Consider the following 72,089-nt stretch of genomic DNA (forward strand, 5'->3'; position numbering starts at 1 on the left):
AAAACGCTTTGTTTTCAGCTGAGTCTTCCCAAGAGACAAAATGTTGCGTGTTTTTATCTGTCTTTCTACTTTCTGGTTGGAATTATCCTCTTCTTGGTGCTTTGAAGCAACACATGCTGACACAGACCCCCTCCTCGAACCTCCGTAACGTCCTGTCTTAAAACAAAATGTCATGACAGCAAGCTTAACCAGAAACATTTGGAAACTTTTGCAGGGGGTGAATACTTTTGTAAGGTGCTGTGCCTGTGCCAAACACGAGAACATGTGCTGTGCCTGTGCCAAACACGATGGGAGTCCTAGCACAGTGCAGGCAGATGTTGTCTGGTGCATGTTAGCAATGGTGCTCACATATGCAATAAAACTTATGTTGCCTTCTGAATTAGTCAAGGGAGATAGGATACACAGTTGAAGTGTGCCTCCCACATTGCTTCAGGGCAATGACAAAATCTAGGAAGCATCAGACCCTTCCTAAGAAGGTGGACAGGTGCTGCCCACCCACATAGGCAAATGCCCCTTATAAACACACCAGCAGACTCATACTGTACAGGAGGAAGGAGCTGTGAAAGAAAGGGAGGTGACAGCAGCAGCAAAGCAGAGACTTTGAATAATTCACAAAACAGAGTCCCACTTGGCAGCCAATTCAGTTCCTTTCTTTTTTTCTTTCTTCCCTTTGCATTCTGAGGGGTTGGTTTTAAATAAAACTCAACAAAGCGTGCATGCGACGGTGAATCAGGTTTCTCCCAATTAAATTTAACAAGAGCTTCCCTGTGAATGTTTCATGAGTGCCCTGGAAATCGGAGTGTGTCTTCAGCCTGCAAGGGGCTTTGTCGACGAGCTGCTGCTCGTTTGTAAGCCCATGAATAATTTCTCAGCAGCCTGAGTGGGGATTCAGAGGGCTGTAAGCGAGTGTGTGTTTGTGTGGGTTTGAGGAATTGGGGTGAGGAGTATAAACTGCACCTCATCTCTTAAACACTCTCTTAAAATATTGGCACTCTTTTTCTTCAAGTATAAAAATTGTCTCCAGATTATCTTTGGTGGAAAGAAATAAAAACGTAACCCAAAGTCCAAAATCTACCTTTATCCAGCTTCCAGTTAAGGGTAGATGAAGTTCATTCTTCTTATTAATTCTAATAATATGCACAAGAAGCTGCTGGGTGATTGTACCAGTGAAGGCACTTTCTTAGCAAGGTAATAGCTTGGGGTTTAAAAAGTCAAGTTCTTAACTCTGTTATTACTCTTGCTTAAATCTCCCATTTTAGTTTATGCATTTTCAGCTGCATTTTGAAGCACAGGTTTGAAAAGTGAAAAGTGGAAAACACCTTCCTTTTAAATGGGTACATGAAGTTCTTTCAATGGAAAGACACTCTCCTGTGGTGTCACACACCTGCTCTCACTCATGAGCAACACAGTTTAGACAACACTGTCACCAACTTCAAACCTGATCTCGTCAGAAACTGAAGCTAAGCAAAGCTGGTCTGTTTTGGGAATGGAGATCTCCAAGGGAAAAATAAAACAGGTCAGTGCTATACTGTAAGTGCTATTAGTGGACCAGTAGATGGCAATCTTCCCCCCACACCCAAATTTCAAAGTCAATGCCTCACTTTCGTAAAAGTAAACACCATGAGATAGGAAGTACAGTCCATTGGATTAGACATTGACCAAAAGTCTTGACTACTCAGTCATTAATCAGTCCTGGCACTGTTTGTAAGAATAGGGGTGTCATCCCAGTGACCTAGCAAAATCCCACTCTGACTTTGTCCTTATAATTCCTCCATAATTCAAGGGGTGAAGCAATTTCTCACTTCCTCTCCCGATCAGCTGTGTAGTGGGGCAGTGGGTACATGCTGGGCATCAGGTGCAGGTGCTGTAGGTCCTGCACTTCAGTGGTGGATGAAATGGTCTTTGGGATCCTTGGGGTGAAAAGTGCTACAGTACAATTAATTGTTAATTAATATTATCTATATTATAGTATGTAGATCCTTATTAGAACCTCTATCCTTTTATAACCTGTAGGGCCAATTTTCTTTACATAGCTTTGGCCAGATTAACTGCTGAAATCTTCAATCTCTCATAAACGATATATATATATATTTTTTAGTGTTCATGACAAAAAAAAAATCTATTAAGCCAAACACTTTGTATCACGGTATAACATTTTTCATTAGTAAAACCATAGAATTTAAATTAAGGGATGTAATGTTAAAATTGTATAATAGACTAGTATGGCCTCATTTAAAATTCTATGTTCAATTTTGGCCAAGATGTTACAGAAAAGATATTGCTGCTCTGGAGTCAGGCCAGCAGAGAGCAAGATTTATTATGAGGCTTCAGGGAATGTCCTACACTGTCAATCTGGAGGAACTGAGTCTTTTTAGTCTTGAACAGAGGAGAATATGAGGGGACATCACACAAGTATTCAAAACCCTCAAAGGCACTGACAAAGATTTATTCAGTCTCAACAGTAAAACACAAGCACATGGACACATGTACAGTAAAAACAACACTGAGGTGCATTTAAAACCAAAAACAGGAGGCAATTATTTACTCAGAGCATTATGGGAGTCTGCAACAAGCTACAGTAACTAACTGTTCCATCAGGAAGCAGCTGCATGAGCTCCTTGGATCAATAAGCTTCTAAGTTCCAAATGGTTTAGACAAGCCAGATAGTCTCCTCTCATTTGTAACTGTTCTCAGGTTCTTATATTCTTAAACTAGCCCAGCCAATGTTTCAAAACTAAGTTATGTACAAATGACATATTCCCTCAATTGTAAGTTTTCTTCACACCTTCATATTAATTTGCTGGACTTTTAGGTTGTACAGAAATGTTTCTGAGTTTCCTTAGCATGAACATATTTCAGTAGATTACAAGATAACGCTGTGGCCTTGCAAAGTGACAGCAGTCTCCCTGTCCGACAGGAAGTGAGGTGGCACTAGGAGGGGTTATCTGCAGATAACAGAAGTTTCGCTCATTGAAGAGCAACGTTCGCACATGCCCAGAGGCACGCCCCCCATTCCCCCCCCCACCCAGGATGTGTTGCTAGAGCAACAAAGATTTGATAAAGATAAGAATCTATGTTTGTTTTCAGAAATGCGTTAAACAAGACTTGGAAACCAACCAGAGGTGCACAGCTCTCGCCCTCCTTCAGGGTTCCTGTCCATGTTTACTCAGTAGTAGTAAGCTTTTCCGCCCAGAATGTCTAAAATTTAAGCTGCGATGCAGTCCATCAAGCCAAGACCTCTGTCTAACTGACAGAACTGGAATAGTGAGAGAGTGAATACTTGCAACCAGTCTGTATAGCAGAGCATTTGTGTGAGTGTTGCGCCTTGTGTCGCAACTGTCAATTGACCTCTGTTTCCCTCTCTCACTATCCGCTTTTTCCTCTTCCTCTGGCATTTTCTTTCACCCTTTTCAATTCTTCTTCCTTCCCACTTCCTTCCTCACCCTACATCATCATGGCTCCCTCCTCCACTCCCTCGCGGTTTCGCTCCCCTCTTCCCTCCTTGCTGTGGCCGGACAGCCTGGCCCCTCGCACTCCCTGACTCACCCCCCCAGCGCAAGGTTCATTAGAGTCGCAGCCCAGGTGAAGTTTATCAGTACTGACATGAGGAGCTCTGCAGAGAAATCAGTTTTTATTAGAGCACAATGGGAGTCTGGGGAAATTAGCCCTTAATTGGTGAAGGAGTTAAAGTGCTGGTGCTTTGTGCCTCTGCCAAGTGACAACTCTTTAGGTGTTGCTGCTACAGTGAGCCGAGTTTCTTCCTAGTAGCTCAGCCTCCTTTTCACAGTACCAAAGTGTTTTTGTGCTCTTAAAGGCTTTGTGGTAACTTAGGAACAAAATATTAAATTCCATTACTTAGTGCACAGCTTCTCAAGTTGGTTTTGCAAAAATCCAGAAACGTCTAGAGCCTAATTTAAAATGAGTTAATATTTCATTAATATGCCAACAGCTCCTGTTTGGTTGTGACCAACATATTGAGCTGCGTTCCAAAGCTAGGCAGGACTCTACAAGCCCTCTAAACCATACCATTACACTCTGAAACTCAGAAACAGACAAAGCTGGGCAGAACAGGAGTCATGTTTAAAGAGTATTTAAAATTGCAATTTGGATCGTATGATTAAAACTGACAACCAAAGGTTAGAATAGAGAAGGCAGTACTGAGCTGAATAGCGTCACTGTTTGTACTTCATTGGTTCACTGTGGAAAGTGAGAACTGGAGTCTTAGAGCCTGGGCTAAGTCTAGCTCAAAATATTAAGGCTGAGCTCATATATTATTGTATTTCCTTACACTTACATAACACTATTCTGGACACTCCACTCAAAGAAATTTACAGGTAATGGGGACTCCCCTCCACCACCACCAGTGTGAAGCCCCACCTGGATGATGTAACAATAGCCAAATTGCACCAGTACGCTCACCACACACCAGCTATCAGTGCAGAGGAGAACAGAGTGAATAACTAATTCATTGATGGGAATTATTAGGAAGCCATGATCGGTAAAGGCCAGGGGGGAATTTGGCCAGGATGCCAGAGTAAAACCCCTACTCTTTTTGAGAAACACACTGGGATTATTAATGACCAAAGAGAGTCAGAATCTTGGTTTTACATCTCATCAGCACCTTTTTGCAGTATGGTGTCACCTTCACTATAATGGTGCATTAAGACCCAAAGTGACCCCAGGGTGAGCTCACCCTTCGAGCCCCACTAACACCTCTTCCAGCAGCAACTTAGTTTTTCCCAGGAGGTCTCCCATCCAGGTACTGACCAGACTCACACCTGCTGAGCTTCAGTGGGTTGCTAGTTGTGAGTTGCAGGGTGATATAGCTACTGGCAACACTTGCCATCCACTTCTCCCATTAGCAAAGTGAGGTATCAAAATCAGAACAAAAGAACATAATTAGTTCACTTGAAATTTCAGTTCACCACTTTCTTTTTCAGGTTATGAGTGATGCATAAGAAAGCTAAAAACAAAAGGAGACCATTCAGTGTATTCTTGTGCCCTTAGTACAGTAGGTCAGGAGCTAAATGAATCTAGAATTTCATCCCGGTTTTCTTCTCTTTCTGTGAACTCGGTTTTAATTTGTTTCAAATTCCGCAAAGGGAGAACAAAGGGAGGACGCTTCTTGAAAGAGCTCAGAATCTGGGCTGCCACATTCCAGCTGGGAAGTCTGGACCAAATGCGCACAGAAACTGCGCATGATTCCCCAGCTCTTTTGAGTGAGCTCAGCCCATCAGTGTCCTACTGTGCGTCCACCGCAGTTCGTAACCTACAGAAAGTCTGAGATGTTCTGAAAGAACAGAGGGAGGCACGTTTCTCGTCAGCACAGTAGGAAGAGGGAGGGGGGTGGCAGGCTGCTGCTGAGAGCCATGTCGCCTTCCGGGTGCTACACAGCTTCTCGCCTTCCTGGCTGTTCTCTCGCACAGCTGGATGTCACACGCAGCTGAGGCGCAACATGTTGTGGGGGCACCTAGCTTGTGCAGGTGATGCTGTGCAATGTGCAAAAAGCACCCGAGGAGCCACACATCACAGGACCCCTCCCAGCGCCATTTCCCTTCCTCTCAAACAGGAAAAAGATGTGTCTGCATTTCCACGGCCCTTCCACAGATTGTAGCACGGTGAGCAAGTGTGTTCCATTTGACACAGACTTTATCTGCGCTGTTTGCTGCAGAAGAAAAATTGGTAGCATTTTTCTGGGAGTGAGTGCAAAAAGTTAAGAGCACTTGAGTCTACCAGTTGACCAGAATGAGGCACATCTAAGAGAAATCATTTCTTGTAAGTTTCTGAAAAAATAACTAGCAATTGTACTGGGCAAAAAAATCTGTGAATCTCTTTAGTATACTAAAATGTAGGAAAAACAACAACAATGCATTTCCACCAGCAGATAAACTGCTTCATAAGGTTACAAAGTGCCAGTGTACTGCATTTTTCTCCTGTATTTCATAATGACAAGGCAGCATTTGGGAAAACTAGTGGCATTGGAAAGGACATCCTTTGCATGATCTTCTTAATGATCAAAGAATTCTGAATTTTTAATCCTCTTAAAAAATAATTTTGTGTTCTGAGCACCAGTGTGTGTTTCTTTGAGGGCATGCCATCAGACACACTAAGACTCGGTTAGGCATGCAGACCTTGTCTCTCTAGCCAGTTTTCCAGCCCTGAGACTCCTCAGTGCTACTCCATTCCTCTGGAGTGTTTTAAACTGCAAGCTAGCAAACACAGACCCCAGACCCCTCTGACTGCCCCCCTGACCCCTGAACTCATGAATTCATATCTGGGGAGGGGAAATAGAGTTTTGCTGAGCTTGATGCTCATTGAACCATCCTAAATGCAATGTCTGGAAATGAATGCAGGGGATGAGTGAGGGATTTGGGAGGGGAAGTTAATAAACTTTGAGCAATTAACCACTATATCACTGCCCTTCCTGTATATTTACACACTAGCATTTTTAAATATGGTTGTTTTAGAGTCCCTAGGGTCAGATCGATCAAATGTGATGCAGTGGGCTCTGAACCTTTTATGATTAGTGTAACCATTAATTTGAGATTTTTTAGTCATAAACAGCATATTACTCTTTAGATTATTCCAATTGTTTTTGCATCTTTTTGATTTTTCATTCAACACTAATATAATACTATATTATTAGTAGTATTAGTCTTCATTTCAATGCAGCAGGTATAACAACAGTATAACAATAAAAGTTATAACAGTATAACAATTCAATATTTTTCATTTTTCATCAGTCTGTTCTGTGGAATATTTCACTAGCATTACGATTTTAAAAGAAAGTCTATCTTATTATGTACAGATTGGAGGAATAATTAATAGAAAGTTAAAAATCACCTCTTATTATACCTGACAATGAAATCAATATCACACTTGTAACTAACAATAGGTAACACATCACCAATCTCTACTAACTAGAGACAGAAATGAGAGCTTTTAATTCATTCCCCAGCTGTGGGATTTCCTTTGTCTCAGGAAAAGAACGACTCTATAGTTGTTCTCTAGCTCTATATCTATAGTTTACATTAATTTAGGAAAAAGCAAGGTTGCATTAAACAAATATTAATCCAATATCTTCCAATATCTTTCCTGCACAAGCATATGACAGCCTGGGCCTGCAGAACATTTTTGAAAGGTGATATTATGAAATATTTCTTTTACTTTATGATGGTACTATAGGAAAACATTTGAATATCACAATAACTTAAAACAAGTACATCTCCTACCCACACATAGTGTATATTATTATATGCACTGTATATATCTGCAGTGCATCTGACTAATATATGTAACATACATACAGTAAATCTTGGGCACTTCCTTTAATAGGTGGCACACAGGCTTAGTTTTCAGTCCTGTAGTCTCACAGTTCTGGAGCCCAAATCTAGATTCAGTTCCAGCCTTGGATGAGAGTTTGCACACTCTTTCCCTCTCCTCTCTTTCCCTCCAATCTGTGTGGGGTTCAAGTCAGTGTTCTCAGGCTGCTCTAGGTTCCTCCTGCCTCCCAGGAATGTCCTAGCTTCTCTAAGCTGTCTTTTTCTCCGTGCCATGGACCGGGCCCGTGTGCACTCAGTCCCTGCTTTTAAGTGACTTGCCATAACCTCCCCCAAGATAAGAATCTTTCAATCTTGTCTTAATGTGAAATAGATTCATACAAAAGCCAGCTGTTTCACTGGCAGTTCCTAACTAGGCAAACATAAGAGATGCTGAATTAAAAAGGCACTACATGCCGTTAAGTGCATGAGTTCCAGAGTATTGCCCAGAAATACCCCTGATATTGTATGGTATTTTTTCACTTATGTCTGAAGAAATTTATATCCTCGTTTATTCGAAACTAGAGCTTCAAAGCCTGCTGGTTGTGTTCTTCTAAGACAGTGGATCCCCCCAAAACAGAGAACCTGCGAGAGCTGCGGATTTCATTCTACTGCAGAGTGCATCGGGGAGCGCTGAAAGATAATTGCCGACTAATTGGAGTTTAAGTATTGGGGAATGTGTCTGGAGAAGGGGCTGCTGTGCGTGTGTGTAATAAGGCTGTGCCGGGGGGCTGTGGGAAGCCCCTGTGGAAGTTCGTCAGGCTCGGCGGTGTGAGGCAGCTTTAATTGTGCGCCTCCACTCTCCCCACAGATGACAGGATGCCGCTGTGAACACGAGCTCGCCTCTCCCGGGCCTCTGTTTACTGTGGAAATATGTAAAACTAAAATAAACACCAGGGAGAAAGCAGCGTTGCTTTTCTGCAAGGTAAGCAAAATAATTATACTATTTTTTTTGTACATTTAAAGAGCTTTCTGGGGGGAGGCTGGTGGCTCAGTTCATTTGTCAAGCCCCATGAGGAAGATGAAGCGTGTCTTATCATTTACACTACACATGCAGAAACGCAGGGAATGTGCTCGAAAAACAAAATGAGAGTAGGCTAAAACAGGAAGGCTAGTGGGTACCCCAGCCTGCTCCCCACTTTTTATTTACCTGTTGAAAAGAAAAGAGTCACAAGGTTCTCCTTCTGGAGACTGAAGTCTGTGTTAAGACTGTCAGGACTACTGTAGGCTCACAGAGCACATAAAGGCTCTTGAATGGAAACAGAACATTGTTAGATCCCAGTAAGAAACTGGGTGTTGTTACTCAATATCTGTAGTGAAATCAGGCATGAACAGTTTGGGCTTAACATGCTTGTCTGAGGGCCTCGCACCTGGCTAGAGAACAAGCAAGATCAGACCCCGTGCAGATTGATGAGTTCAGCTGCAAAAGAGGAGATGGCATGGAGGAGGCAATTTAGAAACATAAACGTGAGGAAGAAAGAGGGGGTAAAATCAATCTTTTTTACAAAAAAGTGTCGTCATGGAAGTCACGAGTTTGAGTAGACGAAGTGGCTGACCATGGTTACTCTCATCCCTCCTACGCTTCTGTTAAATATTCCATTCACTTAAAAATGTAATTTGTTTTCTTGTATTCTTATTCTGTGGTGGCTTTGCATGTTTCTACATTTACATTGCTTTAGTGCTTAAATTGGATATTGGCTCAGCTTATTAACCAACAAGCAATGATACCACCAGTGGCTTTACTGAGCCACAGACATCCTATCTGATATAAAATACTTATAAATATGTCTATTGTCATAGACAATAGTGCTGCCTATTACGTTTTTTTCAACTTTAACAAATTAACACTGAAAGACGGACAGGATATACTATTAATAGCAACCTAAATCGATGTCTGCATTATGACATCATAACATAAGAAAGGTTTGAAACAATAGGAGGCTTTTCAGCATGTAATAAACCCATTACTTGTTCCATTACACTTTATATGTTTCTTCCAAAATTTGTCATCTTCCTTTCCCTGCTTCATAGTTATATGTGTACAGTACTCCTCATTAATGGATCCATTACAGAGTCGTTTGTAAGTTGAGACAGGAGCCAAACAAAGGTGTGTCATAGCCCCAACTCTGCTCCATTTAATAACAGACAAGCTCACTGCTGGAGTGCAGCTGACGTACTGAATGACTTGTTACATTATTTAACCCCAACAACTTCTGTCCAGACAGTCATCAAACTCCAGTACACTGATGATGCTGCACTATGTGCTTTGAAATATATGAATCTCTAGGTCATTGTCAGCATCTCTCCTGATGCATAGGAGAAGACACAGACCTAACATTCAGAAAACCAAAATTCTCCATCACTAAGATCCAAAAGCACATACTCCAGAGATTTAGATTAATGATGAGTATCTGGAGAATATAGAGCACCTGCTATACCCACAAACATTTCACAAATAGCTGATATTGAGGAACAAAGCACCTCCTGAAACCTGCAAGTTAAGCCTTTGGTCACCCGAGGAAGCAGATGTTTGAGGATGATAAAAAGTGAACCCAAACTCATGGTCACTATTGGTTCCTATCTTACTGTGCAGGGCTGAAACATGGACTCCTGCAGCAGACACTTAGAAGGGTTTGTCCTGATCTACAAACCCTGTTTGTTGAATGTTTTGTGTATCAAAGGAGAACAGACACAAAAACATCAATGTTCTCTTACAGGCGGCTTTGAAGCCACTATGAACTCTGTAGGATTTGACATGTCACTTGGATTGAATGAATGAAAAGTTGGGTTTCACAGTTTTCTATCACATGCAGCCTTATAACACCATTAACACATTGTTGCAGTGAATCTGCTGTGGTTTATAATAAGGGAAAGAATGTGAAATGTTTGACAGAGAGCAATGCAGGGCAAAAACTTTTTGGCTCCTGTAATAGACACAGTGTTTGTCATGCAAAGCAAGGACTCCTGCTATGGGAGGCCATGACAGTTGTAAATTCTCCAGCTGTCAGTGATGGAAATTTTCATGGGGCTCAGAGATTGTATTTGCAAGCAAGAGGTGTACTGAACCAACATTTATTAATATGTATTAGCAATGCAACTTACACAAAGATGGGAAATGGAATCATTACAGCTTAAGACATGTGACAATATATTTATATATTTCTTAAATGTAGAATCTGCAATTATTTTTTTATACTTACCCAGTTTATAATAGCCATCTGTGTGCTTTTTACATCTCAGTTCATGAATACATGCTTGAACCACACATGACATGGTCGACATTCCACCCCTAGAGGGTGCTCCATTTACTCCTGTCAATAGTTCCCTGTGATCATTTATATGTGCTTGAGGTGTGCCTTGTTGTCTCCCCCATTTATTCTCAGCATCTCCAGGGCCCAGGGCTCAACATTAGGATGTGGATGTCGTGAGGCCAGCCTAGTACCAGGTCTCCCCACCGTGGCCTGAGGGCACAGGCCTCATCCCCGACATTTCCCTCTTCTGAGCCCGAGGTCTGGAGGACCTCACCCCAAAATCCCAGGATTTCCATGTTTGTGTGTTCGTGTTTTCCCCTTCAAAGGGATTTTAAACTTGTTGCATCGCAGGATGCATCTTTCGGAAAATGAATTCATGGAGTGTGCCCTGATCCTGTTTTGGACCTGCTAGGATTTGGATGCCGTTGTTTATTTCCCTCTTCACTGTCTCATGAACTCTCACTGTGAACTTTATTGCACAATTAAATCCCTGTGCGTTTCCCCATACTACGCTTCCTGTCTCTTTCAGCCCTTACCGCTTCGCATAGGGTCTACTACAACACCCAACATGGACTGAAGAACCAGTTTGTGACAACACTTGGGGGAGAACAGGGGAGTGGAGGCACTCTCTTCAGACCCATCCACCTTCAAGACATGACAGGACACTTCAGTTTATTACAAACCCACGGATTCACACAGCTACCTCCTGTACAGCTCATTTCACCCCAACCACACTAAAAACTCTCTTCCTTTTTCACAGTTCCTTAGGTTATGACGACTATGCAGCGACGACATCAACTTCGAAAACCAAGCCCTCGAAATGTACTCATTTTTCATCAACAGAGGATACCCCAGCAGTGTGATTGACAGGGCCCTTGCCCGAGCCAAAAACACCCCCCGGACCATCAACCCGATCAGGAACTCCCGCCGTAACAACCGCATTCCTTTGGTGCTTCCTTACCACCCTAACACACTTCCTATCCCCAGGACCATTAACCAGAACTTTTCCATCCTACAGGATGATCCCTCCGTTGGGGCCCTCTTTACTGATCGCCCTATCATCTCATATCGCCGACCACCTAATCTGCGTAACCTCCTTGTTCACAGCTCCCTTGACCGCCCTCAGCAACCATCCACACCAGGCACTTTCCCTTGCAACAGAGCTCGCTTTATCACCTGCAAGTACACAGCCACCACCACACTCATTCAAGGCCCCTCAGGACAATTCCGGATCACCCAGACAGCATCTTGTACCTCCAGCAACCTTATTTACTGTATCTCTTGCAGTAAATGTCCAGCCATCTACATTGGGGAAACAGGAAGGAGACTCAGAGACCGCTTCAGAGAACACGTCAGGGCTGTGAAGATTAAAGATCTCTCCAAGCCCATTGTTTCTCATTTCACCTCTGACGGCCACGACCACTCTAATCTCTCCGTCTGTGTTCTCAAAGACGGTTTTCCGAACTCATACATCAGAAAGACCACCGAAACTAAAATTATTCTGCAGCTAGGATCACACATTCTCCCTTCCCTTAACGACAGATTACTGTTCTTTTAAATTTTCTCCATTCATTGGAAGTTTCATTTCACACCTCTCTGCACTACCAATGTAAAGTCAATAAATAGGGCATTGAGTCCACTATGTCTAGAGTTCTATGGCAGGGATACCAACCATTCTTCCACAAAAATGTCAGTCCCCTCATACATGGTTGAAGGAGGGGGAAAATGCTGTTTAAAGAGTCATTCCAGAACATCCCATAAATACTCCTTTCAGAAGGGTTCAGCTGGATAACACCATGTTCATCAAACCATTTGTGGATGGGGGGATTGTCATCCTGGATGACACCCCTCCCAGCAGGAAAGAAATGTTGCAACACGGGATGAAGATGATCATCCAGTAACATTAAAATGTGATTAGCATGGACCTTGCCTTCTAAAAGTATAAGTACCCAGAATATTTGGCACCAGAATACATCTTAAACAGAACCCCTCACTGTTAGAACAAGCTCTCGGGGTTGTAGAGCTCTTTAGGCAGACACCACATGTGCACTTGTCTGTCTGTTGAGAACAAGGTGAAGGATCATTCATCTGACCAGATCACATTTCACCACTGCTCGGTAGTCCATTGCCTGTGCTCTTTGCAACACTGGGCAAAGCACTTTGGTTCTTCATTCCTGGTCATCACACATTATTAAACAGCCTTGCTATTTAATTAGCCAACTACCAGTGATTGCTCTTAAAAGAGCTTCATTATCTAGGAGTGTTACAGTACAACCTAACCCTCCCCAACTCTTGACAGATACAGAGATCAGACTTCTTCCAGAGAATTAGAGGCTTCTCAGTAACAAACTTTCTGTGACTGCTTTACATTGCATACCAACAAAGTTACCAATGTTTTGCTACCTATCCTGGTCCTAAAATTCTTATAAGCCACTCTAGGAGTAGGGCAGAGCAGTTGTTGTGCTTGCTATATATAAAATCCTGAAACTAACACTACAAACCTGCTTACAGATCATGGGTATTCCAATGAAGATTTAGGTGGTCTAGAGCTTAAAGAATTTAACAAATTCCTCCCCACACTATAGCACTTTTTAAAAGATTGGTAACATACAGCCAAAATAAGATATTGACAAAATAATTATAAACTGTTCAAATGTCACTATATGAACTACAGATTGATTACTCTGTTTGCAATAGTGCAAAGAAATGGTCAAGAGGAGTGATGAAATCTGTGGATGAATTTTATGAAAGTCTTGCAACTCTTAGAAAACATAATTTCATTGCAAGCAAAAGTCATCATTTTGCAAACAAGTAATCCTTCAAACCAGGGGAACATTGATTTTTTTTATCTTTACTCCGTTTATCTTCAGGATGCTACAAGGCCTTCATTGGAACAATGCTTATGAAACCCATACGCACCCATTTGTCTGTGACTATAACAATGGTAATCTTCCTAAACCACAATGTCAACTCATGAAAGTGCATGGCTGGGCAGCTCTTTCAAAGAATGAAAACCACTCTTTCTGATTTTGGAGTCCAGGCAGTGAAAATTCTTTGCAATACCTCAGGAAAAAAAACATGCAACGTTGTAGGAGGAAGTAAAAAAAGTAAGCAAACATTTTCTGAAGTGTCACAGCAAATGAGCCAAGACAAGTGTTTATTTTTGGATAAGGCAATGTGTCTGCAATGGATATTATGATATCATGGAATGCATTCTGTATAGGGTGTATCCCACCTTGCACCTGTTGCTTTATTGGATAAAGCAGCTAGATAATATCCATGTACTCCACATTGAAAGTGTAGGAGGATGATTAATTAACACAAACATATGCCCCAAAATCCTAAGAATGGTCAAGCCAAAATCAGGTTGATTTCATATGGAATGACCCAAACTTAAGAAGAGATGTAAATTAAACTGCTTTTACAGTATATTCTAGCACTTAGTTTGAACATGGATGTGTATTTACTGCTTAAATGTGTCAAGAAACGTGTGTTAAAAACTAAATTTAATATGAAATAAGTCAGCTAACATGCTGACTTTTATAGTCAGTGCTAAAACTACTGTTAAGAACACAGTATTTGTAAGTGCAGCACAGAATATATAATACGCGAACTGGAAACTGTTTCCTTTTTCCCCATTGGGAATCCATTTGTCCTTCATGTTATGCTAAAAGGAAGAAAATGCCCCCATCCTTTAAATAATAATAACAAGAATCAGATGGATGAATGCAGTAGCACATATTTCTGAATTAACTCTTTGATGAACACATATCAAGTAAGATTGAGCACCATGTTTTAAACCTACTATGGTGGAGACAGCAGTGGTCAGCCTTTATAAGGAGAGAAAGGATTGAGAGCATGTGAAAGCGTGTTTCCTCTTTAAAACTAACCTTTTTGAAACCCTGATGTGTGGCACTCTGTTCATTTCATACATTTGGTTTCCGGAGTGCAAGGACACGATCAATGATTAATGCAGCGGCTGTGTTTTGGGAACGTGTTTGCCACATGAATTTCTCCTGAGTGGGTCCTGCTGTTTGCCACCCTACCCCGCTGCCCGCCATCTATTCTGTTCACTGCCTTAGCTAATGTCCCCACCCTCCACCTTGGGGAGAGGAGACTTCACGCTGCTGAAATATTTAAAACTGAAAAAAAGAAAAGAAAAAAAGAATAACAAATAGAGGACTGTGACAGACCATGTAGAAAATCACAGCGTCATTTTAGCACTAACATGCTCCTACATACAATACAAGTCCCTTACTCCTTATGCAAGAGTGCACAAACATTAACACATACACACCAAATATTTGCTCTACAGTACCTGTGTCTGGTTCCAGGTTACCCAAGCGCTTGATTCTGATGGGCACACTTTTTAAAATAATTATTACAACCTGAATTTAGTCAAAATATCATAGACATTGCACATAGAAACATTAGATGTTTTCTCCAAGTATTGATTCTGAGAGTTCAATTACAATACACGTTGTTTTTTGTGGCACTTTATTTTTTTCTTTATTTGTTTTGGCAACACAAAACCCTGCCTAGATAAGGGTACTGTATTAGTGAAATAATAATCATTACAATCCATCTAACCATTTTCAAAAAGTTATTATTTCATGGTGAGGGCAGTTTCAATCCAGAGTCTATCCTGGAAGCAAAGAATGCCAGTCAATCACAGGACACACACACAAAACTGGAAAATGTTAACTTACAAGGGAACACACAAACTCCACACAGAAGGTGTCTAGTCCAGAATTGAATCCAGGACCCAAGAGCTAGCACTTTTACTTCAATTACTGCTACTACAGCTGTCCATAATAATAGAATAATACAAAACACATAAAGAAATACAAATATATTTGAAAAACATTAGTTGCTTATCCTTTTATATGGGCTTTAACTGTTAAAAAGGAATTTAACTTTATTTTAATTACACACAGTTCATCTACATTGTACCCTCGTAACCCCCATGGGACTAAATGGTCAAGCCAAAGTGCATAATCAGTTTTATTTGTAAAAATTCAAAATTCTTCATACTTGATTTATGGTGTGGCAAAGATATGTCTTTCAGATATTTATTAGCCCATCCTTATCAAAAGCAATCCAAAGACCACATGGTCACTCTTTAATTATATAGTATCTGCTACTTGAAAGAAATGTGTGGATATATCTTTTTTGGTCATGTTTGTACTTTAAAACAATTTAGACTGTAAAATGCTGAAATAGAAAGGGGATCACGGGACGAACAAAAAGAACGGCTGCAGGGAGACACCAAACACATCTTTCAAGAGCAGTGGAATCAGACAAGCATTTCAAATGCAGCAACATTTTATTGAAGCATTTTTCTTGAGGAAAAAAAAAGTTCAAAAACAGTTTAAACATTGTTGCAAACGAAAGCTGCAGTTTGAATTTAGATACGAGTTAGATTACTGAACTCTACCTCTACCACTGGCTGACTGCTTGTCTGCCCTTTTTTTAAAGTTTTATGTTATTTAACCTTTTGTTGTTGCTGCTGCAGTTCTGTGTTTATGTTTTTGGTGATTCCCTTAATGTCTTTGAATTGGAACATACATGCAAATAAGCATTTCAATGCACTTGTGCACATGACAAATAAACTGAAGTGAACTGAAAGGCAGAAATGTGGTAAGCTCTCCCACCGAGAACTCAATGGCCTTTACTTTTCTTTGTTCTTCAAGCAGTTTAGCTCTAGTTCTCCGCACCTGTGTGCATACCTATATAAGAGCTAGTCAAAGATACATCAAAACAGGTGAAACATCCTATATGTCCAAGCAGTACAGCTCAAAAGACTTGAGCAGAGTTGCTTCCCACAAGTCTTGAAGAAAGGTTTAATTTACTGGCACTTAAAGGGGCTTTGATGACTACTGTACCTGCTACCTACCTGCTATCACTGTATACTCAGTGAAAAACCAATGTGCTGAAACTTACTTTAATCCAAAATAAAACCCTTATGTTACAAGTAACCATACATTAACAAAGTGTAAGTGCTCTTGAATACAACCTGTGTCAATACTATCATTTATTGGTATTGAAACCCTGTCCAAGGCAGATGATTATCTTCTAGAAATCATGGAGTCATCACACATCAAGAAAAAATGCAAAATGATGTTGAAAATTAAGTCTTTATTTTATTTTACTACTCAGAGTATAATTTCACTGGTCGACTCTAGGCTGCTTTCCTCTCAGGTCCTCTCTTGAAGACAGCCCAGGGATATTAAATCCGGATGAACTTTCAATACGTCCTTCAGGCTGGTTATGATCACGCACATTATGTTTCTATAAAACCTTGGCAGAAGTCATAATGTAAAAACACTTAGCCACCAACAGCAGCACATCCATCAATAGAAACAACTTTACTTCCAAAAATAAATGAAATGATGGAGGAGCGTGGCCCGTGTTGAAGCCTCCAAGCTCAGAGCACACAGCGCTGGCTGCTGGGGATGACCCCTGGAGAGCTGCTCCAAACAGCTGGAGAACAAATGGCTCTTCACACAGAGCAGGGGCTGCAAAGACTTTAGTTTAATTACCCATGCAACTCTCCTGTAAACTGTCAAAAGTACTGCTCCAAAACAAGTGAGATCCTTTTCTCTCCCTCAGCCGTCCACAGTCTGCTTCACATTCTTGTCCTGTGTCCTTTATCAAAAGATAAACCCATCCAATACCATGTTGTTCAATACAGGGTCACAAGGGAGCTGGAAAATAACCCAGCAAAATCACAGGCACAAGGTAGGTTACTCCCTGGTCATTCATGGGACACACAGACACAGGGCACACCACCAGTTCGTCACAGGGCACTGTTATCTAAGGATTATCTAATGTATTAACAAACACACTACAAAAGAACTCTGTGTAATTATCAGTAATGATTACAATACATAAGAATCCATTTTCAACAATAAGAAAAACTACTAGTGAGTTATTAAACATGAGTCCTAGCTGATAAAGCAAAATTCACACTATGTTCATGCAATTTTTGTAGAAGACAAACACCAATGTCCTAATTACCAGTAACACCTTCAATTTGTACCTAGCCTGTGTTCTCACAGTTTTTGTGAATTTGTTTAATTTATCTTGTTAATGTAGTTTCAAAATAAAGTCCAATTGAATTCAGAGAAAAACTTAATTTGCAGAAACATCACCTTTTATTTTATTTTTTTCAAAGCTGAGAGAACAAGGCAGAAGCATCAGAAGGATTTGTGTCCAAGCAATTATAGGCCTTAGGATACCTGATGTTAAGTGACAAAATGACACCAGTCTTAAGGTATTCACATCTCAAGTCAAGGGGCTGCTTGAATGTGAACAATCTGGGAAGATAATTTAGTTATAACCCACAATTTGAGAACAGCAGGTCCAGCCTGCTAGGCATAAAGAATGAAGCAGCAGAAAGATGGGACTGTGGAGATGCAGACATCATACAGTAGCCGTGCTGCTGTGATTCTGGGGTGGAGCACCAGGAGTGTCTGTGAGTGTTCAGAGAAGAGCCTTGTGCCGTAGACAGAGTGAAAAGAGAGAGAGGGACGCAGACAGTGCCTGGAAAGGACGTGAAGATTTATCTCGCTCATCATGGTAGACCTTTCCAAGTCTCTGGTGGCGCGGGCTCTGGGGAATCCCACAGTCTGCTTTGACGAGTTTGATAAATCTTTGCATTCTATTCAAAGCCATTCTGTATCTCCTGGTGCTCCTCTATTTATTCAGCATGACTCCTCTATGCGGTAGACTCTAGGATATTTGGAGGGTATTTTTACATGGGGGTTTATAAGATGTATTGTTAAAAATGTAATATTTTCGTTGTTTTTGCAATTTGAATTTGCCATGATGTGGCAAAGAAATATAACATTTTGATTCTGAGAATAAAAGAAAATCTGAAAGAAATTAAATATATACACTTACACAATATATACACTTTACCTTGTTACTCTTACACTTCCTCTGTCCCAGGTAATAATGTTGAGCAGTTTGGGGACCGAGCTCTACATCACCCTACATGTGGAAAAAGGAGATGGATCTTCATTCTTGTCACTCTTTACCACTGTCTCTGCCCCTGGCGCAACCAATGAAGTAATCAGTCAACGCCATGCACTGGGTTACTCACAAAAGAGCCAGCCCCTTTTTATCTAAAAATCAGTAAAGAATTTATGTTAAAACAGACTTTTTATCACATAATCATTTGGTTCCATTTCTTGACAGACTAAAGTGCTTCTATAGCTTTAAGTATACAAAAATCCCAATATATTTTGCAAAAAATAATGTCAAAATAAATAATACCAGCAAGTAGTTACAGTATGTTCTATATCTCTATGGAGGATGTGCTGTTCTTAGTATTAGGGCACCTTGTGTGTGTTTCAGGTATAAACAATAGGAAATATGTTTTGTCAATTGTGTTGTCAACAATTACAAACAATAAAGCATATACTGTTTTCTGTCTCATATAATAAACATGTTAATCACCCACCCATTATTAGAAAGCTGTATATTCTTGGCAAGTGTCATGTAAACTAGGAGACTATTCCAAAATCCCGGGGCACAAAGCAGGATTATAATTTAGTTGCAGAGCCAAAATGAATCAGAAAGTCTTTGGAATGTGGGAGGAAACCTGAAGCCCCCCCAAAAAAACTCATGTGAACCTGGAGAGAACATGCAAGCACCACACAGAATGTGTTCCAATCTGGAATCCAACCCAATTCTCTTGAGTTGGCAGCACAATGCACCACAATTCTGTGCCACGTACAATGATAATCATTCTTTAATGATAATCCTGTCATGTTTTCAAATTATATCCACTCACAACAGATCATTAACTGTTAATCCTCATTGTGAGCTGTTCCTTATGCTTAAGTTATTACTTAATGTTTTAGCTTTTGCATTTGGACATGCACATAATCTCTTACTTTATGCTCATGAAAATCAATTAAAACCATATTAGTTATTAAAAGCACATTATCATAATGATTATTACTACTTATAAAGCTGTTTGCATTCCAGTTTGTCAAAGTGCTTCATATATAGGTGGGAATATCATCCACTGAAGTGCAGCCACCTGAGCGATGCACAGCAACCCCACAACACAGCCGATCAGGTGGAGAGTTAATACATTATTTCACCAACTATATTAAAGGGGAAATTGAAGGACACTATATTGTGTAAGCCCAGGGTAGAATTTAACCAAGACAATGATGTTTACACTCTTAGCATAAGATCTGTAATGACCAAGTGGAAAGAACCTCAGTTTAGCCTCATATCAGAAGCACAGCACTTTCTACAGCACAGTGACCCCAGTCATCATACTGGGGCAATATTTTATCAGTTCTAGACCAGAGTGAAGGGTGCCCCTTACAGGTCCACCAATACCACTCATAGCAGGTTTCTCTTACGGGTCTCCCATCCTATTATTCACAAAATCTAGTGTGTCAGGGAGACAACTGTAACATGTAAAGCTCTTCTGGAGTAGGAAACATAAAAGAGTCAATACTGAGAATTCAGAGATAAAGGAGGAGAGGCTTATGCCAGCAGCCAGATCATCCTGCAACTCACAACCGGCAACCCACTGAAGCTCAGCAGGTGTGAGCCTGGTTAGTACCTGGATGGGAGACCTCCTGGGAAAAACAAATGTTGTTTCTGGAAGAGGTGTTAGTGGGGCCAGTAGGGGGTGCTTACCCTGCAGTCTATGTGGGTCCTAATGCCCCAGTACAGTGACACTATAATGTAAAATGGCTTCGTCCTTCGGATGAGGTCCTGAATCTCTGTGGTCATTAAAAATCCCAGGGCATTTTTCAAAAAGACTAGGGGTGTAACCCTGGTGACTTGGCCAAATTTCCCATTAGCCCTTACCAATCGTGGCCTCCTAATAATCCCCATCTATGAATTGGCTTCATTACTCTGTTCTCCTCCCCATCAATAGCTGATGTGTGGTGAGCGTACTGGCGCACTATGGCTGCCGTCAAATCTCTTCTATGGCTGCACATTGGTGGTGGAGGGGATCCCCATTACCTGTAAAGCACTTTGAGTGGAGAGTCCAGAAAAGAGCTACATAAGTATAAGCAACTATTAATTTGTTATAATTACGAAGTGTCTGACCTTTGTTGCACATGAGAAATCTCTGTTTTGAAGAAAAGGGTGGCTGTGGCACAAACCCTTACATTACAATCAAGGAGGGAGCTAGGCAATTTGGCACCCTTACTTAAAACTTAATAAAGAGGGTCATAAATATTTCAACAAGGTAAACAAGCAAGGTAAGCCAATGCAATGACTAATTCATGAGTGTGTATCTCACTACAGGAAGGTGAGGAGGCCCTTGCTGATTTTCAGTTTATTGCAGTATCTCTGTACTGATTTTGTGTGTGAACTTTATTGACCACTTATTAACTTTGGTTAAAGTTTTTACAGCATGCACAGTTTTTTCTATAACTTCGTTTGGGCCTTACAGAGATTGTTAGCCTGTCAGTTTAGAAGGCACTATTTAAAAGAGTATTTATTAAAGCACTTGATTATGATTTAGCTTCTTTTCCTATTTGTTTAAAATGCAGTTATCATTTACAGCTTGGATCATTTTTATCCAAACACATCTCCAAAAAAAAAGAAGTAGATTTTAACAAATAGTAATAAAATGCAATCCAAGCTTTGCAAACCTGCTAGTAGATTAGTGTTTGTAGGTTAGACCTAATTGCATTCATTTTGAGAAGTATTAGCCATTTCATTCAGAAAGGGCATCTTTCTTCTTTTACTTCTTTTGATGTCGCTCTGAAATTTGTTGGCTCAGCATCGGTTACCGGTCGGCTTCCCATTTGTGCTCACATTGTGGGATTGTATTAGTCCGGAGCACAGTGTCCGTGAATATGCAGATGCTGCTTTGACCTTGAGGAGTGAGTGAGTCTGTAGCGAGTGGCTATCTGGATAATGGGCAGGGTCAGTTTTTGCTCTCTGTTTTTCTGTTGTCAGCTGGTGCTTAAGCTCTGAAGAGCGTCAGATAAGTTCATTGGCTTCTCTGTACTTGTTTCCTGTCAGGCCAAGGAAGTTAAAATCCCTCTCTCTTCCCCTCAGAGAGGGGTTGACAGACAAGGGGAGGCTGCCTGGGGAAAGGAGGAGGAGGTAGGCCGCAAAAACGAATTGTCTCTTTCTCTCCTGAGAGCTCTATTAATAGCAAACACCTTTCACAAACCGTGGGCTCCATCGCTTCCTCAACTCTCCTGTGAGTCTTTGACTTTATAAGAGAGGAGAGGGGCGGCTCAGAATGATATACTCTGCCTGCGCCCGCTCCAAACCCCAGAGGAGATACAGGACTCTGAGGGGAATTTGAAGAAAGAAATAGAGAATAAAAAAGCAGTTCTTGAGGTTTCAGTCTTTCTCTCCCAAAACCGTCTCCTTTTAAAAAAAAAAGAGTACAAACTGAGAGTGGCCTCAAACTGCCAGTGTTTTTATCAGAAAATAAAAAATGAGGAATGGTTTGTCAAACGTGTTCTTCTCGTCTCCCCTTCTGACAGCCTGCACCTCACGTTTCACAGAAGTTCCCAGGAAAGATGAGTCCCGCGATGCAATTAGTGCTGCGGAGCCTCACAGTGGGACTCTTCCTGCTGCGGAGACAAGCATTCCTATTTTCCAAAAAACTTGATAAGTCCTGTTTTCAGCACCCTTGAGAGAAGTTCTGAAAAGGCCTTGCCTGCTTGCTCTCAGATCTTCCGAGCTTCAGTGCAGAGATGTAAGATAGTTGCCCGAGTCACCAAATTCAATTAATGTCTGTCTTTATGAAACTCATTATTATAAGATCTTCTCTCTCCTATGTACAGAGTCACAGAGAGTTATGGGTATGAATACTAATTAGTTCTCCTCCAATCACAAGTCTACAAGAAACAACTCTTATAACTTGTCACTCTGCCTTTTTGGGCACATAAAGTTAACATTCAATGGGACAGCTGACCTATGTTAGGAAAGTGTTCCTTCTAATACCTATCTAAAAAGAAAAAGGTTTGATGTATACATTTTTATGCAGTACTCAAGTTTAAAATGATTAACAACTTGTTTCAGAACATTTTGGACTAAAGTCCCTCAGCTTTTCCAGAAGAATTTTAACCTTACGGCAGTAAACATGTTCAAAACGTTTACGGATAAAGCTGTCATGGTGTCAGAACAGAATATTCATTCTAAAAGGCTACAAAGTCTTGAAGGTTAGTTCTTGTTCCTTTTGTTTAATGGAGGCATTTGTCTTTGAGAGGATAAAAGTGGTTAGGATCAAATAGATATCAGAGACCCTGGGGAATGCAGCTGGAGAAATGAACAGAGAGGAGAAGGGATTGACCATCTGTGGAGAGAGTGAGTTATGGTGGACTATAAGGAGAGTTCTGGACTATGAGCTTTGATTTAGTGCTGTGAGTCCATAGACAGGCCAGCTGGACCAGAGTCTTACCAACTGGGGAAATGGGGGGATTAAAATCACCCAGGAGCACTGCGATCCATCACTCATCCTGAAAAACGACAGGGTCTCCTGATTTTCATTTCATCTGGGCTCTCCTTTCTGGATTAAAACAACTGCTTTTAGTTTAGTTAGGCAAAAGTTCATGTGATCCTTTGAAGACACTTATCCAGTCTGAATTATTTTGTCTCTAGTGGACTAAACCAGTAAAACTACTCCCGCAGCTGGCATTACAATAAACCAAGTGGTTACCTTGGTTAAGTGGACTCGAGAGCTTCTTGGATCCCTGTGACAAGAGCCGTGTCGTGTGTCCAAACTGCTGTAAATGCTTCAGAACTTTAAATAGAAGGCAGCTCAAACAAAGCACATTTCAGAGGCAGGTGAAGGGTCTCAATCAAGGTACAAGGTTTGGAAGAGGAGACATTATCTGAATGATTGAAGACATGTAAGGAAATACATTTGTTACAGAAATTACATAAAACCTAAACTTTATTACAAACAACATTATCTCTCCTCCATCGCACAAAGAAGTATGTTCTGCGCAGTCCTAACAATCTGCTATCCTGAAGAATGTTTCTAGTGGTCGGCCCTGTTTCCCGCCTTTTTATTAATTTGCTGCCCTTCTGCTGTTTTCACAGAATAGCTCAGGAACAGTGTCACCTGTTATAATTGGAGGCAATGATTGTTTTGCAGATCATCCAAGGTGATTTAGAGCAACAAATTTATCTTTCAAAGCAGCTAGGGATTTTTTGCTCTTTGTCAGAGAAAACCTTCCTGAACGTGGAAAGACCATACTAACTCCACACAGAAGGTGCTCCACCCCATAATTACACCCAGAAGAGCCATAAGGCAGTAGAACTACCACCAAGCCACAATACAATGTTGCTTGTTAAAAGTTTGTTACAATAGGATTAAAACTTTCATTCAGCATATCTATCTGTCTACTTCTGAGCCTTGTACATTTCTGTGGAGTTCTGAACATAAGTATTTTAAACTTTTTGAAATTTTGGACATCCTAAAGCTTTCCTTCAAGAGCAGAAAACAAATGTGCTCTTTTAAAAAGGTCTGGGCTGTGGAGCGAGGCACGCAGATCAGGGTGTGCACAGCAAAAAGGGATATAAACTGGTGGAAATTCCCATAGTCAGAGCCAATAAATGGGATACTTCTCAGGCAAAAAAAGGCAGTGAAAAGATATACACAGAAATAAACTCTCACTCCCTGGCATGTTGTAAGTGGAAAGTGACACCAAGCACATCCCTGTTGATGATTTCTGAGAAGCGTTGAGGCTGAGGGAAAGGTTAAAAGGCAAATGATGACATGTCTTGAAGAGCGAGCACTAGAACTGCGCGGCACTGGGTGGTAATTCTCCTCTCCCTCAGTAAGAGTCCTTTCAACAGTTCATTACCAACACCTATTCAGACACCCAGCACCCTTTGCTTCAATAGATACGAGCCTCACACGGCAGCACAGATAAAATCTACAACTCCTCACAGACGGATCCTGACAGACGGAAATTAATTGCCTTTCTCTTTCATTTCAGATGAGATTTTTCAGCTCTTCACTGAGGACCAAGTCGCCAGAGACTGCTAGGAGGAGTGGGGGGGGGGAGTGGGAGGACTTTTAAGACCCCCCTCCCCCCACCATCACCAACACTGTGCTTATAGTGTGTCTGGAGTTAGTAGGGACAAAGCTTTCGAAATGGGAGAGGATCGAAGCTGTGAGTTTGTCCCAGAAGAAAGACAGACCATGTTTATTAAGCTTTGCAGTGAGAGGTTTTTTTGCCAGCCAAGGGGCTGACACAGGAACAGCACTTAGGGTCCTGGCCTTGTGGGTTCAAATCTCATGCTTGATACTGCTCACCTGCACCCTTAACTGAGGTACTTCATCTGTAGTGTTTCAGTAAAATACCCAACTGTATAAAGGAATGCAAATGTATGTTGTTTGGGCAAGTAATTATATTCAGAATTGTACCAGGAGTCCAGGGGGAGGAGCAAAACAAGTGTCTATATAAAAAAGAGCTCCAGTGTGCAAAACTGCAATGTTGCAGGAAACTAACAAGGTTACACTTAAGACCATGAGTACCAAGTTAAGTACCCTAAGTTATTCCATTTCTCTGATAAGAGTGAGGAAGTGTGATAATATAATTTGACTTCCTCCTAAACTTCTGTTTAACAACTCCTTATAAGCATTATTCTATTTTCTATTTAGTGCCAGAAAAACAGAATCAGCAGCATCCCTGATGGAAACACAAAACATTTCAATCTTATGGCAGCTGGCCCCAGGTGTCCAGGGCCTGTGTTGAAACTGGAAATGAAGTTTGAGCCCAGATGGCAGAGTCACGGTAGACCTTTGGAAGATGAGGACAAAACAAGCCCATATTGTATTACAGGGAGCTGTAAAGAGTCAAAGATCTACTTTTACAAACATTTAATAGAAGCAAGTATTAAATAACCTTATCTACTGTACGACGCTATACCTGTTGTATAACTATGGCACTGCAAAACATTACGTTCTAAAAACATGATTCTGCTTGTAATGCTCCTCAGGTTGCTTGTAGTAGCTTGTTTATCTTAAGAGTCTCATCTTCAAAATCTTCACTGAAGGATCCAACACAATCAGCATCCAGAAAAAATGTTCTCTGTGTAAAATATTTGATGTTCATTATGTAGCAGATCAAACAGGAAAAGTAAACGGTTAGATTATCTTAACGTCAGCAGTGTTTTTATTTTAATTTAGAAAACTAAGACATGGGTGGCATTCGAAAAATGGCAGAAAAATGGCAAAAGGAATAAATGTGAATTTGCTGGTTTCTCAGCATGACCTGGCTTGTACCACCCTGCTGTCTTCAGTGTGTATTTGATTAATATATAAGATCACTTTATTGGCCATATACAATTTCTTGTATTAGGAAGTTGTCTTTTCACATACCCCAACTTGCTCTTCAGGAGACACACAGACAGGGAGAGAAGCTTGGGGTCAGGGAAAAGGGCCAGTTATTTATACAGCACCCCTGGAGCAATTGGGGTGAAGGGCCTTGCTAAGGAACCCAACAGAATAGGATTCCTCTGCCAGCTGGGGGCTACGAACCGGCAAACTTCCAGCCATAGGCACAGACCCTAAGCCACAGAGCCACTGCACCGCCGCTATGAACATATTTGTGAAATACCACACTGGCCTGACTTCTGTGCCTATAATTTCTTTGAGGGAATGTTTTGCCGTTGCAATGAACAATGAAGAAAATGAGAATTGAAGAATGCTCAGCTAAGTTTAATCAACAGATCAGATGATTAACGTGCAGTTCAGAAGTTCAGATGATTCTTGGCTACAGGTGCGGACAGGTCAAGTCCAGATTTTGCAAAAGTGACCATCAGCTAATACTTGTCCGAGCGGTTACAGCTGCAGGTCTTTCCATCCATGACATAAAATGATGCTGTTTGCTGTTAGGTGTGTGAATGTCACAATTGTAAGGGCGCTCCGGCTGTTTCAGGTTTTACTTGATCACGTGCACCTGCCTCCTATCCAGCCCCTCCTTATAAGCCCTGACGCTCGCTCTGTTCTGGGCTCTGCATTGGAAGACGGACGCCCGGAGGCCCCTCTACCACCAAGTCGCCCTACGCCCGCGGCTTGAGGGCATAGGCCTCCTATCGGCATCCTAAACCAGCCGAGTCCGGGACTCAGAGCGCTTGGTCCCATTTTCCCCATTTTTATTCCCTCTCCCTGCACCGGATCCCGTTCCGGTTTTGAACTTTGTCTTGTTATCGTCTCCTCTGGATTTCCCAGTTTTTGGACTATTGGACTTTACCATGGTTTCCCCCCTGGACTTCCTCGGACTTATTCACCTGGACTATGCCACCCTGTTCATCAACCTGCCCAGTTCCTCACCGTCTCCTCCCCTCTAGATTCTATCGTCTGCATAGGGTCCTGAAACACACTTCGTACAAGTGAAGGTGAAAACACCAAGGCTCTGAAGGACAGCCAAATGCTATCTTACTAGCCATAGAAATGCTGACAAGTGATCAAGATGGAAAGAGACTATACAGTAAACCAGGTAACAGAGAAACCAACAAGCCATTGAGAGATATTATTGGGCAGTGGAGGTGCTGATAGCCAGAGGACTGAGAGGAGACTGGAGAACTTACTTTCTTTTTATATGAAGAAAACCACATAAAACACTACTGAAGACTCATGGCGTTTTACTAGTAAAACCTCTACAGTACAACAACAATAGTACAACAACTCTACAACCATTTTTTCCTTCTTGTTGTGCTGTTAGCAAAAATATGCGACTTTTTAGATGTTTCAAAGCAACAATATAGAACAATATAGATTCTATAAGTTGGGGCTGGTGGCTCTGTAGGCCTGAAGGTGAGGTGCTGTGGGGGTTTGGGGTGAGTCAGTACTACAGAGCGATGCATTGTGGCAATGAGCTGGGTTAAAAGACAGGTGGTATCACAGATGTGTGCCCTCATATGTCCTCCCCGGTGGACTGTCTGGTTTTACAGCTACTGCTCTGACAGCTATGGCCTAAAATCAGTGCACATCTGTTTTTACTCCTTTGGGAATTTTGTTTGACACATGATTCACAGGTATTTTTCTCTGTTGCTTCTGCAGCTTCCAGAGATTCCATTGGTTTGTGGAGTGAGACCTCAGTCTCTGAAGATCTGAGAGTGAGATGTAGGTCATGTCCTACTAGCTCTATCTGAGACTGAGACTATCTGAGACAGAAGCACCTATTTGTCTAGCTAATGCTGTATTGTTGAAATCAAGAGAATCCTATACTGCCTACAGGATAGTAAATGTCTATTGGAAGAGTGTACAGGAACTGGAAGAATCTCTATGCTCTTCCCACTCTCTGCACTGACCACACGTAGATGTTTTTGGAACAATTTGTCCAAGTCAAACCAGTCCATCAACTGTGACACTCTGTGGTGTTTGGGCAATCCTAGTCTGGGACAGTCACCAGAAGTGCAACACGTGAACCGTAGACCAGCTTCAGCCTTTCTGAGAGCTCCTTATATGTGTCCAAGCGTGAAGCAATAGGTTAATTCCATTCCGAAAAATGGAAAGAAGAAACACCTTTCAGCTGTGGAACCTTTTTCAGCTGAAAAGTGTTTTTTTCTTTCCAGTTGACATCTGCTGTTTCGTCTTTTTACTTTTCAGAACAGAATTAACCTTTACTTCTCCCCAGATGACGGGCTTTGAAACCTTACCATCCCAAGTGCAATGCAGTGCCATGTTTTCTAATTCAAGATAAATACCAGCCAGTTTTTCAATTCTCCTGTTTCTGTATTGTTTCTCCCTGTCTTTTGAAAATCCTCCTACAAAAGCTTTACCATCGAGAAAACAGTTACAGTGTAATTTAGAATGTTGATATATACATATTAAGAAGCTCTGTTGAGAAAGGAATCACTAAAAAGATCATTTTTACTGTAAGTAAATACTGAGATTAAAGATCCTGTACCAAACTGGGGGTGAGCAGGAAATTTAAATACAGTGGTAGGTAAACATTCAAGGCATGTGACAGTAATAAAAGCAGAATCAGAACTTGGACAAAACAAAAATATTTATGAATAATAGACACAAGCTCTACTACACATAACACTAAATACAAATTAAATGCAAAACATATATACAAAAAACATACATTTTAGAGGCCTACCTCCTACAGACCAACAAACCAATTTTCTATCCCTGTAACTTGGATCCCTATAAACACTATACATTACCAAGGGAATAAAACCTATCCATGTAAATGAATATGACTAAGAACTTAATCTCCCTTTCTACAACATGGATGCCCAAAAGTGAATGGGACTCAGGGACTCAGTCGATAATGTTTTTAGCCTGAGGATTCCACAATACAAGAAATTTGCATTTTTTAAATCAAATAGGACAGCAAACTCTTTAAAATAAGTTTCAGATTCCTTAACCAGATTCAAGATTAGTTCAAACAAGGTCCTATTACTGTACATGGCACAAGCTAAGAGGAAGGGGAGGGTGATTGTGTCACTTTTCTCTATCTTCTCTCTCATTTCTATCTTCCCTCTGTTTCTTTCTCCTTTTCTCCCTGTCTCTTTTTATGCTGTGTACTAAGGCACAACAGTTTCCATTTTTCAGTTATTTAATCAAAGTAATTCACCCCTTTTGATCATTTCTGTTTACCTGCTCCTAAGATCAATTGCATCCAGACAAACACACCAAATTCTACCCATTCTTCCAGACTCTGTTTAGGCCTCAAGAAGCGCAATACGATGAAACCTGCAAATGATACCCCCCCTAGCTTCAACAATCCTATGAAAACTTTTTACAAGAGCTGAAATTTTAACCATAGGGTAAAGGTAAAATCTAGCACAAAGTATTTAAGCTGACCTGCTGTGCATGATACCACACCCTGTGCATGTGGAACCTTGCTACTGAAATTGAGTGGAAAATAATAAATACAACACAAAATATTTCAGAAACAAATGCCTACTGCTCTGTGAATTTCTTGTAATTGTGCTAAACCATCCTGTGTTGTATGATGAGCTCACCATGACAACATAACACTTCTGCAGGTTGACATAAAATGGATGAAGGTCAATAGTTCTTAATTCTTAGACTGACAAGCTGTTTAGACACATTGGTTTGCAGTAGCTTTTCTGATAGCAGACAAGTTGTTTTACATTTTCTGCACAGTATATTGAAACCGTGAAAGCCTTCTACAGTCTCTGCTCTGCTCTGCTATGTGCATCATGCATTGAACATCATTCCCAGGCAGAAGCACACTGGCACATCTACACTCACATTACATCACATCAGACCTGGGAATGACACTGGCTGCACAGGCAGGGGACTACAGAGAGAAAACCATCTCCCTCTCATTTCTATTTGAGTCTTTGTCAGAAAGGATAGCCATAAGGCACAGTAAAGGCTTGGATGAACCCAGACAGCACAGCCTTACAGATATGTAGAGAAACATACACAGGTTCTCTGGAAACACATAGCACTTGGCATATTACAGTACTGTTTGTGCACACATTCAGTAAGTCAGTTCATATCACCAAGTTCAGTCTGGGCACAGTTGTAGTATTCAGTCAGTTAAAAAAGTTTATCTACCTTGATAAGCCAAGATATCATGGACCCATGTTAACAGTAACAGCCAGGCCCAGAAGCTGGTTGAGACCTGCAGCTGGCAGTTTTGAGGCCACACTAAAAGACACTAAAACAAAAAAAACATTAATACAGTCTGAGCCTGATGTCAGGTAACCTAGAATTCAGCCACTAACTAACAAGAGCTAGATGTGACACCTGACAGGGTTTAAAAAATGCTTCATAATTTATCATGGTGATTTTTAAAAGCCTGGTGACACAGTACCATGTCTGGTCAAAATAATATAACTCCAAAATAGTGGTTGTGCATATTTTGCCTGTAGCACATTTATATCTGGAGTATTAATACTCATCTGGGAAACAAAGGGCTTCTTGTTCTTCTTCATGCACAGCTAAAGGTTAAGTATCTTCCCAGCAGTTTCTTGCATCTGGTACCAGTGACAATAACCTTGCTCCCTACTGTTTAAAATCTGTATAATTATTCTATCTATTGCTATGCTCAGAAATAGGACTCCGAACTGATTCTCCTTATGATACCATGGCTGATGTTGAGGCTACAACCCAATGTAAGATCATCTTGAGACCAGTGCAATCCTAAACTGTTGTTTCTTGATAGCAGTGTTGCACTCTGTTTTTCTGTGTCTTCTTTAACTCATCTCAAGAACAATAAAATGTGATTTGGATTCCATTCTTACACATCTCTAATATACTGCAAGATGATCTACATCCCTCTCTTTAATCTGAGTTCCAGCTTCCATGCTCCATGTAAACAGTCTTACTTTCTGTTACCAGTTCTCTCCTCACAACTCTGCCCCCCTCTCTCTTGTTCTGATATCTGTGAAAACTGCTTTTGTCACAGGACCTAAAGACCTTGCTGACTAGGAATCTCGGAGGAGTAATCTACTGTACTTCTCTAATTTATCCCTCCAGATTTCCAGGAGTTACTCATTCCCATTTATCTATTCCCTCATTATCACTTGTGGTGTCCCTCAAGGGCCTGTCTTCAGGACCTTCCTTTTCTCCTTCTATAAACGACCACTTAGCACTCTCATTTTCAATTTTTGGATTGTCCTACCTTCTTCATGCAGAACAACTTCTCCCTTTTCTCTTTTCCATGCTCTGCTGCACCAATCCATATGTTTCCTCTCAAAAGAAATGGATTTGTAACACTTCACTAAGGTTTATCTCCTGTACTTTCCAGATTATTTCTCCCCATCTTTTGGTCTTTCTTTATCTGATCCTATAGACTCCCACTCTCTCATCTTCACCTATGGCTTTGCTGCCTGCTCTACTATACCATGTCTCTTTTTTGCTTGTACTTGCCACTTCTTCCTTACCTACAAGATCCATCCTTGATGTTTCCATTAACTACAAACTTATCAGGAGCTTTGACTCAATGCCATACACACACAGCATTATTAGTCTCATAAAGAATTTAGCCTCTAGCATTTATTGAAAATGCTGAGCTGACATCTTATTCCTATCAGGATTTTGTTTTAATTGACCTTATCTATATGTATTCCAATTTCACATTTTTATTAATCACTCGTTTATTGCAATTGTGTTATGAAATGTTTCCATTTTTTCTCTGCAGTTATTTAAAAAAAATGAATTCTCATTGATTAGGTCTTCAAGCTTCATGCTTCATTAAGAGTGGCTCTTTAAATCTAAGTGTCCCTTCCCCAGCTCCAGTGAGACGGAGATAGCAGTGCAGAAATGGTATGGTCTGAGGAGGCTGGTGGTTCTGTGGAATTCAGGCAGTTGAATTAGCCAGCAATTAAGCTTCTTTGTCCATTTCTGTCAAATAATAATTAGGCTTAATTAACCTGATTGGAAGCAGTTGCTTTGCTCTCATAGGGCTAAGCCATTTTGCTAATTTCGCTGGATTAGGAGATCCAGTCATGACATACTGGCATTGCTGTGTCTTATATTTGGTTTTAGAGAATCGCACTGATGTGTCCTTCGGATGAGATGTAAAACTGAGGTCCTGACTCTCTGTGGTCATTAAAAATCCCAGGGCGTTTCTCGAAAAGAGTAGGGATGTAACCTCAGCGTCCTGGCCAAATTTCCCATTGGCCTTTACCAATCATGGTCTCCTAATAATTCCCATCTATGAACTGGTTTCATCACTCTGTTCTCCTCCCCACTTATAGCTGGTGTGTGGTGAGCGTACAGGTGCACTGTGGCTGCAGTTGCATCATCAAGGTGGGGCTGCACACTGGTGGTGGTGGAGGGCAGTCCCCATTACCTGTAAAGCTCTTTGTGCCCAGAAAAATGATATATAAGTGTATTATTAATATTATGATGATGATGATGATGATGATGAGACCTCTGAGGGAAACAAAACAACACAGAAGAAGCTTTACTTTGATAAGTGGGGTATTCTTGTATGTTTTCCAAGGCTTCAATGCAGCTTTGGAAGTGAATTGGATTAAGGTAGCCTCTTGTATGTAACTGTCAATCTTAGATTTGGAAGAAAATTACAGGTTGGCCCAGGAAACATTTAATAAAAAATATTCACAGGATGGGGTGGCATGATGGTGTAGTGGTTACCATTGCTGCCTCACATTGCTGGGGTCCTGGGTTCCATTCCAGACCTGAGGTGGAGTTTGTATGTTGTTGTGTTTACTTGGGTTTCTCCCACAGCTAATAATAATAGGTTACTGATTGGCTTCTGAGAAAATGGGCCCTGGTGTGAGTGTGTATCTGTGTTTGTGTCCGTCTGCAATGCACTGCAGGTGTACCCTGCATTGTTCCTGTTTCATGCCAGGATAGGCTCTAGCTCCCACATAACCCTTAATTGGAAGAAAAGGTTAGAAAACTAATGGATAACGGGTTGTTCAGGATTAAAACATAGAGAACCCCAGAAATACATCTCAGTTCCTCTGACAAATCACTTCAGAAAATATGAAGAAAACATTCCACTTTTAAGATCCACCCTATATGATCGAAGTTGCACTGGGCTCAAACCACTGAGGTAGTGGTAGTAGCTTTACTTGTACTGCAAATGATGGAACAAGCCCAGCCACTCCGCTGTTAACATTTTTTCTTACCAGGACGAAAGCTGGAGAGGGTCTGATAAGGGAAGTGAATGGTGCCGTGAAGAAGGGGAGAATGGAGAGCTCAGAATGACAGGGCTGAGTGCGATGTGAAGCTGTTCCAGACATGCTCGTCTGTTTTAAACACAGGTTTCCTGAAAGATGAGAATAATTGTCACGTCAGAGGGTTACAGGAATGAGGTTCTGACAGCTGATGTGTGTGGTAGCAGGTCTTTTAAAGCACTTCTCTTTCATAGCATTTTTTCATGTCTTTGCTTGTTGTTGTTCTTTCTCTTTCTTTCTCTGTATACATAATGGATAGCTATATTTCTACTGTGTATTTAAACAAATTGTTTTGGAGAATCATATACAGTATGACATAAAAAAATCTAAAGAAAAGATCCTGTAAGAGAACCAGGACGGGATGTTAATGTTAGAACATGGTGAATTTGGTTCTCTATTGTAAAGTCTGACATTATCACTTGATCAGTAAGAATGTCAGCATTAACAAATCTTTGCAATTGCATTCAGTAAAAACACACAGGATCTAATGCAGCAACAGAGTCCTATATTGTTGCAGCACTGTACTGAGGAAAGACAGATTTGGAACTAAAGGGAGAAGAAACTTTTGTGCAACAAGAGTACTGAACCTTTGGCTTGCTTTATCAAATCAGTACAATCGGTTTCTTTTTTATAAAGGTTCAATCTATAATGTTTCCATGATTTCAATTAAAACCAATTTAACATGCCAAGATTCCTGGATCAAATGTATGAAATATACTTCAGATACAGGGGTTAGTTTTCTGGTTAACAAGAACACAGCCAGCTGTGCACAGTGTCTGCCCACTTTTCACTTCCATTTCCAATGAGAACAGTGCAATACTGTTAACCAAGTCTGGGTTTATCACTGCTCCTTCCTGTTAATTTAATACAAACACTAGACTTTAGTCCATCTTTCAGATAAGCCATTAAACCAACGTCCTGACTCAGCGGTCACTAAAGATCCCCAGGCATTTTTCAATAATAAGAGTAGAGAGTAGGGTGTCCAGGCCACATTTTCCACATTTTCCCACTTGGCCTTTACCGAGGCCCCATGGATTGTTTCCATGGATAATTGGCTTGTACTTGGCCTGCAATGGACTGGTGCCCCATCCAGGGTGTACCCTGCCTTGCGCTCATTGCTTGCTGGGTAGGCTCCGGCTTCCTGCAACACTGTATAGTATAAAGTGGTTTCACAAATGACATGACATGACTGGACTTTAGTGCTAGTTCATGGATTCTGAATGCCCTTGTAACTACATATTGTGGCATTCCTGCCAGCAACATTCCCAGCATGCACCAGCTCTCCCCCACTGACTAACGACATTAACATTTGATTAAAACCCTCAAATCTATGAGCCCCTTGTGTGCAAACTTCAGCAAGGTTGTAAGTTTATATCTTACACCATGGTGGCACTGGCTTCTTTCTAGAAACAACTGGTTGAGATCTTTTGATCAATTAACTACTAGCAACCAAAGGAGCTAGATGATCTCTTCTCGTTAGTAACTTTTCTAATGTTTCATGATCTTATGTCTGTATTGTCATATTTTTCCCCATTCATGTAGTGCTAGAAGGCAACAAGAACCCAGGCAGCTTCTAGTTTTCTACAGCACCTTACAACCTCTTTTTCTTATGAGTTAATATAATAATAAGGGGTCCAGAAATAGAGAAAGTCTGTTAAAAAAAACAATAAAAGGTTAAAGGAGAAAACACGTGACCCACCTCTAAATTATTTTACTCTTAAGAGCAGTTAACAAAAAAATTGAAAGCTGAATCACTGTCATGAGCCAGTTTCTTTCTAGTTCAGGTGAAAGCTGTATAAAATTGAATGATGCACTGGTAGGTTCTGTGAGCATCATCCTCGATTTAACACCATGTGTATTGCTGATTGGTGCAGCACGTCTTTATGGCTTGGTGTGCCTGAGAGTCTGAATCCTCTGTGTTTGTCTGTTTGTTAGTTTATTGCCAGTGAACTTGATGGGGGCGGCTTTTGAGTGCAGCTGTCAGGGTGCTCCTTGCAGTTTAGGATTGCTGCTACGCTGCACACCTGGAAATGACGAGTGTCTGCGGCTGAAATTAATTGTTAAAGAGTTCTTTTTTCGGAAGGAGCAAGAAAGAGAGCTCGCCTTAAACAATTGGATGAACAAAGCTGTCAGCGAGGCCCTAATTAATTCCAGCGCATGTTTGGGCTGAGCGAGAACCGCGGTAGCAGGATGAAGAAACATTAATATCAACAGGAGAGACAGACTGTAAGAGAAATGTCTCTTCTTTCTGAAGGTTGCTTTTAAAGTGTTTTTGTTGGGAGCCTGAGGGGCTCCCTCTGACAGTAACTAGATGGAGAATAAGCAGCATTACAGAAATTCAGCAGTAATCTTGTTAATGGCTGCAATTATGAATGAGAAACAATACTTTGAATTGCTGTTTATCGCTGCACTGTGCTTCTAAATATTTGTATTTCTGCTTATTGTTTCACCGTAACTCACATGTGAGGATGACATGTTTGCAGGGCTCACACTCAATGTGAAACCTGCAGGCTTGTCGTCCTCACATGTAAGTTTAAGGACTCTTCACCCAGGCTCAATTAATCGATCAGACAACAAACTGATCAAACCACCTGCTGTTAGTGTGCTTTTGGGCTTAGCCCACTGGAGTTTCAAGAAGTTTGGTTCTCTGCACACTGTCGTTTTCTCGTTTTTCAAATACATCACACTATAATGGATTCAGACTTCATTTAAACTTGACACAAGGTATGCTGAAAGATCACAAGTAGGTCATTTGAGGAAAATGTATGGATTTTTAATAGAACATGACCTTCAACACTGAAACGTTAGAGCAGTGATACTTCTCATGTTAGAAAGCTTTTGTTTGGCAGGTTTTCAGAATGGTTTGAAATCTTTGATGGGAATGGCTTCAGAGCCAATGTGCTCATGCAAACTGAGGGTGATCACTAGCTTTAGTCTTGGCTATTTCACTAGCCCACTGTGACTTGGATTCCACACACAGCGCTGGCACTGGGAGAACCTGAGATGATGTGACCTTTCCATGCAACTGTGACCCTAGACATTCGCCGGGACAACTCAATGATCGACACTTAATGTGTCTGCCCCACACAAACTATCCTGCAAGACAGCTAGGAGCTTGGAAGATGTCACATGGCAAGTGAATTGACAGTTGGCATGTCAGAGGGGAATGTGGAGCACAGAAAATGATAAAACCATCTGTGGCATGGAATTGACAACAGAAAAAAATCGCCATATGCTAAAGATTTGAAATATCAATTAACTTGAATAAGTTAGCAAGTAACTTAATAACAAGAAACGAGAAGAGCCTGCAATACATCTAGAAACAAGGGTGAATGTCATTGTTATAGAAGGAAAATGGGGAGCATACAGATTCAATATGAGGTGGACCTCTCATCTCTACTTCTCAGGGGTAGTAGGAGTAGCTCTACTCTTGAGACCTGAAGTGGGTTACATCTACCCACCCACGGAACACAATGAGAAATCTGTCTAAAAGTGACCCTCTGGATTGTACCTCCTGGATTTCTTTCCAGTATCTCTGTGTTACCACCTTTATCCCTTAAATAAGTATTGGAGTTACAGCAGTGATACTCAGATTTAGAGGCCTTCAGGGAAATCCAGGTTGCTGTGTGAAGTGGTGTTGGTGGACCAGTAGGTGGCGCTTTTCCCTCTCTTCCCTTATCTAACAATAAGACTCCCTACAATGGCAATGAAACTTTAGGAAGAGTTTCATTGCCATTGCCATTTTGGGTATATTAAATCATTAACATCCCATTAAACTTGTTTTAAGAGTTGTGGTGTTAACACCAGTGTCCTGACTATATTGCACTCTGGGCTTGCAGCAGCTGGCTTTTCTAGGTTCCCTCTTATTTCAAATGGTGAGGCAATTTCTCACTTTATCTGCTGTGTAGTGAGGCTGCCAAATGTCACTCGGGCAGTATCACATAGTATTGTATATGAGAACAGTGTCATGCTAACTTCATATCAGGGCTTCCACAAACAAGCCTACATAACATCCTCCCTAATTGGTGTTGGTTTAGCAGACTGGCTATGCAGTGGGTTTCCTGGTGCTTAATGGCTGTGTGTCACCTGGGAAGGTGATGGACCTCAGTCTTAGAAGTAGTGGTCCCCTTATACATAAGTGAAAAGCTCTATATGAAAGCAAGGAATTGTTATTCAAATTAATTTAGTTAAACAAGGACTAATTCTTTCTTGGATTATGACTCAGACTTCATTAAAGGATGCAGTTTTCTTTTTTTTGCATATTAAGGCACATAAAATTGCATTTATTATGAACACGTTAAACACAAAGAGACTGAACAAATGGAAAATAGAGAAGACTTCTTGCTTGATTATATATGCAACCAATTTGGACTTATTTTTAACATCCACCCTTTGGCTCCACCCACTGTCCAGGAGAGAATGAGACATCCTTCATGAACATGTCCACCTACATTTTGACATGTAGCAGGTATCAGCCAAGAGCCAATAACTGGCAAGAATCAGGGCACTGTTCTGTCCCTTATTTCAAGATATTCCCGTGGCTGTAACTGGATGATTCAGAGGGCCATTATTGTATGATGACTGGCAAACCAGGTTGTGATATCGGGTTGTGTCTTTTTTTTCTCTGTGTCCCTTTCTAACAGGTGTGGTCCGCACCTCAGAGTTATCAGATCCTGCACTAATCACATTTCCAGTTCTGGATCCACATCCTAACTGACTGTGTGGGAAAGACAAGCACCGGTGACAACTGCTGCCAATGCATTGAGATATAAATAAGTTAAATAAGAGAGCAGGAGCCCCTAAATTAAAGAAGCAGCCTATAAATAAGAGGATGGAATAGAGATTTTCGTGTAGAAGCTCTGCAGACCAGGAAGCTAGGAATTGGACACATTTGTTAGTTATATTTTCACTCCCTGAGACAAGATACGTTGGTGTAATGGACTTCAGTGGAGTAGTTAGAGGATCCAAGAGGGAGGTGGCTTTCAGCTGTTGGCTTCTGGATGTATCAGGGTAAAACCTGTAGTTAACATTAGAGCATCCTGTGATCCTGCTTCCCACACTGCAAATTGCTCCTGGTGGTGTGAAAGTCTGGTTTTCATATTTGAGTTTTTTTGTATCAACTCCCCTGGGGTGTGTTTTTGTTGTAATTCCTGTGGCTGAGGCCACTCTGTTATGTATGTTTTATTAACTAATATCAGTGTTAGAAATAAACCTTGTGGGTTTGAATACTGTGTCCTTCCTGTCATTGTCACCATGGCTATTCACCTAATCAAAAGATTACTGTGGGAACCACCAGTCTATAGAATTGAGAGGTTCGAGTCCTCCATAATGCCAGGTGGAGCAGTCAGAGCACATTTTCCCCTTCTTACCCTTTATACTGTAGCTACAACATAACTGCAACATGAAAATGACCACTTTGCCAGTTGTACAGCCTTGCAGGAGAGTTAGACCCAACAGGAGGAGAAGCGTGTCTCTGATTGATGTGCAAGAGCATTTTAAACTGAGAGACGGAGACAATTCTTCACCCAAAGGCTTGTGGGAGTCTGGAACAATCTTCTCAGCCACGTTGCTGAAGCTGATGCCCTTGCTTCTTTCAGAAAACAGCTGGTTGAGATTCTTGGATCAAACAGGCTAGATGGACAAAATGACCTCCTCGCATTTGTAACCTTTTTTATGTTGTTATGATTTGGCATGGGTTTTAAAACATTTATTATGGGCAAGTCTTCAGGTGCCCAGCTAATCCAGACAGCGCTGTTTGCTGGACACTGAGAGAGCTCAACCCATTAGTCTCAGACTTACACTGGCAGAACTCCACCTATCACTGCTTGGAAACAGCTGCATGTGATGCCTAAGGACGATTTGGAAGATTTCAGCTTAACCCTTATATCTCAGTCACTATATTTTATTTATATTTTATTTGTGAATGAGATGAAGGTAAGGATGTAGCTCACGTCACCGTTCATGGTGGTTCCACCTCTTATTCTTGATTACTCCAGGGAAGAGAACCTTGTGAAATGTTTAATACTTCCTGTGTGTGTGCTTGCTGGGTCTCAGCTTGGGCACAGCTGGTCTACTGTGTAAAAGAATCCCAGGCAGCAGAAGGAAAGGGCTGTCATCAAACTTCATTTACAGTATATTAGGTATTAATGGGAACCCAGATCTACCCTTTACTTGAATTTCCAGGCACATACATATATGCTTGTATATAATTGTTGTTTGTATATAATATGTATTAAAAGGAAGGTCAGGTCTAATGGATTCAGGTCTAATGGATTTAATCAAGTATTTTAAATATGGATATCAAAGAAAATGTGCAAACAAAAACCCATAGTGACCACAGAAACAAGATATGTTTTCAGTATGAAACAGATGGATTGGATGGATGCGATGCTGTTGGGATGGTGTGGTCATCCTTTCCTGCAGACATCAGCCATGTTTCTCCGGACATGTCATTTTCAGGACCAGGTCTCTTGCTAAAAGACTGTCTGTAGTCACTCCAATGTTGACCCACTGATCTTTGCTACTCTGAGTGGCTCGAACTACTACAGTAAGCGCTGCGAGTTTATCTTTTCCATTTTTTTTTTTGCTCATATGGTTATTAAAACTGTCATTTATACCGATTCTCAATCATTTTGGCAATGGGACCTCAATGCTTTTTTCCCTTCAAATTCATATGACCCAAGCTCAGTATTCCGTTATCGTAAGAAACAAGGCTAATTCAACAATCAACAAACCTCTCAGCTCACCATCTTAAATGAAAATGTCATTGTGTATGTGACCAATGAGTTACAGATGTCAATCTAGACTCGCATTTTCATTGTAGTACAATATAGCATTAGCCTCTACTACATTGTTGGCTCATTTCAAAGAAAATTAAGTTATTTCTGGTATCAAAAATGTTTATGAATTACTCTACACTTTTAAAGAGGGACAGGAGCCAGCAGCGTGCTGAACAATGATTGACAGTTACATGAAAACACTAAACAGTTTTATGTTTAGAAAGGAGTTGTTCTCAGGGCACTTTACTAAAAGGAAATAGCCAAATCAGAGAAACTGGCAGATGCAATTACAGACTGTCTGATATAATTTGATGAGAGAGTTTCTCAGGTACCATGGTTTCCACCTATGAACAGCAGTCTGAGAGTGGGTCAGGGATGCTAAGCCTTGAGAATTCAAAGCACACGCAGAAGAGACACAGCTTCCTTCAGTCAGGGCATCTGTCTCACTGCTAGCTTCTCAGTTGAAAAAACAGACAACTTCCAGAGATGGTGCCTTGGTCAAAGTCAAAGGCCAGGTGAATCTTGAACAAGATTTCGGCCTATCTACTAAGATTAACTAGAGTGTGGAACTGCTGTGGCCTTCTCCACTGCTTTCTAATATCCACCTTTTAAAACTTTAAGAAACAATAGGAAACCTCAGTTTAGTTCTTGCAGGGGTGAGCCAGGGATGTTCCAGTCTCAGTGAGGCAGGCTGGCCCCACCTGTAACGACGAAACTGCGTGCAGGCCAGGCCGGTGCTGGAGCCTGTGGTGTGGAATGAGGCCAGGCGCGATTGAAAAATTGATCGCCATTTAAGTCTGGCCGCAGAAAGAGCCGGGGGTTGTGCGTGAGGTATCCATGAATCTGTGAGCTGGCGTGAAGAGAGCTTCGAGAACTCTTCCGTTTTATACTTTCATCTCTCCAAAGACAGTTTATGTGTTTTTTTGCGGGTGTGCGAGTCAGAAATAAAAACAAATGAGATGGATACGAACATAAAAAGAAACGCGTACAGTATGTAAATAAAAAGTACATCGTAAATCCACGCTGAAAAGAAGAAAAAAAAGGCAAACGGTTTTTACTTTTTATTCTTTTCAGCGTGGAATCAACCTCCATTTGATTTCTGCAGCTCACGCAATTTAACTCGAGCTTAGAATGTAAATGTACTGTAAATATAAAACCTGTATTAGGCTCTGTAAAGCACATTGAATAAAAATAATAACTAACAATACCCAAGATTTAAGCATAACGAAATGTTTATTGAGTATTTTACACAAAATAAGTAAGGTATAACTCACTTGGCTGATTGTTTACCACCTGGTCATAGGACACGAGGCTAGGGCCACCAAGAGTTGTGACCAAGGCGTGGAGATAGAGTGACGGAGAGATGCGAAAGGCGTATGAGAGGGGGAAAGGGGCGATCAGCTACTATAGTATTATAGTAATACAGTATATATACTGTAGTAATGTTTTAGGTGAGGAAATGACGTCAGGAGTGATTACGAATTTCTGATAGCTGAGGCTGATTGACCCTGGTGGTTGGCATCCCTTTCGTTATAAATGGAAGCTATTAACGGAAGTTCGGGAGGGATAACAACGGCAAAACAATCTCACAAGGTTGCACCTAATCGCCCTCATCACTAAACTAGCTGAATAAATTAGCTCAGACGCCTTCCTTCGCATTCATCTAAAAAATCCCTCCTTCTCTCCATCTCCGCCTTGCAGCTACCCCTTTGTTCAGAGTCTGAATGGGGTTTGAGTCTCCTCGTCCTGTGGCCGTGAACCAAGCAGTCTGAGCCAAACTTTTCTCATCAAATAATCTAAGCATCCACAAAGCATGTTGTTCTGCCCTAGTCAATGTTCATTTAGCACCTTCTGAGAATACAAAATCAAAAATCTGGCAAATACAAATTATTTCTCCCGATCAAAAATTATTTCTCCCGATCAAAAACAGTAATTAAATTATTCACATTCTTGAGGAATAAAGACACTCAAGAATCTGATGCTTTTGTGGATGTTTATTGAGTATTTTATGTATGATAACTTTTGTATTAACTCTGTTCTTTAAGGGGCGCCCCCTGCGCATAATACGAGGAAGCTTGAACCCACATACCCATTCATTCCTTCTCCTAAGCAAGGGGTAGAAGAAGGAATGAATGAGAAACAAAAGAGAAAACAGTTGTTTTGCGTATGATCTATAGCTAACATCGGGAATGCTTATGATTTATAACAGCTTTTTGTCTTCATCCTTCCCAATTGTCAGTTAAGAATATCTATATCAATACCCTTTGTTTCGGAGAACAAATAGATTGTCATTTACAAAACGTTATACGTTGAATGTTGTGACATTGTTATATACTGATTCACTTGCTAAAGAAAAATAAAAAAAGTCTAAACAAACAAAACAAGAATGTTTAATATCTGAAACATAACCTAGTCAAACACGTCTGTATTTCTTCGACAGCAGGACTCTTACTCGTCCTTCACTGGCGAATGCTGTGCAACCTTTTGCTCAGGTACGGAAAACACCGAGCCTTCGCTGCTAAGAAACTCAGATGCGTTACTGTGAATGCTTTACAATTGCTGTAGTATCGAACTGCGAGGAGATAACCTGTCAACATTACTTTATAAAAGTGTTTTACTTGAAAACCTGCGCCCTATAATAAAAATTGATTCATAGTTGCTAAATGTATCACGTACGCTTCAATGTGATAAACGCGGTAGCAAAATGCACAGTGTCGATTTCTCGGCAGTTCTCTGTGATTACCTCACTTTCCCCAGTCAAATTAACTTCCATTGAGTCGAGCGTGTTTATTGATTTAGATACTGACTAACCTGCCAATAGGGAAACAAAAGGGGTTTCAGCTGTTGTTTGCAGCAGAGAGCCGGTGTTGAGAGCAGCACAGAGGACAGTCCTGCTTGTCAACCTGACTATGGAAAACCCTGGACTGTTCACGCGCGTCTCGCTTTGGCTGCGAACCAGTTAAATCCGCAGTAAGTTAAAAACTTGTGTCACAGAAAATAAGATTTGCTATTCCGAAATATCATTCGGACACTTCTTCACAAAGATGCTGGTACACGGCTGCACGAAGCTCACACAGAAAATATTTATTCCGCTGTGGTTTTGCACCTCAGAGCAATTGTAATCCGGGCTAGATGGTCGGTCACGCTTGAGGTCACGCTTTGTAACTAAAGGACATACTGTAACGCGAAATAGCCCACTTCCTAACCAAGAACTAGGGAGAGTAGAAACACATCTCAATTAGGTCAAACAATTGACAGAGATCTAAATTAAATGTTTCTGTAGAAGTGGACACACAACAGCGTCTGCATGATTCGACAGATCCCTAAAGAAGCCATCACAGTTGCACTTGAAAGGCTTGTCTGTCGAAATAGTCGATGGAATTTATCTGTCCTAATGGAGGAAAATGAGCACAGTGTGGCTGAATAGCCCCTTTTTTGTGAGGGAATTGAACACCTTGTTTCAAGAAGAAAATTAAAAAATTATAAAAACGTTTGAGAAGAATTCTCAGGTGATTTAATGATTATTGTCTTAAACACCCCCTTAAATGAAGTTCGGTTTCAAAACAGTGGCCCCTCATTTGACTGGTTTAGCCTGTTAAATTATGAGTTGGAATGTAAACTCGTTAACACAGCAGCCCTCCAGGACAGGAAGTGAAGATTCCTGATGTAGCTGCTATGTGGCTTTAGGACAATCCTCACCTTGGAGAACATCTGTGAGAAAGGAAACACTACCTGATTTCAGATGCGTTTTAAATTAAAAACCTGTATTCATCATTCCTCTTTTAAATATTTTCTGTTCTACAGCACATACTACAAATGCCACGGACAAACTCAAACCCTGTTCTCTTCTTACGGCATAACAACCCCTTCACAGGGCAAATATTGTCCTCTGTGCTCACGTCAGTGGAGTCAGCGTGAACTAAACGATAAAAATAACTGAACCTCACACCACATGCTATAATAATAAATGCAATGAGTGTGAAAAGTGGAAATGTAGGATGATAAAAAATAGACAAAGCAGAAAGGACCACGGCAAAGACTACAGGATCTTGTTCAGATCGCCGCGGATGCCTAAACTAATAATTAGAGAAGCCGTTTCCGTTTTCACGCAGATATTTTAAAATATAATCTTATTTATTTCCAAAGGATAGAAAAATGTGTATTTAGGCTTTTTTTAAAGAAAATAAATAAATAATCTTTTTCCCTAACAGAAGCATGTTTGTATTTGTCTATTCAGCAGTGTGAGCGTCAGTTGCTACAGCATGTGTGACAGCTCTGGTGCAGGTACAGCAGGACCCATTTAACTGTGCTGGCTGGCGTTATAAATTGCATCTGAGTGCAGAACACAGCGCTGTAGATTTTCTCTGGCTCTGGCTTATGTTCTCTGGGTATTTCATTGCAGTGGTCCGCCTTTGTTTAGGGATTCTATTTAATGCTCACTGTCAGTTCTTCTGAAAACACAATACTGGCTAATATTACCAGGAGACCTTCTTACTGTATTTCTTTGTGCACATTTCCTCCTTTAACATGAATTTCTACTATTTCTTTACGATTTTTTAAACTAATCCATTTCGATTGGGGACAGCATGGGGAAGATAATTTTCTGCCTACCTAATGGAAATAATTTTTGTTTTTTATCAAGCTGGTAGATGTGTATTGGTCGGGCAAATCACGATTCCCTTCAAATCCCCTATATTTGTCAACTCTAGCATGCGTGTTACATCAGTTTGGCTCATTAAAAGAGTTATAACATGCTGAGTTGCCCTTGTTTGAGAAAAAGTGGGGTATTAGTAAGAACAAACGGTGGGAAAATGCAAGGCGTCTCTCCTGCATGTTGGCCTGGTTCTCCTGCTCAGGCAGACAGCAGCTCAGTTTGTTTGTGTTCTAAAGTAGCACATGATTGTAAGAGAAACTAATCAAACCCAGAGTGAACAATGCAGTTCACATCAGCACTTTTTTCAGTCAGTCACTTTAGTCAATATCATTTCAATAAAGTTTTTCACCTGTGTTAGTCTAATTCAGTCTATGTGGAATTTGTTTCCAAAAGCTATCAAGTGAAAAGCTGAAAAGTCTATTTGTGTTTATGAGGAAAAATGACAACCAAAAATTAGATGCATCGGTGGATGTTTATTATTTATGTATAGTAAGATTTTGACAAGGACCCCTGTGCAGATTGAGGAGTTAACCAAGGGAGGGACAGGATGTCGGAGAGGTGTGTGAAAATTAAATATGGAGTCATAACAGCTGGAGCAAAATGCTTGGTTGTCATCGGCCCTCCCAAACTTCCCAAACATCTATTTCAACATGCATTGAGAACTATAGTCTTGGAAAACAAACTGAATTCCATTTACACATACAAAAACTTCCATGAGATACAAGTGTCAACAGCAATTGACACACATGAGTTGCAAGTTTATTTCTGAAGTTACAAGGGGAAAAAAAGGCACATTTAAAGTTTTTGAAGAGAGCCAGGTGCATAAAGTATAAAAAAGATCAGGATGCTACCAAGCAATTATTCAATACAGGCCTTTTGTTGCTGTTATTACAGCATCATTATTTACATGTATGAATGCATTGTTATAGCACTTGCGAATTTCAGTTATTCAGTAAGCTGAGAAGCGGAGACGCTGACTGCAGGAAAAGCTCCAGACGCCACGCTCTCTCTCTCTTTCTGCGCTGCGATTGCACCTTGGCTTTAACCTGAGCACACACCCCTCCCCCCCTTAGCTGTCCCTGGGTCCCTGGCCAGACCAGTACACCCAGTCTCTCCACCTTCACCGGCTCTTTCACACTCATTCAAACCCAGGCCTTCAGGGAACCTCAAAGACCACCAAACCCATAAAAAAGAAGAAGAAGAAGAAAAAGAGGCAAGAAAATGTGTCAGGTGCAGAAGCCGCAAGAGGAGCCGGCTGTCAGGCTGCCTGCTGTTTTACACAGAATCAGCAGTACTGAGGGGAAGTAGAGAGTGTGAGGAGAGTGTGTGTACTGGTAAACGTTTTGCTGAGTTAGATTATCGTGGAAACTGCCTCTCTGTTGTTCTCACTGTGGACTGAGAAAACCCTTCCTTTTTTTTTCTTTTTTTGGGCCTGTAATTAAATTGCTCATTTTAATTTGCTGCTTTGCTTACTCATGTTTATTTCACTTCCTTAAATGCGCACCACACCAGCCTTACAGCTATGTAAATAAGAACGCGAGGTACAGTAAACATAACCGGAAAAAAAACATACACACACTGTGGAAACACTGGCCTAGATCTATTAAGATGGAGATCTTGACCTTGATGTTTAGCTTAATTCTGAAGTGAATATAAAAAACCTTAGATGTCTGTTTCACAAATCTGCATTGAAGACCTACAGAAAGCTAATGCTGCCTTACATTTATTGCATTATTATTATTTTGTTGCTGTTATTGCAGTAAAACTGTCTAACTGCAGTGTGTCATTTTTTCTTCTGCATTATACACATTTGTTTCAATAGTTTCATGAATTCTAAAAGGCACAGTAATAACAAGTGTAGATGCCACAAATTTAAAGCCCCTTGAATGCAACCCTGTATTAATGGTTTCCAAAGTGTGCAAAATTATTTAATGTTTTTTTTTTCTAATCACTATTGCTGTTATATACTGGACTCTAAATTGTTCATATCCACTGCAATTGGAAAACTGCGCTGAGATAAGGCTCACCACTACGAAGGATCCTCTGTGAAATATAAATGGAGGATTGGCTCAGTGACTGACTCTTTGTGATTGCTTTCAGATATGTTTCAACAGGCAGGAATTGCATTCATCTGGACCCAGGCATGTACGATTCCCTGTGAAATGTGTGGAGACTGCATGAACATTTGCACACATACGTATTATGTTTCAATAAAAGCTCGACGACCCAAAAATAACAGAGCTGAGTGACACAAGAGGGCTTTCTTTTTTGTCAAATATTAACAACACTCGGTTTGCTCACCTCATCCCCGACACCTCAAGCACAAGCTTCCCTGAGTCTTGGCCGATCTGTGTCCCATGTGGAAGCCTGGTCACTCCTTCCACTGGGGGCAGTTTCTGAGGGGAAGACTGTCCATTGTCCCGCAGTGCTGATATCCACCGGGAGATCAGGCACAGTTCTGATCGAAACCTGCGTGCAATCTCAGGGGGTAGCCTAAGTTAGGATTTTCTCTCATTTACTATGAAACTTATTGAAACAAACTCAAATCAGAAATAATCCTTTTATCGGTGACTGGACCAACCCCCACCACTACCACATCCCAACAAAAGAAAACCTGAACTAATAATAATATACATATTTCATTCCACCAATAATTCTCTTTCATCGTTTATCTAGATAAAATTCCATGTACTGATTAAGTGTTACACTTAATTTTAAATTTTAGGGTGCAGGTTACCGTCAATCAACAACAGTAAGAAGGGGCCTTTATAAAATACATGTGTTTTTGTACCTAGAAATAATGGCTGAAATGTCAATACATTTTAATAACAGCAAAAATGATCTCCTTTTCAGCTTTCAAGTTCAAAGGGCCATTATTTCATTTTACTCTTCTGGTATCGTGTGATACCAGAAGACAGAACAGGGTGTCCTATTTGTAAAAAACACACTCCTCATCTCCCCCACTCCCACTAAAAAAACAGCAAATAAAACAAAATTGAGCTACATTAAACACAGTGTGGTGCATTGTGACAGAGTTAAAATTATCACTCGCTAATTTGTTAGCAAAAGTTGTTCAACATCTGATTGGACCACTCTGCAGCTATATCACAGTCACCTCTTCACTTTAATTCAGCAAAAATGAGCTCGGTTTGGCTCTGCTTTTAGTCTCTTATTGTAGACTTCTTTTCTATTGTTCATCCTACAGTTGTGGCAATATCAGTATTTTGCTCTAATTGTGCTATTATGATGAACTATGGAAGCACTAGACCGATGTTGTGCATTGTGTATATTTCACTTTACCTTTCATTGGGATGGAATTAAAAAAGGCCCTTAACATCTGAATAGAACTCACCTTGGATAAAAGTGTCAGCTAAATAAAGTAGTACTGGTGGTTCTACATGACCAAAAAAGGATCGAGCTTTAAATAGAAACAGGCCAGCGCCTCCACTCTTTCTCTGCATCTCTTATTAGTTTAGAAGTGGCACACACATCTCTTATTTATTAGAAAAAAAAGGTCAACAAACATGACCGATAAACAGAACCTTAAAAAAAAGTATCTAGATACACTGCTCCCACTAAGAAAGTACAGTATCACACTTGGAGTCTTCATACAATATCATTAGGAAAAACTAGGAGTTCCAGAAGAGAAAATACTGAATTTAAGACATCCTTCAGGCGCAGAACGAAGGATCTCTCTATTCCAGGCTGTCTGACATCTAATTGTTTTCATTACTTAAGAATGTGTACATTCAAAATTCATGATTCAAAGTGTTACAAAGCATAGAAACCTACTCTTTCATTGAAGTTATCCCTTGAAAGGTGCCCTGCTCTGTTTTTAATTCCAGTCTGGCTTTTTCAGTGCTCTGAAATGCTCTGTTCTGTTGATAAGTGATAATAGAACAACAAATTGATAATTTATCATGTAGGCGTTTTCTGCTTTATTTGATCACTACAGTTATTCAGGACAGACTCTTACCTACGGCCTGCAGAAAAACTGTGCCTCCACTGTGTCTGTAAAAATGTGTAGCTGACAGTAAGAAAACATTACAAAAACTATAGCCAAGGGTAAATAGGACACTCTACACTGCGCATTGCATATCGTCTCAAGGTCACTGTAGGCTTTTACCAAAGAACATGTATACTTGTTATTCAAACATATGACATATGATTTATTAAAAATTTGAGATATCATTATTTGACACATAGAGAAAAGTCAGCTGTGAGCTCTTTTTGCTGAAACCTGACCACTGTTAATAATTTTAAATATGCAAGTGTGTAAGCTTTAAAACATTATTTTTGTTATTTTAATATATTCTAGATGTTGTCATTTTTAGAGGTAACATTATTTAAAGGCTTTTTACTGCTTTATGTTACAGTACTACTATTGCTTTTATATTTTTTTGTTGGCACTAATTGTAAGAAATAAATACAACCCTTTTACTCTTATGTTATATTTATTCTTTGTCTTGTGATGTATGCAAAGGCAAATGTATTTGTCCTACAAATTAACGTTTTTTCTTTCTCTGCACCATTTTTTTTGCCTGAGCCCTTTCTTCAGCTGGAATTTCCTCAAATACAAAACCAATCTGAAAACATAACAAGCCTTCTATCCATAAGCTTTTCTCTTCACAGGAGTATTAAGCAGTGATACTTTGTGAAGGGCCTTTTTTAATTCCATCCTAATCAGGAACGGTTTCGCTCACACACTGTAATGGTGGATATCCCGATGTTCCAAAACCCCTAAGCTTGACAAAACAGGCACTGGGAATGTGTGAATTGCTCAAATCCAAAACATTCCTGACTTTGAGTACAGGATCACCACTTAATAACATGCGCAAGCACAGGAGAAATTTCATTTCTGAGAAACAATTGCAGAAAAGAACAGCTGGCATGATTCTATGATACACGTACCTAAAAACCACCACATACAGTATATGTGATCTTAAATGATACAGTGTATTGAAACATTATTGTTCCTCTGCAGTAAAAACGCATGCTATAAAAAAAAACTTGGTTATTAAGTTAAAATCATACAGCGAAATGGTAGACGGGGAAACTTTTTTAAGAAATAGAAAGCCATTCGATCAGTCTGGCGAAAACTTTCACATTCATTGGCTGTGATTCACTCAAAACGATATCTTAAAATGAGAGCCAACAATAACATACAGCATTAAAAAAAACAAGAATGCGTGAGGAAGAGTCAGACCTGAACCCTCAAATAAGAGCAATCCAGTGTGATTTACTCCCAGAGCAGCACAACCTGTGCTCAACACTACATGTTCTGTCTCCTGCCCAGAGCGACTCTAGTATAGGCCTACTCAGCTGTTAGAAACACAAACCCACAAACAAGTTGGTCACTATTCTCTAGTTTTGTATCATTCTGGAAATTCCTTTTCCTGGACACGGACAAGAACTGGAGGCAAAATGTCAGCCTCAGAGATCACTCTGCACCTCTGTTAAGATAAACTCGACGAGAGCAGGTCTGAGAAACTGCATAATTGTCTCTTCACCCGCACCAAAAATCCACTCTCACCCTGTACAAATCTAGACGCTGACTTCAGGTGTACAGCAGTAGGTATGAGCTTCTCCATGCCTGTCTTCATAATTGTTAATAGATGAGAAAAAAACAGAAATATCTGTATAAATCCATATTATCTTCTTAGAATTGTATTTTATTTTAAAAAATATATATTTCAGCACACCTACCATGTAAATTTCTTTCATTTGTATTTAGGTATAATAATAGCAAATATCAGTGGCAGTTGAGGAATAATTCCATGTCATATATGGAAAAAAAATAAATCAGATAAAATTATTTCAGTATATTTCTGAAATATATGGGCTGCTCATTACAGCAATATTTTAATAAAATGTGTGTCCTCAATGCACACACATCAGGTCACAGGTTTCCCTACATATTCGCACTCTTTTCCACTGTTGTATATATTTTTTTTTAATCAAACGTAAATATTTTACGTTAATGTAAACGTATTCTGTGCATGCAAACAAAAATGTGTATTGATAAAATATCGTATTCAAATGTTTTTTTTCTAGAACGCTCTTTTCTGAAATGAGAGCATTTCTGCTTGTGTTGATGCGAACACAAAATTGTGTTATTTTTTCTTATTGTGATCTTAAAATGCCACAATAAAACTTAAATCGCAGTCGTTTGGATCAGTTTATCTAGCGCGCTTTGTGAGTTCGGTTTAACCGAAACTGGGCTTCCTTAAGTAGAAAATATCTGCTTACCTCTGATTGTCTCGTTGTTTTTCATTAGCTAAAAAAATAAAAAAAGCAAAAATAAAAACCTCATTAATACTAAAAATGTATATAATTAATCTGGCCAATTTCAAACTTTTTTCCCGAGAGATATCTAACGTTACACCACGAAAATACATCTGTATATTAATTTTAGAAAAACGGCAAAAACACATCATGATACTTTCACCAACCTAATAGTACTCTACTTAGTTAATACCGTTGTTTTTATTTTTACTTTAACTGTGAACATTTTATTTTTATTCATCTTATGATCGGGCATTCAGTAACCTCAAATAAATCAATCCCGTTCGCTCACTTTGCTCGTTTAGAATCGGAAGATGTAAACATGCAGCATTCCTAACACGACTGGTTTTAAAAGATAATAAACTGTAAGCATTGTATACAATAAAATGTAAGTGAAGAAATAGAAATATTTGGATGCATGCATTATATTAAATTTAAAGAAAGCTGAAATAGCACATTATTTTTCTGAAGCTTATCGCTCATGCTTGATTTTATCATTTTGCCGTTATAGTGGTTTTATCTCCTCTTTAGCTCAGAGAATAATCATCCCACCAAATGGACATTGATTAGTGACTGTGAAATCTAGTTAACACAAAGTATAAAATACAGTTCGCGGGTGCTGATTAAGGGTTAAAAAATATTACGAGAAAATCGAACTTTGTTCAAATATTTTATTGACAACAGTTTCATCGAATGTATTCACTCAAATTCCATTCAAAATGTGTTCGTTTTATGTTTTAAGAAAGAGGGAAAACACCTTTTAAACAAGCACTTTCAGCACCTTTTTAAGACTCACAGCTTCGTCACATTTTACTACTTTTATTTAATCATCGGAGATCAATAGAAGCAGATGGTTGTGGATCCGGTGTATTTTACAATAGATCTGATATTTCACATCGAACACTTTAGAAACTTTTTTTCCAGAAACACTGGTATTGTTCCTCAATTCTAAAATCCAATGAATTGTCAAATTCTGAACTTTAGGGGTAATAAATAAAGTTGGTGCATAGAGAATTAGCAGCAAACGGATTGCAGTACATATATTACTATAATCATCATTTCATTTTCGATAATGTTAATATATCCACCTTTTCTAGAATTCGTAATAACAGCATAGCCAGTTCCATAAAAAAACATTAACATAGTATCCCAATTATGTTCAATATAGTGCATTAGGCTTTTTAAACTTTACATGTTCATTTAAATCAGAATATCTCATGTTATTTGCATGCTGTTACATACAAACATTTTATTAAGACTTTTTTGTCGTAATTATCAAGCACAAAAATGCTCAAAACAAAAAGAAAGAGATAAATGAACATCCTACCTGGATTCTACACATATTTACATGTGGACAGTTTTCATAATTCTAAAATCTGGCTCAGTTTTTTTTCTTTTAAAACGATAAAAATAGAACGAAATGTAACGTTAACACTCATCTCTTTCGTTGCTGATCCCCCCACTCTTCAATCGCTTGACAGTTCAGCGAAGTTTTGAAAAAAAATTGTCGCCTTTTCGCATTTCTAAAGAATTTACTTGAACACGGATGCAACCCGCCGCAAGTTTAACATCTATGAAAGCAGGAAAAGACAGAGATAGAAGAGAGATACAGGCCATGCGTCTGATCCGGGTGTACTAGTAGAAAAGAGAGAAATTGAGGACTTTGAAATACCGTACATGTCCCGCATGCAGGGTTACTAAAAGGTCTTGTATATAAGACTCGTGAAGACTCACTGTCCGAAGTTAACATTCCCTCAGGTGAACTCAGAACAAAGGCGTGTTGTTAAAACGTATTGCTTTTTTTTTAAAACGTGTATAAAGTCCAGTCTTACGAAGAAGAGCGAGAATTTTGTTTTGCCTTACAAGCTTCAGTTTTAAGACCAAAACAAATTAAGACACTTGAACAAAAAAAGTTTAAGACCATTATATTTTCATTTCGTTTGGGTCCTGCTTCAGTTTCTTATTTCTGTAAGACGTCAGTTTGTAAATATATTGCATTTAGACGTTTTCTTATTACTGTGTCGTTGTTACTATTTCAGTTCGGAGCACTTCGTCTAAATCAGTACAGCCGTAGTTTCCTTTAGGTTATTTGTGAAACACGAAGAAAGAAAAAAATATGTATATATTATATACATATATATTTACATCACTTTTTCGTAAGTTTTAAAGTGTACAGTAAAGTAGCTAATTTTTGAAGGGGTGGGTGGAAAAACTTAAAGCAATCCAACTAACCCCAAAACATATAAAATGTTTATTAAGGAGGGCTGTAAAAATAAAACGCGGTGGATAAGACTAAACGAATTTCCCTCACATGAAGAACTCCGCCGACGAGTTTTTTCCGGGGTTAGCGGCTGAGGGATCTCTGCTGCTGTTACTGTAGGTCCTGCTGGCGAGCTTCTCGTACTTCTCCTTGTACAGATCCCGCTCCTTGACCAGCCTGGCCACGTCCTGCTTCAGCTGCTCCACCTGGTTCTGCAGGGTGCACTTCTCGCTCTCCAGCATGTGCCGCTGCTGTACCCGCTTGTACCGGCAGGACTGTGCGTAGCCGCGGTTCTTTAAGGTTCTGCGCTTCTGCTTCAGGCGAATGACCTCTTCTTTGCTGAAGCCCCGCAGCTGCCGATTCAGCTCCCGTACTGTCATGCTGACCAACTGGTCGTCCGAGAAGCGGTCCTCCAGCCGCACATGGTGGCCGTGGTGGTGATGGTGGTGATGCACCTGGTGGTGATGGCCCGTGGCGGCACCCGACAGGTCTTCCCCGCCGAACTGCTGCCCTCGGAACCCCTCATAGGCCTGGTGGTGGTGGTGATGGTGATGCGCGTTGCCTATCAGGGCTTCCACCGCGTCCTCGGGAGTCAGGTTCAGGGCCTCCGGATTGAGGTGGTGCTGGTAGTTGGGAATCCAGTACAGGTCCTCCAGCTGGGGTTTGCCTGTCGGGTTTTGGTTGCTGCTGTTCGCGTTGCTGTTGGGGTTCTGGTTTGGTTGCGCCCCGGGGCTGGGCGCGCAGAAGCTGGGCGAAGAAGGCACGGAGGAGCAGGGGGTACTGATGGGGGTAGAGGAGAGAGACCCCGGCGGCAAACGGTGGCAGTACCTTTCCGCCTCGGGGGGCTCTTTCTTCACTTCGAATTTCATCAGGTCGAAATCGTTGACATACTCGATGGCCAGGGGGCTGTTCGGCAACTCGGCGCTCATAGCGAGGTCGGAGGCCATTTCAGTCCATGCAACACCAGTCCGCAAAGCCAATGACTTAGCCAAAGTGACCCGTCGACAGAGACTGCCACTAGCAGCCTCGGGGGATGAAACTAAAGTTCGTTTGTAGATATTTATTTTAAAAAGATGTGTGTCCCAAAGATCGAGTACTATTTATACTTGCCGAGATAAACTTGTAAATGTGGATATAATTGTACACCTGCCAGGTTTTCTCCGCTTCCCGTTGACAAGTTCTCCTAGGTCAAACGCACGGTTTAATATCACGGGCAAAGAAACTGAAACTTGAAACCCCAAATTCAGGATCGCCACTATATTGCCCCCGCTTTACCTTTCGGTGCTGGGGCTGTTCTCTCAGTTCGACAGTTCTTGTGTAATTATACTTTTTTATTATTTTCCCCCTTATCCTTCTTCTCCTCCGTTTAAAACAACAAACACGCAGTACATCTATTGTCCTTTCTTCTGCGCTGCTGAAGAGAGGCGAGGCACTCCGCAACTTTTCGGTCGTCAGAAACTGAGCTGCTGCATAACTTTCTGCTCAAGCGTCAAGGTGCTGCTGAAAGTGGAGAATCGGGGGTTTGCGCGCCCCAATTTTATAGCCCGGACCAGGACGACAAGAAAGCTGTGTTGATCTGAGTTCATAGAAAAACAGGCGGACAGTAATTAGAGCTGGTTCTTCTGTTCCTGAGACGCGCACCAAAATCCTGCTTCTGGATGTCAGGAAAACCAAGCTTAAACTCGTGTGCAGACATATATGACTGAAGCATATACACAGTCTCTCCTGCTTTTGTGATAGATGGTGTTTTCTGTTTCTTCTTCTGTGGGTTACATGTATTTTTGTTAGTAGTAAAATCCTGTCAGTGAGGAGTGCGCTCTTGTATGGCCAAGGGCGAATCGCTTTCTTTTTCACTGCAAAACACTCACTGAGGTGCTGCAAGGAGCAAGCTGCGGTTTTATAGATATCAATCTGTCGTCCCTCCTACCCGGAGGTGTGACTGCGTCCCTGGTCCAATAGAGGTGGCTAACGGTAAATTTGCATTTTCCTATAGCAACCCTGGCTGGGACCAGCACAAGAGACAAGTGCGGCATCCGTGAGAGCTTCATGCGCCCTCTAGCGGAATAATAAGCTATACAGTGGATACAGTGGTGCATATTTTCCCTCCTTACTGATTAAATTTCTCTGCTATCCTCGTAGCACAAAATGATCAATAGCAGGCATTACAGTTGAATTGGATTGTGATTGGAGCTTAGATATCAATATTTGTCTCTGCTTGCTTTTAGAGTATTTCCGAATCACTACAATCCATTCATTCATTACGTACAAGAACATTTTTATACACTGAACAAAATGTTCTGCGAACTTTCCACTAAAGAGCAATTCAGAGGGAATCCTGGTTTCAAACTACGGAAAGTACGGATTTCATTGTAGAACATATTTTTTATGCCTTCGTGTCTTGCTTAATTAATCACTAACCTTTGACCAAATTCTTGACAGAAGCAGAACAGCTGTATTGGTATGAAATAAATCGATTGCGTTCGTTCTTCGGGTTATAGATAGCAGTCATTAATAGTGTTTTCTGGTAGATTTGTATTCAACCAACACGTCATTTCTATCAAGGGCTGTGGTGCATTCGATGGTCAAACCCAGGGATCTAACCGTTTCGTTCAAGTCTTTCAGAAGCGGTATTGTTTCAGTAACAGTAGAAGCATTGGCCTACGTTTTCTGGGTTGCATAATATGCTTAAAAAATGAAACATTTTATTGATTTGATTACCTGTGTCATCGAAGTTTTAAACATGCGTGCACAACATGTTTTTAAAAAAGGACCGTTTACGATTGTACTCGACCCGAAAGGTAACACAACCACAGCGTGAACAGGTCACCAACTCCAGAGAGGCTATTAACAATAAGCAAGAGACGACAAAGCGAGCTTGTTGCCAGCTGTTGCGGAAGCAAATGAACTCTGCAATGTGCACGCACATAATAATCAAGAGGGAAATCGCTGAGCAGAACAAAACAACCTAATACCACTAACGTGGAAAAAAACACAAAGATATCTCATGTATTTGTTTTATAATTCCTGCTGTTTCCTTAAAATATGCAGACTAGGATGCCGTGTACACTTTTCAGAAAACCATTGCCCGTCACCGTCCACCTCTGGCCAATATCCATGGAGTTGACTGTTCGTAGCCTCCCACACATGCACGCGCAGACGCGAAAGCAGACGGCAGCAGTGTTTGTGTACGCGCCTGCTGTTTGGATATCAGGACTGGCGATCTTCTCAGAGCAGCTGTTAATTGTCATTTATGACGTAGGCGAAGTATTGCAGTATTGCGGTAGTTACTAGAGAGCTTGCAGGCGAAGCGAGTTTAGCTTTTATGCAGGATCTCATATCCTGTAACTAACACTTCCAAGAAACTGCGCAAACTAAGGAGCGGGGTATTTCTTTAACCAACCAAGCGGTATCTGACGAGCATAATGACGTGTAATAAAATCATTTAACTATCATCCCGGTATGGTGGTTCTTGACGGAGAAAAAATAATCGTCTTATCATTAAAACAACTTACTACTACTACTGCTACTAATAACAACACACAAAGGGCCTGGATCGCAAACAAATTATTCATTGTGTGACTACACAATCATGAAAAAAGCTACCATTTTTGATCGGTCTCGGTGCTTTGCGAGAGGTATACATTTTGTCAAGGCAAATGATTTGAAAAGTTTATTCAGTTACTCTTGAAGTGGCTGTGAAGCTCTCGACGGAGTGGAACTGATCTTTACAACAATCATTTAGTTCGCGTATCGGTTCATCGGTCTTGTGTGTGGATTTCATTTCAAGACAAAAAATAGAATCTGAAACCAGAAAGTTCGCTGTAAATACACTAATCCGCTGGTTTACTCTGTATCCAAAATTTTAAAAATCGTCTGGTTTTAAAATTCAAGTTTTAAGATGGAAGGGGATAAAAACTACCGCAACAAAATTGCATTGTCCATCTCAATGTTTTTGCAAATTCAAAACAAATGTATCGCGAATTAATAACTGTGTAAACAAACATAACTACAATACATTGTTTCTAAAACGAAATAAAAGGGGAAATGCCGAAAAAGTTTCTTTGTAGCCAAGTTTAACCTACACAAGATTCAGACAGATTTAAGTGATACACTTTAGTTGAAACCGTAAAAGCTTTGATACACAGTCTTGTGTTGTAATATTTAAATTTAAAATCTAATTGTCTTTTTCATTAAAATATGCTGTGTGGTAATTTTGAATATATGTCATTAATATAGGCAATCTAAATATATTTAACAAACTACTAATAAGAAGTAAGCCCCACATTTTATATGTTGAATTTCTTTGTTGAAATTCAATGGGGAAAATCGGTTTGCTTTTCGTCTCGTTAAAACGAGTGCTTCAGACCCTTCTGTATTTAAGTGGGGTAGTGCACCGAGAGAAGTATTCGCAATTGGTTTACAGCTCTTACAGGTGAAAGTGGCGTTCGAATTCGGATTCTTACTGTGACCAGCGCGACACTCAGAACTACTCTATAGATAATACTGGCTTTTTTTTCTATTTGTAAAAGGCTCGCTGGCCTTCATTTTAACAGAGGTCTCGGATTAATCTGCTTTTTACGACTAATGCCGGCAATTTACACAAAAAATCATGAATAATAATTTATTGCTTTGCGTTTAGCTACATATTTAAAGATAGGAAGCACCAAACATTTCGACTTGTGAGGAAGTGTGTTTGAGGTCTGTATGGTATTGGTTCAGACAGCAAAGCTTTCCGGAGACGGGGGATAATTAATTAGGACTGAGATAGCAACTTTACTAAGAACACCGCAATAAAGTACATCATGATCGACTGTATTATTACGTATACGTAACTATTACGTAGTTGTTAAATCGTCGTTTAAGTGTTTTTAGGTAAAACGTACAGTATCACGACAAAATGTGCTCCTGCTTTTTGTCCTCTTAATTCTGCTATTTACAATTACAATTCTTCATAATAAAACAATTGTAATCACGATTTGTGAGAATATCCTATCGTAGGCTACAGAACGAAAGGCTTTGCTACGTGTACTGTGAGAAGGAGTTTCCCATCTAGAATTACAAGTGTGGACACGCGTCTCAGTCACCTTCTTTCCACCTGCAATAGTAATTCTCCGAAGAGAATTGTAACGATATGCCCTTTGGTAAATCAAATTAATTGATGTTTCTGGAAAAAGACTAATTTAGTTTTTTAAAACGTTTTATTAATCGAAAAAATGTTTCTCTTTTACCACCCAGACAGTACAGGACAGTTAAGAAGATAAATCTGTCAGTCAATCAATATTTCAATATATTTGTCTCTGTGTATCTATGTAATAACACACACGATCATGCTGTAAATATTATAGTTTTTTTTTTTGCGAAGGAAGCATACAGTAAATAGAATACAGGTTACAATACAAAGATGAGATTAGATGCTGGGTCCTAAAATAATTACGTTTATTTTGTTCTTTGTTTAGTCTTGCGTAGTGATTTACAAGTTTTTTAAACACATACTAAAACATACTAACGGCAACAAGTGTAGAGAAGCATTGTGTGGTATTGACGATACCACAGGCGATAGTAGATTGGAAATGTGGCGACCTCACAAAGGATTCACCCAGGATTAAAACAAGGGCTCACTGTCTTCCACAAGTCTTCCCCCCAAGATATGTACTGTAGTTCACTTTTTCATTAAAAAATTAAGGGTTTCCAATTATTTTTCACCCTGTATCTTCCCATTCTGCAATCATGAATGATAAAATCTTCTCTGCTCACACTTGCGATCCTTGACCAGTTTGTGAATCTTATCTCAGCATGCTGTAGTATGTTCACTGACGCAATAAACGTGACACAGATACTGTACACTGCATCCTCTGTAAAAAGGTACGCATATATCCTTAGCTTTAACAAGGAGAGCCGATTAAGCCATTCAGAAATCCTGATTGGCTGTACAATAGAGCTGTTAAAACTGCAGTGCTGTTACTGTATATTCCTGGATCTGTAAAGCCGAGTGTAATCACAGTGTTTTCAACACCTTTCAACATACACGAAAGGCAGGTGCTTATTCATCTTGTCGTCTATAAGTAAGTTGTCGGGCGAATGATCACAGAAGGTGGAACTCAACTGGCATTGGTACAGAACCGCGGCTCCCAGCGAACAGTGCATTAGGCATGACCCTGTCAGAGGCAGCCTTGTCAGAAGAAAATAATAAAAAAACATTTAAAAGTGGAAATGTGAATATGATAAGTTAACTTGCTTAATTTGTATTACTTCTTATAGGTTAATGTAATACAGAAATCATAACAAACAAGGGGTTAACTTACTGGAACTGACATTCTCTAAAGAGTGCATTGAAAATAAATAGATTTTCGATATTTCTTCAATGCTGTTTGTGGGCTAGGAGGTAGAAGTGAGCAATACCGAATGTGAGTCTTCATTCTTTGCTTTGGCCGTATCTATTAGGGTTGTGGACCATTTGACTGCCATTTGACTTTACATGTTTATCTTTGAAATTCAAAATGTGAAAAAGTTTCGGCGCAATCTCAGCGATGATGATGAGGTTTTGAATTTCCGGAGGAACGAAACAAGAGATTCGGAAAACCAGAATGGGGCAGGAGAAAGACGGGACTTTATAAAATGGTTTAAAAGAGCAAGATACGTTTAGAAATGGTTTTTAATACACTGTAAACACCGGGTATTACAACAGAAAAAGTCTTTCCAACAATGAAAGGGAAACAGATTATGAAATAATTTAAGTAATTATCTTGAAATAAATCAACAATATGGGAGGAAAAGAAAGACCACGTTCTGTGTTAAACAATGTTAGGATAGAAGAGAAAGACATGTTACAGGCATTCAAATCACTTATCACATAAACAAATCTCTAGGGCTTGTACTAATTTTAACAACAGTGAAAAAATAAAAGGCTTAGGGCTGTAATTGAACTTGCATGCAGTGGCTAGTTATTGGGGGGACTGTATTGGTGTGTTTGTCCTTTTCCTGTGTGCTTCCTCCCCATAATCAACTTAACGTGGAGGAGTCTGGTGGTGCTGAACCAGTTCAGATCAGACCTTGGGCAGAGTGGGTCAGAAAGGGAAATAAAAGGGAGAGGCAGGGTGCCATGACACCATGAAATCTTCATACTGACTTCAGTCTTCAAACAACCCCTATTGTTTCACCAAGTGTCCTTCTGTAATCACCTGGGCACACCTGCCCCTCACTGAGAGAATTGCCAGCTGAAAATGACATAAGAAATCAGGTTAAAGGGGATTGAAAAAAAAGCTTCAATCAGAGATCTCAGGACTTTGCAGAAGAAAAGACTGGGAGAGAGATTACAGCGGTTGGACCTGGAAAGGACTGAACTCAGACTTTCTCTGAACAAAAACAATGTACAAACACAGTGCTAATAATGGGGCATAGTTAGAAACTTTTAGTTTGAAGTTTTTCTAAAAAGATGAACTCTTCAAAATTCAGGCACTAGACATTCAAGAAAATGTACACATTTAGATAAAGAACTGGTTAATGGATAGAAAACAGTAGATAATGAGTTAATGTGGGATGATGTAATTAGTTGAGTACCACAGAAAACTGTATTAGGATGACTGCTCTTCCTAATTTATATCAGTAATGTAGATTCTGGAAAGTTAGTAAGCTGTAAAGGAATTTCAAAAAGATTTAGACAAAGTTCAAGGTTGAACAAACACTTGACAGAGGGCATTTAATGTAGACAAGTGCAGAGTGTTACAAAGAGACAGTAAAGCATTAACTACAAATATTTAATTGGTGTCACGGATGTGGTTCAGCATTCCGTCCCAGGTTTGTTGTAAGACCCTATGCAAGGCAGTAGAATCTGGAAGAGACAGGAGGCATACTTCAGGGAAAACACACAAGGGTTTATTGATGATGCTGGTGAACAGTGACAGTACGTGAACAGGTGCAAAGCCTTCTCCTGTTATGCCCCCAAGCTCTGGAACTCTCTCCCCAAGGATATCAATGAGTCACCTTCTCTAAACTCCTTCAAATCCAAACTCAAAACCTTCTTTTTTAGAAGAGCCTTTACTTAACTGGTTCCATTCTTCACCCCTCTGCTTTTCTTAGTACCACCATCCACTTTGAGAAGCCACCTTTAAAGGTGCTATCTAAAATAAAGTTTTTTTAATAATAATAATAATAATAATAATAATTATTATTATTATTATTATTATTATTATTATTATTATTATTATTATTATTATCAAAGACAATCAAGTCCAAGCATGTCCACACAAAGGTCAGGGCAAAGTCCAAAGCTCCAATACTGGGAAATTCAACCAGAGACAAGGACAAGGATAAAATCCCTTGGGGGGGGGGGGGACACAAACACAGGAATGTCAAGGGGTCACAGGGTGACATCCTCCAGGCCCCAGGCTCAGAGATCAGGGATGTCAGGGATGAGGCCTATGTCCTCAGGCAAGCCGTAGCCTGGTAGTAGGTGCGCCTCTAGACATCCGCAGTCCATTGCTGAGCCCAGAGCCCTGGAGGTGCTGGGGTTATATAGGGAAAGACAAGTAAGGCACACTGGGAGAATATACAAACAAATGGAACTAATGGAACTAATGACAAGAGAGTAGTGGGGCACCCTCTACAGGAGGGATGTCAACCGTGACAATTGGAAATTCTAAGATTGAAGACCTATCCTTTAAAAACTGAGATATACAGTAAGTGTTCATGTTGATAATCATTTTCAGCTTCAGTGTGGATCAGCAATAGAAAAACAAACATCATGTTAAGATACAGTACATAGTTCACAGTGTACAATTTAATTCAAGAGATGTTACCATATGTTTAAATGTGACTGTCCATCAATAAGTTGTCATTTAAATATGTATGTACTATTTTACCACCACAATACAAATTATATATTTCTGACATGAAACCATCCCATAGAAGAATGACTGAGGACATTCCTGGGCTTCAACAATAAAGGAGCTAAATCATTTTCACCTCGAACAGAGAAGACTTTGAGGAAACCTGAGTCAAGTATTTAAAGTGCTCAAAGGCATTGACAAAGTTGACCCACAGATGTCTTTGGAATAAAAAATGAAACATAATCCAGAGAACACAAATAGAGACTACAGACTTCAAACTCAGAACAGGAAGCATTTCTTTACATGAAGAGCTGTGGAAGTCAAGAACAACTTACCCTGTCATGTTGTCAAAGCTTATATTTTTTTAAAGAAACAGTAGGGTGTGTTTCCAAGATCAAATAGCTTCTAAAACTCAAATGAGCTAAACGAGCCAGATTCTTTTCTCTTGTCTGGGATCTTTCTTTTTGTTTTCTCTTATGTTTGCAGTAGCTGTGTGAGGTGCTATAGTCGTCTGTCTGGTTACATAAAATACTTTTAATTGAATAATTAAAATATTGAAAACTGGTGTTTTCTTTTAACTAAAATGTAATCTTACCTATGTTTGTCTGCTTTTTTCATCACTCTTATAGTCAAGAAATGCTTAAGGGAAAACAAAACTAAGTGGAAATATTGCTGCTATTCGGAAATCTTCCTGACTCTAACCTCCCCATTCTCCCATCCCCAACCCCGCTGCTACCAGTGAAACTGAGCCTCCAGTCAAAAAAGCTAACTATATTAACTCATATCTGCTTGCAAAGAAGAAAAAGATGAAGGAGAAATCATAACAAGGGATTTAAAGTTTAAGGTGCACAAAGCCATAACAGGGTATTTATCAAATAAGCAGAGTAGCCCCAAACTCCAAGGTAAGCAATCTGTATTGAAATAGCACATTTAAGAAGATCTGCTATAGTCCTTTCATTGTGGAGAGTTGGAGCGTGTGGGTTTGTGTGTGTATGTGTGTCTGTGGGGGGGATATACACAAACTTAAAAGTCAGGGTTTTCATTGTGCTGGTGCATATTGGAACTGAGCTGCTGGTGCAGTTATTCCTATTAAGTAAAGTGGTCATCAGCACAGTCAGGCTCCAGATGCTTGAGCTTGTGGCTTCCAAAATCTTTGATGTGTGTTTTGTTGAGTTAACTCCTTTCTGCCCAGCCGCCCTGCGGTCCCACTGAAGTCCGGCACACCTGAAACAATGATTTTACTCTTCAACACGAATTTCTTCTGCTATCTACAATGTTTGTTTTGGAAAAGCCATTTGTTTCATCAGTTTTGACCATTAGATTAGCATTCTTGCCTCCACTTAAAGGTTACAGTCTGCTTTTTTAAATTACAGCAGGACATTGAAATTGTGTTTTTCATGTTTTCCTAACATGAAAGCACCATCTTCCTTCTTTGTATTACTAAAGTATTGTTGAATGGTTAAAGATGCATGACTGTACAAGTATAAAGTTTTAATTTAACAAGACCAGAGTACCCCAGTGGCTCACCCAGTAAAGATGCCCATGCAGTGCAAAGAATGAATCCTATAGCCATTTGGTTGAGATCTGGGTGAAGCCATTGTTCAGCAGTGATCTGAAATCTCTAAGATTCACTTGTTCCACCAAGCAAACACTCTTTGGTCCATGGTTCATAAAGCTGCACGTCACCTAGCAACTGCACTCCAGTGGAAAAATGAATGTATTTCATACGGACAGGTGGAAACTACATGGAAGTGCAATTAAAATTGAGGACAAGAGGTATTTTTTTACACAGAGGGATGTAAGAGTGTAGGACAAGATACCCATTCATGGTGTTGAAGTAGATACCCAGGCTCTCTTCAAGATCCTATTAATTAAGTACTACCAAAGGGCTAGATGTGCAGACTGAACACCTTTAGTTTGGAGCTAGTCTTATGTACAGTGCTGGACCAACTGCTGGAACATGGCCTATAGGCTTAGACCCTGCATTGACCTTTCTTTCACGCACAGAACTCCAGCCTTCATACCTCTCGAGTGTTCTGTGGACTAACAAAGTGCATTTTGCTTTCCATGAGACAGAACTGTTGCGTTCAGGCTGAGGAGTCCTCAGCTCACTCTGTGACCATACAGCTGGCTGAATGGTGTGGTTTCACAACACCATCATGTGTGCCATGTGTGCTACGAAGAACCGGGTCCACATGGTTTCTGGGATTTTGTTGGAAATCATCACTCCTGGATTGCAGCTTGGCATTCTGTTTTATTCAGGTTGGGTGTCTCTCCACATTTCCAAACCAATGAATACTTGCTGCTGAACATATTTTGCCCAGACTGCATCATCAACCTGTGGTGCTCAAGACCAACAAACCTTATCCCTGCAGGCTTCCTTTTATCGGAATTGCATCTGTCTAATCTGTATTACAACTCTGTGCATACACTATAGCATCCTTTTTGATGGACATACTGATGTGTACAGCTTGCATGTCATAATGCGTCTTGATTTAGTTCTCAATCAGCACGGTGACCAGTTACAGTAATGCAGTGCCACCTGGTGGCAGAAATGTTTTTTTCTTGTTGCCTTGCTCATGCATTGACCCTGTACATCCCTGCGAAGTTCACAGGATGCACAGTTGTAAAGGGTTTCTTCTTATAGGTGAGTGCAAGACATACTATTCCCACTGTCTAATGGCAAGCAGCTGCTGTGATGGGACTCAGCATCCTTATCTGTCGCATAAAAGTAGGAAGCTGGAATTGAGCCAGAATAATCATCTCTACAGTTAGACTGTTTAAAAAATGATGGCTCTATCAGGTAAGAAACAGACATGCTGCTGTATTATCACAGTGCTGGGGAGTTCAGTGATGATGGACTGAAATGCCTATGTTTTTATGCTCTTAATTTCAGGTTTGAAAATCTCCAGTTTTTAATAGCTGCAGGTTTGCTTCAGCTTATTTTCCAGTTGCTTAATTATGTGTTAATTAACTGTTGAAACTACACTTTCCTTTAAAAGAAAATAATTTTCTTGTAAAAATGAAATGAAAATCTCATTAACACGTCTGCTGTGTTCCTTCCTCCTACTAACTGGACACAAATTCTTGTTGCAGAAACTTTGCAGGCACCCAGCACTGAAAACACGATAGGATCTCCTCTGGTTTAAAAGAATTTCTCCTCACTAATCTGTGTAGTGCTCACAGTGTCACACTGACAGCAGCTCACTGACTGAACCAGCAGCTGTACGGAGGAGGTGCAGTACCACCTGGTTCCTCCAGAGTACACTGTTTCCAAGACCACACAGAACCTCTCGGCTGAGGGCAGTACAACCTCCAGTTTCACTACAAATCACAATTACCCCTCTTGCTCACTATTTCTTTTAAAAAATGTTCACAACAGAATAAAGCACACCATCTTGTAATCTTCCTTATCCTAGGAGCATACATGTCAACTTTTATTTTAGTTCAAGTAGGTAGCTGCGTCTGCACGCATAGGCTGCAAAGTAACAAGTAATAGGTTTATTCCCTGCTGAAAAGAGAAGAAAGAAAAACAACATTTTGGCTGTGGATTTGAACCCATTTGAACAGCAACCTACAGCACGATGAGTTGAGGTAGGTTGAGGGTGAGGGATAACAATCAATTTCCAATTAAATAGATTCTTCTTTTAAAAATCTGAGTAGGCGTATGAAGGAGTGTTGTACAAAAATACTCACAAAACAAAAAAGTTCTTGGATTCTGCACAAATGCAAGACAGGTATAATTGATTTAGGTACTAGCTGTACATATAGTATTATTCTTAAGTTCATTGTAGAGCTAACATATACAGAGTTATCGGTCTGAAAATAAGGTTATGTTTTTCAAAAATCGTCCAGCATTTTGTTGTTGAGATAAAACACAAGACTATAAAGTAAACCTCTTTGCCTTTTGGATTTGTTTCAATTTCTTTAAATTCATACATCATGTTTATTTGACATTACTAGGCTGTTTACCGCAAAGCCTGGGAATTTTCTGGAAACTTCTTTAAGACTCTGCTTTCCTCACAATTGGAGTACACAGACAATGGTTCTATCACATTTTTTGTTCTTACCGTCAATAAGATACTGTCCTGTTAAGTTTCAGTTAAGCTTCCTCTGCTACAGTTGGAACTATTGCTCACTGAGGTGTCCAGAGTCACAAGGGCCTGGAGTGACACAGACACAGCGCCTTAAACTGAGAGATTAATTTCCACTTTTCTGGCTTTAATGAAGCTCAGTTCTAGCCTTCCTCGTCTGCGCTAACGATGGATGGCGACAATTAACCCACAGAAACTGCTGGTCTGGACCTGCTAACGAAGATTCAACAGCCTTCAATTCTATTATTCTTGCAAACCTTGCCTGTAAAAGAACCCTTTTTATCTTAATTGTGCAGTTTAGCTCTCTGAAACCATGGAATGTCATTCTGATTGTGCGGTTGTGTAATCAACACATGTTTAATTCCTTTATGGAAAGCAGGAGCTTGGTGATCGGGATATTTTTTTTCTCAGTACTTTAAGGAATTTATATCTTACTGATGATCCAGTGTAAATTAAACTGGAAAGTCCTGTAAGACATTGAACTGCAGTTTGGAAAATGTAGACATTTGGGAGGAAACCACCAAGCTACAATTTCAGAAAGGGAAATCAATATTATGATTTCAGAAAGTCACAGCAGCTTGTCATAAACACCTCTTTAACTAGACAAAAGGGACAAAACCTGCAAAAGGAAAACAAAATCCACCCAAGAGAGGAAATCAGGCTCATCCTGTTACTGGACTGTTCAGAGGACTGAAAGAATGTGATTCCCCCTCCAGATGGGACTCCATTTCATTGCAGGGTGACCCCCAGCTGTGCTGGTCTGCTGGTCCCCTCTTATACAGCTGGGTGAACTGGAGCAATGGGGTTGTGTACCTCACTCAAGGGTACATCAGCAGTGCCTGTAGTGGAGACTTGAACTCATAACCTATCAGTTAAGAGGCCAGACTCTCACCCACTACTCAGTGTTATCCTCATAAAATACCTCACTCACAAATCTTAAAATGAGACGCCCCTTGCCAGATGTGGCGGATTAGGTTATTTTTCCTAGTATACTTTGGCACTCCGATGATAGATGTCAGTATTCTGCGTGAGTGTCCATGAGTGGCCTTGTGTAACACAGGCCAGCTTACACATGCCAGAGAGTGTGGGTGCAGTGATGATGTCATTACAGTACTCATCACTGGTCACCCCCCACACCACTGTCTGCCCAGTTCCAGCAATTAAATAAATGAAATGTCCATTCCATGCAAAGAGAGGCCAGACTGCAGCACACTACTTGGCTTGTAGGCCACAGTAACACACAAGCTGTCAGACCTGCAGCCAGCAGCAGATCAACATTACCCACTACTACTCCACACTCCGCACGGCATTAGCAGCCGAACTTGAAGAGTTCAAGTGAAGAGTGCCTGAGCAAAAACGCACTTGAACACACTCCCCCCTATGCCTGCACCGCTGGGGTGTGATCTCTTTGACTTCACCCCCGTGTCCCAGTTCACTGTGCTCTCCTAGTCTGCTCACATTCCAGCTCCCAGACACTGTACTGTGGTGGCTCCATTAAAAGCCATTTAAAAGCAACTTATTGCAATCTGGAAGCACTCTGTAAGATCCTCGTGGTGCACCTCTGGGCGGTACATGCTTCCTTCTGCTGTCCAGCCCATCCCTCTGTTTGGAATTACCTCCCCAGCTCTCACCTGCCTCTCTGGTCCCCCATTGCTCTGTGCTATGTGGCTATTAGATGTCTATTGGAATAGTATAGTGATATTAATATTATTTGTTCTGAACAGTGCGGTGGGGTGGCACAGTGGTTAGTATTGCTGCCTCACAACACTGGGGACCAGGGTTCAGTTCCTGGGGTACTTTCTGTGTGGAGTTTGTATGTTCTCCCTGTGATCATATGAGTTTCCTCCAGGTGCTCCAGTGTCCTCCCACAGTGCAAAGGGATACTGTTAGGTCAATTGGCTTCTGGAACAATCGGCCCTGGTGTGAATGTGTTTGAGTCTGTGTGTGCCCTGTGATGGACTGGGTGTACCCTGTTTTGTGTGTTGCTGGCCAGCACAGGCACATGTTTCCCTACAACCACAGAAAGTGTCACCATAGAAGTGGCACCACTGTGTGGTACAGCAGTACTACCATGCATGACAGAGATGCACGACAAAGGTTTGTGGCAATGGCACAGAGGATTATAGGATGTGATTTACCATCATTCGGTGAGATCCACACCATCCGCAATAAAGCCCAATCCATCATTCAGGATCCCAACCAGCTCGGCCACAAACTGTTCTCCCCTCTACCTTTTGGCAAGTGGTACTGCACTAGACTCAAGAACAGCTTCTATCCCACTGCAGTACGCATCCTCAACAGCTAACTGCAGTGCCTTTAAACACATCTCCACTATGCACTTTTTACATAGTCTACCAGTTTTTTTTGTGGTTTGGTCTCACTACTACATATTTATTGTTACTGTTGTTTACATTGTATGGTGTTGTCTGTTATACTGTGTATGTCCCGAGAGAACAGTGTGATTAAGAATTCCAATGTACATTTACATATGGGAATACTACTCTACTCTCTAACCCTGAATTGGATAAAGCCAGTTAGAAAATGGACATATAACTCTGGATGTGAGATTGTCAAGTCTGTGTTAAAAAATGTTTAAGGTCCATTTAGTTTAATTCCAAGCCATTTAAAACTCTGTATATGTCTTCTACTTTTTGCTGGATACTTTTCTCAGAGACTGCCAGGAAATCCTAGGAGCGTATGAAGTCTTTGGCCTGCTTGCTTGTGTACCGTGAAATGCCTGACTGTGAAAAGAGAATCTCTGGAGGAGTAATATTTCAGAAATCAAACAGCAAGACCCCAGTCTGTGAATAACCTGGCACTGTGACTGGAAAGAGCTGAAAACATCAAAGACTAAAGCTGAATAAGTTAAACACTTCCTTCTTTTGAAATGACTTCTTTGATGAGTAAGTGGAGGTAGTTCAGGTTGTGTTTGGGTCTAAGGGCTGCTGGCCCTTACTTCATTTGAGCTCTTCCCTTCCCACAGGGGCCCACGCCACATTAAAATGAGCTGGCATCATGACTTTGCTTGTTGGGCAGGGTGTGATCTGCTGGTGATGAACAAGACTGAAATTAATACCATGGGGAAGTAAAACCGAATCCGTTTCTGAAAGCAGAAGAGGTTCATTTTAGTATCAAAGGGCAATGCGTACCTGAGATCAAACATTGAGACTTAAATGGGTCAAGTGAATAATTCCCAATGGTTCCAGTCTCAGTGACCAGAGACGATTCAAGGTAATGCTGGGTGCTGGCAGACCTAGCCTTTGTGTCCCGTGGGCCGACAGTGCAGGCGTGCAGACCGCTGAAAGGTTCTGACTCAGTGCCAGCCAGTAGAAGACTGACAAATTAAGATTCCGGTGCAACTGTGATCTTAATTGATGGGGGGAATGCAATGTTGAGGTCTAATCAGTTTGTCTTTTATGTTTTGCAATCTTGTGAGAAAGAGAAAAATTATGATTGACCATTTTCTAGTCAGATGCCGTACGGAGGGAAGGCAGCTCTCCGTGTTTTAAAAATATTGAAATATTCATCTTAATTAATGTCTGCTGACCTCAGCAGCTCTCTTTCTGTATCTGCCTTGCAGATTTTATGTCTTCTGAAAGAAGGAAAGCCTACCATTGACTGTAAGATCCAAATCAAAACATGAGAACTACAGAGGCTGGATAATTATACTGTACATTAAAAGTCTATTTAATCTGTGCAAATAATGGTTCTTTTTTGAAATACAGGTAAAGGATTAATGCCCTTTCTCTAAATAATGCCAATACTGGTAATAGTTTTTTGGAATCAAAATCAAATACACTAATTCACTGTTTTCAAATATCTTGCTTGTATTTTCCTCCCTTTCCCAACTCTGATCTAATTCCATGACCCTCCCTACCTCCATAGCTCACTTCTCAGTCTATATCTTACCAATTTAAAATGACAAACTATGTTTACCTCTTGAGTGATTTGCTTTTATTAGTAGGGAGCTACTAATGACATTGCTCTGTCAATGTTGTTAGACCTCACCCAATTTACAGCTCAAAATTGAAGAAAAAAATAGTAAAATATACTTGATATAATGTATCAATGAACACAGTGCCATGATGATTAGTATTGCTGTCTCAAGGTTCCAGGGTCCAGGGATTTAGTCTGGCATCAAACCTGGCTGGATGAAGTCTGCATGGTCTTCTTCATGGTCATGTCGTCATGGTCATGTGAGTTTTTGTTCTGGATTTATTCCACTTCCCAAAGACATGGCTGTTCTAAACTGTCCCTTTCTCCCCTGCCTTGCAATGGACTGGTGTTTTCCTGCCCAGGAGAAGAGCAGTCATGAGCTCTCAGTTCTGCATTATACCTGTCCATAAAATGAAGGATCGAGTAATGGGATGGAATAATGCAAACTGCCATAATATAATAATGTTTCTTTATTAGCCCTATACAATTTCTTGCATTAGGAATTCGTCTTTTCACATACCCCAGCTTTTCTCCATGGAGACACAGACAAGGAGAGAGAAGCTTGGGGTCAAAGCACAGGGTCTGCCATTGTAAGGCACCCCTAGACCAGTTAGGGTTAAGGGCCTTGCTCAGGGGCCCAACGGAGTAGGATTCCTCTGCCAGCCACAGGATTTGAACCGGCAACCTTCCAGTCACGTGCACAGATCCTTAGCCACAGAGGCTACTCTTGTAAACCTAGGTAAATCTGGGGTGTTAAGATCACAGCTAGAAGATGAGCTTGACAAAACAGAATAAGAATAAGAATTCCTTACACTTATATAGCTCTTTTCTGGACACTCAACTCAAAGTGCTTTACAGGTAATAGGGTTCCCCATCACCACCACCAATGTGCAGCACTACCTAGATGATGCAATGGCAGCCATAGTGCACCAGTATGCTTATCACACACCAGCTATCAGTGGGGAGGAGAACGGAGTGATAAATGCAGTTCATAGATGGGGATTATGTTTTATGGGGAAATGTTTAAATACAACTGCAGGAAATCTTAGTTTAGCCCAGCTAATATTCTCATATATCAGTAAGGGTAGGTAGCATGGTGGATGTTTGGTTAGCACTACTGCCTCAAAGTCCCTGAGTCTGGGTTCACTTCTGGACTGGAAGACCTTTTGTGTGGAGCTTGCAAGGTCTTTCAGGATTTTCTCTTTACTTTTCTCTCCCTTTTTTCCCATCTTCCACTCCCAATACCTGCTTGTAGGGATAATCTGTGTCTCAGCCTTGAGAGGGAATGGTGTGTTATCCGGGGTGTAGTTCTGCCGACCCTAACCTAGTCCAGGACTCTGGAGATCAGAGACTTTGAGTCTGGCATGAGTGTGGTAGAGCAATACCAGGATCCACTGAGTTAGCAGGGCTCCTGCCACATCACACATTCCCTCTGCTCTTCTTCTTTATTACATGTGATATTCCATGCTGTTTAATTACCTAATGTATGTTTATTTCTTGGTTGGTAAGCATTTTTTTAAGTTTTAATTGGACTGTTTCAGATTTCTCTAATTGTTCCCATTCTTTGTTGCCATAAAAAAGCAGTGATGGAGAAGAAAGAAATTAAATGTCAAAGCCGTATTTAGCGCTGCTTCTTAGTAAACAAGTTTCTGCCCAACTGAATGATGTTGTCTCTGTGTTTGTATGTTTCTATAATGATATTCTGCTGTAATTGGACAAAGGACTTCAATATTTTTATGTGCTCTATAAATATTTAATAGAAAATCCCTCTGTTTACACTTAATTATGCAGTTGGATTACTATATTTAAAGTGGGTTTCCCTCTCTCTGATATCTGTTGTTAATCTTCACATGAACTGTGGCACACTATGAATTTTCTTAATGAAGATGTCCAACCATCAAGTCATTATAATTGACAGAAACCTGCTTGGGGTGAACAGCAACTCAGAGCTCATTGCAGTGAGTCATGTTACAAGAACGCAAAAAAACTTAAAAGGTTACTCAGCTAGCAGGAACAATCCACCCATTCATTTTCTAACATCTGCCAATTCAGAGTTGCAGGGGATCCTGGCAAGATAC

The 72,089-nt window shown here is 40.5% G+C and overlaps 1 protein-coding gene across 5 annotated transcripts; it reads right to left on the minus strand.

Annotated features, from left to right (window-relative positions):
- Positions 1 to 28,533: 28,533 nt before the first annotated feature.
- Positions 28,534 to 55,010, minus strand: mafaa (MAF bZIP transcription factor Aa). 5 transcript variants are annotated; one of them, XM_069191136.1, is made up of 4 exons: positions 53,208 to 55,010; positions 50,861 to 50,888; positions 46,913 to 50,208; positions 33,181 to 33,270 (listed from the first exon to the last, which is right to left on the minus strand). In XM_069191136.1, the coding sequence occupies exons 1-2, from the start codon at positions 54,101 to 54,103 to the stop codon at positions 50,885 to 50,887; spliced, it is 900 nt and encodes a 299-aa protein (XP_069047237.1). In that variant the 5' UTR covers positions 54,104 to 55,010; the 3' UTR covers positions 33,181 to 33,270; positions 46,913 to 50,208; positions 50,861 to 50,884. The 5 variants fall into 5 exon arrangements, with proteins under 5 accessions (XP_069047236.1, XP_069047237.1, XP_069047239.1 ...); XM_069191135.1 differs by lacking the exons at positions 46,913 to 50,208; positions 50,861 to 50,888 and adding an exon at positions 28,534 to 30,186 and having other exon boundaries at positions 33,131 to 33,270; XM_069191138.1 differs by lacking the exon at positions 46,913 to 50,208 and having other exon boundaries at positions 33,190 to 33,270.
- Positions 55,011 to 72,089: the final 17,079 nt, after the last annotated feature.

The sequence above is a fragment of the Lepisosteus oculatus genome, chromosome 6 (assembly GCF_040954835.1).
Source record: "Lepisosteus oculatus isolate fLepOcu1 chromosome 6, fLepOcu1.hap2, whole genome shotgun sequence".
Classification (NCBI taxonomy): domain Eukaryota; kingdom Metazoa; phylum Chordata; class Actinopteri; order Semionotiformes; family Lepisosteidae; genus Lepisosteus; species Lepisosteus oculatus.

Bases quoted from the DNA above. Each gene is read 5' to 3' on its own strand.
- mafaa (XM_069191135.1), bottom strand. From the start codon at position 54,103: ATGGCCTCCGACCTCGCTATGAGCGCCGAGTTGCCGAACAGCCCCCTG. The intron at 33,271-53,207 runs GTGAGGGAAATT...CTCATCTTTCAG, and splicing joins TCGTCGGCGGAGTTCTTCAT to GAAACCTGTGTTTAAAACAG.